This window comes from Melanotaenia boesemani, chromosome 14, assembly GCF_017639745.1.
Source record: "Melanotaenia boesemani isolate fMelBoe1 chromosome 14, fMelBoe1.pri, whole genome shotgun sequence".
NCBI classification, from domain to species: Eukaryota; Metazoa; Chordata; class Actinopteri; order Atheriniformes; family Melanotaeniidae; genus Melanotaenia; species Melanotaenia boesemani.
This window is the reverse complement of record NC_055695.1, coordinates 26928228-26986574: the sequence shown is the minus strand read 5'-3', so window position 1 is coordinate 26986574 and position 58347 is coordinate 26928228. Positions and strand designations below refer to the sequence as shown.

The 58347-nt window shown below is 39.1% G+C and overlaps 2 protein-coding genes across 4 annotated transcripts; both read right to left on the bottom strand.

The window, feature by feature from the left end:
• Positions 1 to 963: 963 nt before the first annotated feature.
• On the bottom strand, positions 964 to 4179 carry nrl (neural retina leucine zipper). Its single transcript, XM_042006297.1, has 4 exons — positions 3562 to 4179; positions 3178 to 3465; positions 1833 to 2048; positions 964 to 1577 (listed from the first exon to the last, which is right to left on the bottom strand). The coding sequence occupies exons 1-4, from the start codon at positions 4177 to 4179 to the stop codon at positions 1416 to 1418; spliced, it is 1284 nt and encodes a 427-aa protein (XP_041862231.1). The 3' UTR covers positions 964 to 1415.
• A 16394-nt stretch (positions 4180 to 20573) lies between these two features.
• LOC121653522 (capping protein, Arp2/3 and myosin-I linker protein 3-like) lies at positions 20574 to 52624 on the bottom strand. Of its 3 annotated transcripts, XM_042007066.1 has the most exons (40): positions 52393 to 52623; positions 49880 to 49974; positions 47131 to 47181; positions 46983 to 47042; positions 46332 to 46453; positions 46078 to 46172; positions 45684 to 45754; positions 45479 to 45552; positions 45326 to 45401; positions 45123 to 45211; positions 44636 to 44730; positions 43733 to 43819; positions 43093 to 43202; positions 42911 to 42988; positions 42725 to 42801; positions 42087 to 42191; positions 41881 to 41950; positions 38319 to 38400; positions 38092 to 38188; positions 37871 to 37925; positions 37247 to 37419; positions 37076 to 37144; positions 36656 to 36749; positions 35670 to 35768; positions 35456 to 35575; positions 35257 to 35370; positions 35005 to 35180; positions 34802 to 34889; positions 34586 to 34705; positions 30835 to 30901; positions 30234 to 30421; positions 29868 to 29947; positions 26325 to 26498; positions 25577 to 25775; positions 24742 to 25480; positions 24508 to 24608; positions 24157 to 24283; positions 22007 to 22078; positions 21359 to 21466; positions 20574 to 21168 (listed from the first exon to the last, which is right to left on the bottom strand). In XM_042007066.1, the coding sequence occupies exons 1-40, from the start codon at positions 52448 to 52450 to the stop codon at positions 21128 to 21130; spliced, it is 4596 nt and encodes a 1531-aa protein (XP_041863000.1). In that variant the 5' UTR covers positions 52451 to 52623; the 3' UTR covers positions 20574 to 21127. The 3 variants fall into 3 exon arrangements, with proteins under 3 accessions (XP_041863000.1, XP_041862999.1, XP_041863001.1); XM_042007065.1 differs by having other exon boundaries at positions 20574 to 21466; positions 52393 to 52624; XM_042007067.1 differs by lacking the exon at positions 21359 to 21466 and having other exon boundaries at positions 52393 to 52624.
• Between the last annotated feature and the right edge of the window lie 5723 nt (positions 52625 to 58347).

Genomic DNA, 58347 nt, shown 5'->3' with positions numbered 1-58347 from the left:
GGATAAAATAATAAACTGTAGGAAAGTAAAAATACACGCTAATGGAATAAAACCAGTAAAATAATTAGAACCAGTACATAAATAAATGATAAATACTGAATAAATAAGTGAATAAATAAAAGAACAATTTATATAACCTACAACCAAACAAAATAAATAGCTCTAATGCATGAAATCTGGCAATAATTTCATGGTACAGTTAAGAAAGTGTCTCCATGAAGAGTTCATTTTTCTTTTTGCATTTTATTTCATCCCTGCAGAGGTAATTTGTCATTGATAGCCCACAGTACCCAAGTCCACAGTGACCAGCTCTGTGGTGCTGCATTTTACATCAGATATGGTGATCGCCCCAAAAAACCCCCAGAGGTGTTCAATCTGCCCAGAAAAAAGCTTCTTTACTCTGGAGAGCTGGACACAACCACACAAATCATGCCACACTTTTTCATTCCTTTTCTTTATCTCTTCTTTTTGCCTGCTGGGATGAACCTCTTAGCCTCTTTCACCAGTTGCAGTCACTTTAGTTAAGCACACTACCAGCCGCACAAGAGCAAATAGCAAGTCTATTTTGTCACTTTTATTGGCTGAAAGTCACCATGTACAACTAGCAAAAAGGTTTCTTTGCTAAAACACAAGAGCAATATCCTCACTATCCATTTGCACAATCACTAGAAGATCCCTGTGAAAGGTATCCTTGTACATTCTTTAATCTATGATTATTCATTTTTACAAAGAATAACAAGTTTTGGTGAGCTTAAACACTTTGGTAGGCAACTGTGAAATATTAGCTGGCAAATATTTAACTGCATGTCATGGACACTTTATCCAAGCCCATACCACTCCACATATCACCACTGCACTACTCAGACCTTTGCAGCTTTAGCAGCTTATTGTGGAAAAAAAAGAAAAGAAAAAAAACTACAATGAGCCTCAACCCCTCATTTGGAGAGTAAAGTCCAGATATAGTATAATATTGCATAGTATTGCATAGATAGTATGCTCAGCAGTGCGAGGGACTATGAAAGTTTAATTGCAAGATAAAGAATTTTTTGTCTTTTTCACAGTCATACTTAACTGTTAAATTAATATCCTAGCATTAGAGCTCTCAGTCTTTTTTTAAGATTTTTGCATTCACAGTCAAGTAAATCAGAGTCTTTAGAGCAGCGTAGGACAGAGTCCAACCTCATGAATTAAGTCAATTCCCCTTCAATCACTCAAAGGGTGTTTTCACAGTTGTATAGCTCCAAAAAAACTACCTGCCAAAACCTCTCTTTCACTTTCTCTCTCACAACAAACACAAGTAGAGTGCACACACATACACATCCTTGTTTTTCTCCAAGTTTGATTACTTGTCAGTTATTGCTCCATGTAGGCTTTTTTTTTTATTTATTTTTTTTCCCTCACTTTGTGCTTTAAACTCAGAGGAAGTAATCAGGGGGTGGGGAAGGTGGGTTGCTGGTGCGTGTTGGATGGGCATCACTGCCATTGCTGTGGTTTGTGCTGAGGAGCTTCTCGTAGCGAGCCTTGTAGGCATCTCTCTCCCTCAGCACTCGAGTCAGCTCACACTGTAACTGTTCCAGCTGAAGAAAAGGGAGAAATGGGTGGGGGACAGAAATAGATATGACTTTAGTTTCTTTGTGCTGTGCTGAGCAACACTGCTGAGATGGTGACTTATGACATATTTTGGCAGTGCAGTGTCAACACTAATGTCAGATGGTTTCCTGTCCTCACCTCTTTAAGATGACAATTTCCAAATAATTATGACGGATGTTAGATTTAAAGTATGTATGAATGAGGGCAAATAAAAATGAGAGGAAATGCATGTGTGTGTTTACCTGTTGTGTGAGGACATGTTTTTCTGACTCCAGAGCATGGCGGTGCTGCAAACGTTTGTAGCGGCAAGACTGGGCATAGCCACGGTTCTTTAGCGTGCGGCGTTTCTGCTTCAGGCGCACCACCTCATCCTTGCTCACTCCACGCAGGTGTCGGTTCAGCTCGCGCACCGACAGGCTCACCAGCTGCTCATCAGAGAAGCGCTCATTCACCCCACACTGCTGAGCAGATGGAGAAAACACACAGAGACAATATGCTGTTTCTCACCATTAATTGGCAATGAGACCCATGCAGGAAATGACTGGACGTGTTTGTTTGTGTGTGTCTTTGTATGTGTGTGGTTATAGAAGTGTGAAGTGAATCTGTCCAACATTATATATAAAGCTTCTTTATATATATATCTATATATATATATATATATATATATATATATATATATATATATATATATATATATATATATCTATATATATATATATATATATATATATATATATATATATACATAGAATTGTGACTGAGTGTGGGTGTATGAGCATGTCTGTCAGGGGGCACATTTCGGCACCACATGTCCATAATCTGTCATGTAATCTGACTAAGTGTGGGTGACAGTTATCAGGATTACACACAGCAATAATAGCAGATATTATCATAAGCTCACACCATGCTCTATATAAAGATCCATCCAGACATCTTGATCACCCAGAACACAGATTACAGACTTCATTTACCTTTTTAAATTATATCCAATGGAAAACATCCAAGACTGAATTATTATTAACTTACTTGATGTAGCTGCAAGCAGAAATAAATGGATGTGTTTATCAACAGCGCTTGATATTTCTATGTGTATCAATTATGAAGATGCTTTACAACAGCTACTGAATGCTAATGTAGTAAAGCACAGCTAAAATAATGTTGAATATATCTTGACAAATGGGGCATAATTGTAACCATAAGCAGGCGGTTCAAATCCTAAATGATTAACTATGAAAATATACAGTATATTCATATAGAATTTGCTAATATTAATATATTCTGGGGTGATTTCACAGTATAATTCTAAGACTTTGTACTCTGTAATCTAAACTAAACTAAACTCTATAATTATCTGTCACTTTGTTGAAAGCAAGGTTTAAATGATACTTTGGACAGATGTACACATAACCATATTCAATTGTCTTAATCCTAATTCTTCAATGCATGATCCCTCTTTCCTTCCGACAAGCCCTCACATGCAACACTGTCTTCACCTCCACATATTCTTCATTGTTTCCTGATTAAAGCCACTTGTTGAGCATCATCATCATCACAAGCTTATCTCATCTAATCTGGATTTATTTGTACCTGACTGACTTGTTGGTGGTGATGATGGTGATGGTTGCCATGCATGGGGTGGTGTGGATGATGCTGGTGATGGTGATGTTGGTGGTGATGAAGGCGACCCTGAGGGCTGAGGGGTTGCGGGTAGGGACCCGAGGCAGGGGCGGCGTTGGGAAGCGAGGGTGGGGCAGATGACAGGAAGACAAGTGGCCGATGGCACATATCTGCTGCCTTGGCGCAAGAGATATCTCCTCCACTGTCGCTGCTAGAGTCTCCCAGGTTGCTGCTCGAACTTTGAGAAAGACCTGGGAACTGAAGATGGGACAGGGAAGAAGACATTGTCAACTCTTTGATGTCTACATATGGAAGAAAAGAGAAAATAGTCTTCACACAGGGATGATTAGTCACCTGTGAGCTGACAGCTGCAGCAGCCGAGTTCAGCAAAGCCTCCACAGCATCCTCACAGCCCAGGAAGCCATTCACTGGCCCCCTTTCTCTGTCCCCTCTGTCTGGCACTCCTCCTAAAGCCCCCAGCAATGTGGCAGGCCCCGTCACCTCACCTCCAAACTGTTGTTGCAGCGCTGCCAGCCAGATCAAGTCCTCCAGTGAGGCAGGGGTAGGACCCTGAGGGCCTCCATGGGCCGGGCTGCCCTCCACATTCCCCTGAGAGCCAGAGCTGATACCAGACGTGAAGCTGTTGGATATCGAGAGGGGGAAGGAGATGGAAGAGGATGATGAGGAAAGGGAGGAAGAGCCTGAAGGTGGTGGGTGGGCATCACTGAGTGTAGGCGAAGGTGGCAACGAATTGTAAGGACTGGAGCTCAAACTGGAATCCTGTGGAGGGTGACTAGTGTACGGAGAGCTGGAAGGGTCATGGGTGAGGCCAGTTTTGGGATATGCGCATGGAGGGGGGAGTGGAGGAGTGTCAGATTTCACCTCAAACTTGAGGAGATCAAAGTCATTTAGGTACTCCATGGCCAGAGGGCTGGGGGGGAGAGAAGGCATGGGGAGGGAAGGAGAGGACATTGTATGTGCTGCTGCTGCCAGTGGGAGCTTCAACAGGGCTTTTCCGTATGTCAGGATTGTTGGAACACCCACGCTTCTGCCTCAGTGCGGCTCATAGACAGCAGCAGTGGTGATATCAGGAAGTCGAATGGTTTGCTAGTTTCCTCCTTGAGAAACTGAATGTCCACTTTTCCCTGTGTCTGTTTCTTTTGTCCTGAAGAAACAAAGAAAAAGAAAAAAAAAGACTGTTTTGGATACTGGATCAATAGACGGGGATAGACAAGTCAATCAGCAAAATCTAGAAAGCCTTATTTGTACTACTTCATAATTAGATAACTCCTATAAAGGGTAGCTGTAAATAATACTATTGCTCATCAGATATATCATAATGATATAGCAGTAGAATTTATTTCACACATGCATCTTTTACAAAACTATGGCCTACATTACCCAAAATGCATTGTTAGTGGGAGATTGTCCTGACCCAACCTATCACAACTCTAACAACCAGTCTCCTAACATATTCAGTCCCTAACCACCAATAACATCAAAGTGTCATTTTATTCCAGTCTCTGGCCCAATTTAGTCTTTGCCTTGTGAGATTTAGATGCCATGCTAATTTAGCCTTAAGCTGCTAGCCTGGAATAGAGATGAGGAGTGGTTTGTGAAGATGTAACAAATTTACCTTCTATTTCTATTAATTTGTTTTTTCAAAGTGTTTTTTTTGTTCCAAATGATGTTGCCAAACCTTACATCTTCTCCAGACCTTTTTTTTTTATGGAAATGCACTGCTCATTCTGAAGCTGCTAAAAGTTTAATAAAAAATTTTCTCTTATACAGATGTACGCTCCACTGCCTTTTATGAGTTTAGATGCCCCTTAAATCCACTGCAGGACCAGAAAAAAATATTTATGTCCAATATATTGACCCCAACTTTTTACAGATTATGCAACCTCAAACAGACCTATAAGTAACTTGCAAAGCATCTAGATATGACACAATGACCTTCAATAAAACCTATATTCATTACTTATAACCCTTAAATAATTAAAAAGTGCAGCTTAAGTGTTATATTTTTGTTTGAGTTAGTATCTTAGACTTATTTGGTTTTCCGTCATTGACAGATTGCATCTGAAGACACTTCTCTGCAGCACAATCCTTCTACCATCCATCTTAATGCACACATGCATTAGACTTTACACACATGCACACTCCCATGCATGTGCATGTGTACTGAAATATCAGAGCTATTGAAATGCATATCGATAAGCCCTTTGGTTTACACCTAAAATATGCTGTTTTTCTTTAATTCTGTCAGTGGTAAATCATGATCCCAAGTAATATAAGTTGTAATCTGTCAATGTGTAAGTGAAAAATACTTTAAAACTACTTTTAAAGAATGGCTTTGTTGCCCTATCAGGTGTTTCATACATCTTTATTACAGACTAGTTGCAATATATCTCATTAACAAAACCATACATCAGTACAGATAACATGAAATATTTTAAATAAATTATTTTACTGAACTCATGACCAGCTCAAGGATATGAATTAGCAAGTATTAATCATTTTTGATAGAAAGATCTACAAGTCTCAAGAGACCAAATCCAATTACCGAGAGGTTCAGACTTTAATCCAGAGCCACGGACTTTCTACAACTGAACTGAAACATTTTTATACTGGAAAATAAAAATCTATTTTTGGAGAAGACTGATGTTACCTTAAAAGTTACATATCAAATTTTAGAACTTAGTAAGAAGACTTGCAGGTAAATTAAAAATACAAGAAAGTTAATATTAATCAAACATGTCAAAAAATTCTAACAAAACTGAAACAACCAAGTGTCTTCTCATGACATGGAAGTTCCAGTATTTCCAACCTACTCTTCACCAGTACTGGACGAGCAAAGCATTTTCCACCAACACTAATTACAGGCCTTTGGATTTAATTGTTATTATTATTAAAATCAACTCTTATTAAAAATCAACCTTTGACTGGTGCCTCTGCTGCACAGCTCATTAGTTTTGCCCCCTATGGTTCAAAATGGACTGTAAAAGAAAGCAAACAGTGACATGGCTCCATGAAGGCCTCAGCCTGGCTCTGGACTAGAGTCACAGCAAAAACACACTCATGAGAGGACAAAAAAGTAGAATGAAAGCAGACAGAGATAAAGGTCTGAAATTAGAGACAGTCAAACAACTAAAGTGAATGAAATGATCCTACCGTTGGTCATAGAGATGAAGGATGGTTATGAGTTCCTTTCAACATCCCCACCAGACACACACACGCACACAAAAATAAGCGACTGACTGGTTGACTGACACGTTTGGAAAGAGACACAGAGGAAACACAGTGTGTGTGTGTGTGTGTGTGTGTGTGTGTGTATGCGTGTGCGCATGTGAATGTACATAGCTCTCTGTCACTGAGTGCCACTGCCCCCTTTCTTTCTCTCCACTCTGCTGCAAATCCCTGTTTGCAACAATCCCCTCCTCTCTCTGTCTCCCCCCTCATCCCTCTCTCATGGTTCACAGGCATGTTCACACTCTCTGGCAACGTCTCGCTCCCTCTCTCACTGATGTCTGTTATTCTCTCTTTATTCTATTTCTCTTGTCTTGTTTCTTTTATTTTCTTGTATTGCTCACACTCACACCTACACATGTCCATCTCTCTCCTTTTATTGCTGCATATTATCTCTTGCTCAAAAAACCAAGAATATTTTATTGTCTGCCACAGATAACCGTGATCATTCTCACACTATTATAATGTGCAATTTCTGCACACACACACCTCCATAGTAAGTTGTGCTGATAAATTAGATTCTGCTTTTCATTTAAAGGTTTATGATTACTCACTCATGGCCGAGTGAAAAAGTATGTTGTGTTGCCACTAGTTGAACTTTAGACTCTGTGCTGCCTCACTGTGGACGTTCACATACCAAGCTGAGCTGTGACGGAAGAGATGAGAATATAATGTGGGAGGAAGTTAAGCTGTGAGTAACAAACAAGTGCTTATAGTGACACAGATTAAAGATGTAAACTACATGTTTCAAGTAATCCTTCAGTTTTATTAGTAGGGAGTTTGTTATGTCTCAAATAAGGATTGTACTCACAAAATGTACAGATGGCTGGCAAATTAAAATAAAAGTCAAAAGGTGTCTTAGGAAGATGGTTGGCCTCCACATGATGCCTTGGTGTTAGCTCCACAAGTCAGGGAACTTATATTCAGAAAGATATTCCTTCATATTTAGCTTTAAGAATGATGGTGGAGTGCGATGTCTAATGTTGGACCAAAACCTCTTACAGATTTTAAACTGGGTTGAGGTCTTGTAACCATGACTTCCGAATCATTTTCACGCTCACCTAACATGTCACCCTTTAACAACCCTTCTTATTTTGAGCTCCACAATTTGCCACTGCATTCCATCAGGTCTTGCTAGTAAAACTTACTCATCTTTCCTTGCTAGCTTTGCATAAGTTGAGCCACTTCTGATGGAGTCATAATTCCCTTTCAGATCAAAATGACTAATAAAATCTGGGGATCAAGATTATCTGTCCACACATACTTCTTCTTTTGGTCTAAATTCTCAGGATGTCGTAAGCACATGTGATTTGTAGCGGCTGTCCTTTGGTTGCAAAGCCCTGTCAGCACCCTTTCATGTCCTATGGTTGAGAGGGTTTACTTTCTAGAAGAGAGAACCCACATCTGAATAGAAACGTTAGATCACAGGTGGCAAATTACTACTGGGAGCAACTTCATATTGATTTGCAGTAACTCTTCTTTATAAGTGAACAAGAGAACCCAAATGAAGCAACATTTTCCCTCAGGATATAGAGAAGGAATCTGATCTTGTCTCTAGAAGCAAAGATTCAGTGGTTTTCTTTTATTATATATTTGCCATCTATCTTTATAATGAACTTACAATTAAGGTTTTGACTATTAATCAAATTAATGGTCTTTAAATCTACAAATGACTGCAATTTTACAGATTATAGCATAAAAGTAAAAATACAATATAAAATGCAGTGTATTATCAATATAATAGTATGAAAAAGTCTTACAGTGTTCCAGATAGTTTCACTATGATGTTATCATATGTGGTTAGAGGCACAGACATCTAAATATCCTTCCAAATCTATTGAAGATTTAATTGAATTTATTTACTGTTTATGCATGAGTATGATAATGAAACTGGGGGAAGCATCGGTGCTGTGCTCATTCTGTCGATTTTGTATTCTCAACCCTTTTAATATGAGCTAGTGCAGATTTTGTTTATTCAGTTTTTATTTTTATATTTTTATTGATTTATTATAAATATTATTAATCTAAATGACATAAATATTATTAATAATGGAAGCCATCAAAAATATCTGTGCTTCCTTTAATATCAATTTTAGGATAAATAATGGTCATGACACATATATATATATATATATATATATATATATATATATTTGGTGGTGATTTAATAATATAATATGGGTGCAAACTAAAATATTTTCCCAAAGGAATAAACATTTGTCATTTGTTAACCTTTGTTTTTGGGCGCAAAATTGGTAAATTAATTCAGCTTTTTTTTTTCTTTTTTGACCACTAAAGTCTGGTGAACAGAGAAATGCACAACAAGCATTTCTCAATGCTCCTTGAAAGCTAAACTTTTTAATCCAGAGTCTTTCAGTGTCTTAATAGTGTCTCGTTAAGGAATCAGTGAGTTAATAGCGCCTTCACAAATCTGATTTAGACGGTAAACAAAACCTTTAAGGCAAGCAGACATGCTGACTCATGGGAAAAAGAAAAACACACAAGTGTGACAAACAGAAGTTTAATATATTAGTTTTATGTCATTTTCTGTTACAATTTTTAAAGTTATTTATATCCAAAAAAGGCTAACTGTCTTATGACATACAAATGAAAGAATAATCATTAAAATAAAAAAAAAAAACTCTTCTTTCTGTTTCCTCTGCTCGCTGTTTTAACCTTTCTATCTGACCGTCATTTGTGTTTCCAGAGAAAGCTTAGCAGCTAAACCAACAGGGCCTCCCGTGAGGGTGAGGGACAAAGAGAGGGAGCGACACAGAGGAACTTACCTCATACTTCATGGCAAACACACCACCACCACCTCTCCAGCATCTACAGCCGCACACACATTTATCCTGCAGCGTCTCAGTGCTTCACGCATTAAAGTGAGCCCCATGAATTGCCTGTTCACTAAATTCTTTAGTCTTACTTCCCAAGGTACCGTAGTAATTAGACCTTTTAATGGCCTGGCACTGTGATTACAATAATGGGTGGAGGGAGACAATAGCAACACTGGTGATTATATTGATTGAAAAAATACTATTGTTAATCTTAATTTGATCTCATTCACCTTAAATTCATGAGGTTTGTTCTTAATAGGTAGCATAGACTGAATGTAAAGAAGGGAAATAACATGCAGGTTTGAAAAGAAAAGCCAATGCACCATTGCTTTTAACTTGCAGGTTTTCTAAAGGCTGGAGGTGATTTCTGTGAATGTGAAAAGAAATGATCACTGCCAACTTGTTTCTGGATCAGGACCTTGCTGTTTCAGTTGTAAAGAAGCACACCAGAACTTTTGCAGATTTTGTTAGTGACTCGCCCCCTAGTAACGGCTAATTCAGCATCCATCTTGCATCGTACTGTGAGCTCTCTCCAGCCAATAAATGACAGTCTTGTCTTGAATATTGTTTTATCTCTTTCTTTGCCACGATAAGTCATCATTTACTGTTAATGTAACCAGTGTGTTACTTACCAGTCTCACTCAAGAGAACTTGCTATGTGCAGCACTTCACTGTAAGTTGGAAAGTGACACAAAGGATTTTATAGGAATCTAAGAAAAAATTAACCTGCACCCCACTTGTGAGCTCAGGGAAGTATGTAAACTTGAATACTTAAATAATTTAGATTAAAAAAAAGTTGATGAATTAGGGTATGATTAAATGTGGAACAACCATCTGAATGAGCAGTCTTGTGATGTTTTTTCTCCTAGCTGTGTTCTGACAACAAAGAAGTTCATGCAGTTCTATGCAAAAAACAAACAAGCAAAAAAACATAAAATAAAAACTACATGCTTCATGGCTGTGTTTAATTTTAAGAAGTTCGTAGTCAACTGTGCTGGATCCTCCACTGTGTAAGTAAAAATGCAAACCAGGTGAAATCACAGGCTGATGCAATAGTAGCGACATCCATCTTTATACAGACTTTGTACATGGACAAACATTTTGTGACAATGTTAATTGCAGAATATCTTTAGTTCCTTTTTTCCTGTTATCAAGTTAGTTACTGAAACTAGTTCAGCTCACACCCTCCTGGAATGCTATGCCATTTTTGCACTTTGATTTTCATAACTCTTTAAAAATATATGTTAATAAATATTTGACAGCCTGTGTTACACATGTAGATAGCGGGTTTGTAGACTTTGAAGGCTAACATTTTCCCTTTATTGCTGGGAGCTGGCATTAGGCAAGACAATGCAAGTTTATTTGTATAGCACATTTCATACAAGTCCATTCAAAGTGCTTCACATAAAACATTAAAATCATTACAGATGATGCAAATAAAACATTAAAAAGTAGTAAATCAGCAAGACTTAGCAAAAATCACAATAAATTCAGAAATTAAATTAAAACGATTAAAAGCAAGATAAGTTAAAAGTTACCATGCAGATTTCATACATAGGCACATGAGAAAAGAAATGTATATTAGCTTGCATTAAAAATAGAAACAATGGCACAAAATATGACCCTTTGCAACTCTTTTGTATATAAATATATCTGTTTCCAGTCTTCATGTTAAGCTGAGGTAACTGACTGCTCACAGTAATTTAACATTTGCCATAAACACACGGAAATTGTAATAATCTTCTCATCTAAATATTATAAAAAGAATATGATTTTTTACAAAAATTGAAGGGTCCTATTGCTTAAATAGGTCATTTTACTCAAAGGTTCAATAACAAGACTTTATTTATACATTATACATAAAAAATCTCTTCAAGTTAAGATTAATTAGAAAATATGTTTTGTTAATTTAACTGAACTGACCTTTTAAGCCTGAGCATCTCCCATTATTGCCCAAAACCCCATGAATGGGACGCTGACCCCTCATTCACCCTCTTAACCCGGGTTTCATATCCTTCAGCATTTATCCTCTGAGGGGCTCTTAAGGGCATATGAGGACATGAGCCATCAAAGCAGGAGAAATTTAAAGTGAGGGTGAACTGCAAACAATGATCATTGTTTCATAGGGCAGAAAAATAGACTTGAGAATGATGGCTGAACAAAGTGAATGAGAGGTAATTGAGAGAGACAAAGGCAAACAAGACAGCGGTATTGAGAGAGTGACAGAGCTGAGGGCAGGACTGCGCTGTTTGGACAGATGGTGTGAGGTGGAGGCTTGTAGGGTCCCACTAACTCGGCCTTATTCCACAGATACATGTCTTAATCCCAACTAACTCTGCTACAAGCAGCAGGCTTACACGTCTCACCTCACAAGGGGCCCCTGCCTCCCCCTCCTCCCTCTGTCTTCTTCACTCTTTACACACAGATTCACATGCTCACACACACACACACACACACAGGCTCACACAGCACTAGCACGGTGATGACAGAAGATATATGATGGGGCCTCATCATCATCTTTTATTTTAAAAAGACTTCCTAGTTTGAAACTTTAACCCTGTCTAATCCAGTGAGACTTGTCAAAAATTATGCAACATCAACTAATGACCTGAAATGGTTTGAATATAAACAAGTTGAGTATTTAATGCATGCACATAGAAACAAATGGCATATTTGGTTATTTGCACCAGGAATAAACTTTTCCCCGGTTTTGAGATATCTGTGACTGAAATTTTCCCTCCTTTCCAAGACCATGGAAACTACTGAAATTATACTTCATTAGCACAAAAAGGTACAAAAAGGTAGGGGAAAAAGGCTTTTAACTCTGGGCCAACTCTTGCATGACTGCTCAGTTACAGAGAATAGTTTTAGAGGAAATAGCAGAGTGGATAAAAACAATGATTTTTCATTGTTGACCTAATTTTGACTGAGATGACATATTTTCAGTTTAACATTATTATTATTATTATTATTATTATTATTATTGTTAGTAAGTATTAAAACTTGGTTGTGTTTTTTCAGTATTTGTTAGCCTTATACAGTGCGCTCCTATCTGTTTATGTATGTTTATGTTTATGTAACTGCTGGAGAACAAAGTAGAATATGTTAGTTTTTTTTCTGTTATACACTGCCTGGTTAAAAAGTCAAAGGACACCCTCCAAAATTTTGTTAGACTGCATTTAGCTTTGATTCCAGCAGCATTCACTGTGTCTTTGTTTCGATAAGTTTCTGCAATGCCACAAGATTTAATTCCATCCAGTGTTGAAATAATTTTTCACCAAGATCTTGTATTGATGATGGGAGAGTCCGACCACTGGGCAGAGTCTTCTCCAGCACATTCCAAAGATTCTCATTGGGGTTTAGGTCGAGATTCTGTGATAGCCAATCCATGTGTGAAAATTACGTCCCAGGCTCCCTGAACCACTCTTTTATGATCTGAGCACAATTGTCATCAAGCAATATGGCCGTGCCAAAAATCCATTGATGAAATAACCTGCTCATTCAGTATATTTAGGTAGTCAGCTGACATAACTGTTTGGAAACACAACATTGCTTAACCTAGACCTGACCAAGTGCAGCAACCCCAGATCATAACACTGCCCCCACAGGCTTGTACAGTAAGGGTTAGGTATAGCAGGTACTAGGCATGCGCAGCACCAGGACTTTTTCTCTGCAGTAGCTTAGTAGTTGCTTGTGACTGTAAGGAGTTGCTAATAAGTTTTCAAAATAAAAAACAGCAACCTAATATTATCCTACTCAACACCACTTATATAAGTTATTATAGATTACACGTTACACAGTGGCAAATGCTGAACTGATTCATGTCAGAGCATCTGTTATTGTGGTTCCTTTATACAGTTAAAGAGTTCGCATTTTTCGGGTATTTTGTCAGTTGGGGGGAAAGGGGTCTTTCATTTCATGAGTTGTCTGACTGATACTAGGTACAGTGATAGGTATCATAATGTCATTATGATAAATTATCAAAAGTTGGTAAAACTTTTGCAAAAGCTGTTAATTTTCTATTTTGTCAGATATTTGGCATAGTTCTGCTATAACTATTTCAGGCTGCAGGACACTGTGGACATGATCTGTTTGTCTTACTAACTAAATGATTTTTATTTTCTGGTCACAACTGATAAGATCATGTAATATTTCACAATATCTACCAAATTACTAATTTGGTGCAGACATTAAAAAAAAAAAAAAAAAAAAAAAAAAATTGAACTGGGCATTAAGGCCTGCAGTGTGAACATAGTCTTGCTCTCAGTGGCATCACAGTCCCACCATTAACATGAACTAGCATAAAAAATGTTACCCATTGTGTCACTTTAAGTTGGATGGCAATGTGTATACAGAAAATTTAGCGTTCGATTGACACCTTTTCACCAAAACTTACTGTGCTGTTGTTGTTGGGAATAAAATCCAGTGTGTGATGTTCACACACTGCCATCGGCCGACAAACAGCGCCAGTCACCGCCCCCTCAGTGTCAGACAGCTGCAGTCTTCATGAACTAAACTTTTTAAAACTACATTTAAAGGTTCTTTTCTTTTTTTTAAACGATCCCTGCTACATCTGGTGAGATTGACCACCAGCACGTCTTTTTTTATACTTTCAACCAACAAAAATAATAATCCAAAACTATAATTGAAATGACCACAATGACATATTCAATTTGATTTATGTTCTCTTTTTTTGCTGTATTTTTTAAAATAGATTTCTTTACATCCTTGGTCTTGCAGTTGCAAGACCAACTTTTGGTGCTACCACCTGGCACCACCCCTGGGAACTGGACATGATGGATGCATCACTTCATCTACTGCCTCTTTTCTTACCCTGATGCACCCATCAGTCTGGAACAGGGTAAATCTGGACTCATCACACCACATGACCTTCCATTGCTCCACAGTCCAGTCTTTATGCTACTTAGCAAATTGAGGCCTTTTTCTCCAGTTAGCATTACTAAAGTTGTTTTCTTAAAACTAGACAGCTGTTTAGCCCCTACCCTCAAGATGTTTTCTCTTTTTTATGCATGCCACTGATTTGACCCTCTATAAACAGACTAACATCTTTTCCACGACCACAAGATTTCACATGGTTGTTGAAGGAATGAGAAGCTACTCATAAAATTAAAGGTTTTGTACACACAAATATGGATTTAAAAAACAAAGTTTTCCTACAACACATCCTATCCAGTCAGCACTATTTACAAAAACAAAACTCTATTGACCTGAAATTACAGACACAATATGCAGGTAACTGCTTTTTAGACAAAACTGCCCAGAACAGCAATATACATAGGTATGTCTGCAAATTTTTGTCCCACTTTATTCTTCTTTTGTTGGCCTGCTGTTTTATACAATGTTGTACTCCATAATACGATCAAACACCTCTGTGTATCAATCTAGTTGTCAAACAGCTGTAGATTTATGTGCAAAACTGTACAAAAATTTTGTTAGCGAGGTGAGCCTTAGCTGTATCTCAGCTAAGTCAGCTGTTACCACAGTTGATCAGTGCGTAACTACATGATGTTACAAAAACATTTTGTAATTTATATTGTTTGGGGTCAGTGACAACCTTCTCTGTGTTTTTCAAATTGGTAAGTCCTCAAAAATATGCATACAAATACCCATGTTCATTTGTTCAAAGCCAAAGGGAGCGACAGAATGCTTTGTTTACTTTTCTTAGCACTATCTTTTAGCAAAACTGGTTCTTCCTGTTTTCCCCTCTCATCAGTAATTGGAGGTGTAGGTTTGACTGTTCCACCTTATTTTAAACCCCACAGGCAACAAAACTAAATAAAATAAAATAAAAAATAAAATAATGCTACAGTATGGGTTTAAGTTACAACAAACTTCCAAATAACATATTCTATTACACAGCTTCTTCTTTTTTTTTTTTTTTTGTAGAGTAAGATGTCAGTCTTTGTTCTAAACTCATTTTATTCATTTATGATTGAATATGTAATTACTGCTTTTTGGTTTTATGGTCATGTCATTTTTCAGCAAGAGCTGCTTAAAATATTTCCCCAATTTGTCATCTGAGGCATTTGCATTTTGCCTTCAACTTGAAAAATTGCTTTAATAACAGCGGGATGCTTCCTGGCCATGTGGTTTATTTTCCGTCTGGCTGGACTTAAACACGATGTAATCAGAAAACAAATGTAGCATGCTATGAAGTGCTCATTAGATGTTATGTTTCATTGCCATTTTCTAAAATGTTCTATATTTACTCCTCTTCTAGGAACAATGTTTTTGACTCAACTTCCTTCTCCAAGCTTTTCTAATCTGAGTGTTTTTGTAGAAGGCATGTAATCCATCACTTCAACTACTAAGCTTTAAATTGCCCATTTAAATCTGACTTTGTGCTTATGTAGCTGAAAGATTACACATTTCATACCTCTTAAGCTATTTACTGGCTTTTATTGATTTTCATGCCAGACCATCTTACTCATGACTGTGTTGTTTGTGTCTGTGTGTATGCATGTGCATGAGTGTGTTTACTCATGTTGTCCACACGTGGGGTCTCATTGTGAGTGGACTTATCAGGCTAGTCATGGGATTAGCACTGATTCTCCCCCTGAAACTAGTGTCAGATTAACAGATACCCATGCCTACATAAACCGTCTGTAATATACACATAAGCTGTCAGTACTTCTGCTATTACCTCACCCACCCCAGCTTCCTCTGTCTATCCCTACCTCAGATCAATGAACAGTTTTATCATGATTGATTGTATGATTTCCCTTTATGCACTACTGCTGCTCCAAGTAAAGGTGGATATTAAGGTGTGTGAACTGAAGTTTGCTGTAAATAAGACTACATTTTTATGATTTGTTTGAATACCGGTCACTCAAGAGGCACTAGAATTATTTACATATAGCATGCTGCATATAAATAAATTAAAAAAAATCCCCCCCAAGTTTTTTGTATAGTGACTCTTTAGCTAGTGCTATGACAGATGTGTTGCTAGAAGGCTCTAAAACTCAGCAGACAGCTTAATGTGTGCAAGAGCGCAATCATGTCATATGAACAAACACAAAGTATTAGACAACTTTAATCTAAAAAAAAAAAATGAACAGAGATGGAAATCTGGTGTGGCAGCAGACGAAGAGACAGAGACATGGTTGGGGAGGATGAGGAGGAGGAAAAGAAGGATGAACGGATTAAGGTGGTCGATACTTTGGCTGCTCTCCCAGACTGAGAGATGACACTAAATCTGTTAATTCACTCCACCCCTCCCTCTTTCCTCACTCACGTAGTAGCTCTGATTCTTCTCATCCTCCTTCATCCTGTTGCAGGATTAGGACATTTTTACTGTCATTCTTAATGTCACACAAACAAGTCGATAGTCAGTCAAATTTACTGATGCTGCATATTTGACTACAACTTTTTTAGGTATGGTTAAAAGAAATCTCAACAACTTGTATATTTAAGACAGAAAGATTTATTTGTACACAGCTGTGGAACTGTTAGTTCACCAGTGGCAAAACTGTGCAAAAGTCTTGACCCGCTCTTTGTTTATGTATACAAAGCTGGGAAAACAATGGATAGGTGCAGAAGTTAATTTAAACATGTGCAAACATACATGGAAATACAGTTTAAAAGGTAAAACAGAGTTTGTACAATTTAATGAGCTTGAAAGTCAGTATTTGAGCTAAACACCTTTATTCTTTCACACAGTGTGAACCCCTTTAGACATGCTGTCTTGTATTTTTTAAGAAGTCTTCAGGAATAATTCTCTGAACCTATGGAAGGACATTTTAAAGTTTTTGTTTGGATGTTGGCTGCCTTTTGTTCTGTTCTCTGTCAAGGTGATTCCACGCTACTTCAGTAATGCTGAGGCCTGGGCCCTGGGAAGGATTTATCACTCTATCAGGCCTGTTGCCATGAATTTTCAGTCCAGTTCTTGTATCATTTGATATACCTCAGTCTTTTCTTTCTGTTTTCCTTCCTTAAGAATGGCTTTTTGACAGCCACCCTTCATGGAGACTCTGTCTGATGGTCAGTGAACAGTAGATGGTTAAACTGAAGGTCCAGAAACATCTCTCAGGTCCTGTTTAAGGTCTGATTGATTTTTGTCATTTTATGCTGTTCTTTTACTATAAATAGTTTAAGAAGTTTTTATATTATTCTATTTAAGTGCCCAGTGTTCTCATTTTATTTTGGACACACTTTACATCATGCAGCCATATGCCAGATTTTCAGCTAAGAGCTCTTTGGAAACAAAATGCTTGGAACAAGAATGCTATTTAAGGAATATCAAACTGTTATGTTTGCCATTTTTTTTTATAGAAGCAGTGTTAGAAATATGAACAAATTATGGACCCTTGCAACAGACTCCAAGTAGCAAATATCCTACAGAAACAATTGAAATTCTCTTCTTTGATAAGTTTCCTGGAAGACAAAACACCAGTTAAACAAGTAAGGTGCTATTTCATTTTCTGTATTTGAATTATTCAAAGTTCAGTTGTATGTGGATTAAAGGAAAAATACCTACATATTCCTCTAAAAATGAAAAAAATAGAAAAGCTTTTAAGACCTTCTGGCGGTTTGGAGATTGGTCAGTAGCAATTTGAATGATTAGAAGAAATTCTGGCTCCTTGAAAGCAAAATATCAAGAAATGAAAGTTGGTTCCAGAGTCTTCGAGAGTCCTGTGTGTGCAGTTATATGTTTTTAAAAGTCTGTGAAGGCTGCACATCCTTTAAACTGCCAATCCATAATAGAATTACACAGTTTTGATTGACAGTAACCAGTTGGCGTTATTATACATGCTGAGTAACTAACACAAACCCCTTCATACTGTTTTAAGCCCCTTCTTGGTATCTAGGCAGAAAGGGGACTCCAAAGGCAGCAGTGCCTGTCGCCTGTTAGAGAGACAGTTCCCATGACAACCTTTCCAGACAGTTCACTTATGACCTTTTGTAGACATGGTTGTAATTACATTAAATTACACTGCATCTTATCATTGCCTTCATGAGTCATTTCCCATGTAACTGCTGCCCTGACACAGAGCGCATTTAATTTAGCACACGTACTGTATCTAAGTTTATTCTGCACTTTTAAAACATGAGATGAGAGGCCACGGAAGCTTTTTCACACAGTGCATCTCAGAAGAAAGAGAGAAACACTTGGGATTTGGTGGAGGGGGGAGTGGTGTTGTGGTGGCATCGGGGTATTGTGTGAGAATAATCATGCACATTTCTCTGGACTGCGTGTGTCTTTTGATATTCGTGCATCTTTCTCCTCTACCCACATGTTCTCTCCCTGGCTTCTCTCTTCCCTCAGCCTTTATGTGATAATGTTGCCTGGTAACAAGCAGAAGAATGATGAGAAGAGTAGGATGTGTTCGGATGCCCCCCGTGCGATGTGATGTGTCCTTACATCAGCTGCAAAGAACAAAGGTCAATCCTTGATAACAACAACATGACACTTACTGTGTGTTTTAGTTCAGGAGTTCAGGAGTGAGAAAAAACTCCTTTGGGTTTAACTCGAACTTATAGGAATCCTTTTGTTGGCTTGTGTCTTGTGTACTGGAAAACTGAAAAGAAAAGAATCTGTTTTTTAAATTCATGAAAATATCCAAAAAATAGATTTTTTCTTCTTTATCCATTTACCTTCAATTTCAACTCTTGAAGCTTCACTCCTTGCATCTTCTTCACAGGTCATCAGTAAAAGTGGGTGTATTAATCCTTAGGAATACTATCTGGATTCTGCACCAGGATTGTGGTTGCGTGGGTGTGAAAGATGCAGTCAAATCTGGGTTATAGATCACTGCACTATCATGACTTGCCAATGTACTGCCTCTAATCTTACCATAGCCTAAAGTTTCAGATAATACATTATTTTAGAAAAGACTCTTTTTGCTCAGCCAGGGCAGAGTGGCTGGGATAGCAGTAGATAATTTTTTATTTATATGGAAAACTGCAATTATTTACAAAGGATTTGAAAACCTTGTGAGTTGATGAACCACAATTAGCTCAAGTTCATACTGTTTATGAGCAGATATACATTTCTGGTGGAGTTTTAAAATAAGACATAGAAATATATATGTGTAAGAATTAATGACCACCGCAGTTAGTCTCTGTCACTTTAACTGCTTTTAGCATTTCTGCAGAGGCTGTTTGCTCAGTAAAAACTCTCACCCTAAAATAAATAAATAAAAATAAAACAAAAAACAGCATATGTATCTCAATTTCAGCAAACTGCAAATAAAGATTTCCTCTTTGCATGGCTGCATTCTTACTTGTGTCTGACTCATTGCAGCATCTTTGGAAAAAAGAAAGGTCACAGCACGGTTGCTAATGACAACCTGTAAGACTGCTTCTCTGCTCAAATCACATGTGTGTCTGTGTGTGTATTTCTATGAAACCCAGTGATTGCCTCATCTGTAAGGATCAGTCGCCCCCTGCTGTTTCCCATCCTTGGACTTGTAACTACATGATGTTGCCATGCCAACCAGAAGGGGCATTACTGAAGTCAGTAGGTAAATGTAGCATCAACCTGAGATAAAAAAAAAAAAAAAAAAAAAATCAAGACAGACAGTCGGGTGTTTTTACCTTAGATCCCTGACTGCAGATTGAGGAGTTTTCTTTTTAGGATCAAAGAGAGTTAATGAATAGATCATTTGACTAATTGGCTTAATTGTAGTTATGAAGTTTTACACCAATCAGTTGACTGCAGTAATGCATTTATCACCACATGAGGGCAGCATAAACAAGCAGGATACAGACTATTGCTCCTAGGTTGACTGGGTGAAGAGACACTAATGATTCTGTTGTCTGTTCTAGTCAATGCGATGGAAATCGCTGGTATTTTGACTTCAGGTATTTGCTTTTATTCTTCAACATCTCCTATAAGAAATATCTAGTCTTAACTTATTTAACCAGACTAAATTCATAGACTAGTTACTGTCTTACTGGTAAAAAAAAACTAAACAAAACAAAACAACAAAAAAAGGCTGGATCATTCCACCTGAACCACAAAAGACCTGTGTTCATTTTATGTAATTAATCACAAATTTGTTAGAAATCTGTGTTATAGAACAACAACACAACATCACCTGTAAGCTTGGAGATCTTCAGTTTTTGTGTTGTCCCATCAAGAGCCAAACATCTCAGAGATTTATTGTTTACTATAAACGTAAACCAAGAAAATTTACAGAATATGTTTGAGTTCATTGGACACCCAAGAAATATTTCGATCCCTGCTCCCTTCAGGAGGTCTTTATGGAATTGTTGGACTCTACTAGGAAAAAAATGCAGCTATAAAAAAGTCACTAATGTTTTGTCATTTGTGTTTTATTCATACAGTGAGGGTGCTCATACATAATATTTATTTTCTCTATAAAATATATTACCTTTCAGTTCCTGAAAGCAAAACTAGATATAAATCATCAAGTATTATTTGATAAGAAGCAACTCATTTGTGTGAGTGACTACCAGCAATCAAATTCAACGCAGATTTAGAAATCACTTTCTAATAAAAAACACTTTTTTCCTCTGTCTAGCAAAGCCACAATGCCCAAGCACTCTGCCCACTGTCCACCAACACACACGACGAAAGATCATTTGGGTTTTCTAAAGTAGCAAATACTGTGTTAAAATACTCTAGCCACAAAAAGAGTTGCAGGTTTTCATGTGAGAGGAAAACAAAGACAGGAAAATTCAGTTGGAATGAAGAGGCGAGCAAATTGAGCATTTCAGGTGATTAATGCTTTATGACGTCTGCCATGTTGAAGTCTTCTGCCAAGATCTCCCCGTCTGCACTCTCACTGGATGAAATTCTCCACAGCTGCCATGACAACTCTGACAGCATAAGGTGAAGTTTTCAGACATCACAACAGCTCACTGTGACCAGGTGTTGAATTGAAGCTGTCTGTAAGGTGGAAAAAAAAAAGGGCTGGTATTACTAAGGTAAAAAGGCTTGGTACTTCTTATAGGTAGCAGTTCAATTATCACATTTCCCAACTACATTGTCACTGAGTGATTCCCTCTTGACTCACACTTTGCAACATTTCACACACACATATATATAAATATACACATAAAAACAGAGAGACATGTACCAGACACGTCCAGTGACTTATTTCTGTTTTGTGGTAGTCTAGGTTTTTTCACAGGGGGTTTGCGATTTGGGGGCTTCTCAACGTTATTTGGGCTTTCTCTTTCAGTGCCTGAGTTCAGTGAGGACAGGAAACACAAATTAACTGTTAGATACAGACACTTTACACACAGATCAACAAACAACAAATTCCATTCACAAGTTTTTACACAACCCCATGTCCAAAGAATGCTGTAATTAAGTTTAAGTGTCCAGGTGTTGAACTAGTCTGTCTGCAGCGTAGACACGTCACTGATCGACAATGTTTGACATTATGAAACAAAAACTACAATAAATGAGGCCCTGATATTTGGGGCAGTTGAAGTCCTGTATCAAGGAGTTTGTAACGCATCACTTCCCCAAATGCTTTTAAGGTTTTGCTATGAAAAATTTAAAAGGATCTTGTATTATTATCATTATTGTTATTTTTTATTTATTTATTTTTTAACATTTGATGTTGTCTTTGTATTACCTAAACTATAAAGAGGTTCGAGTACGAGGTTCAATACTCTGCTCCGTTTTCATTTAAAATTTTATGTGCTCAAACTTTTTGGAAATGGGGTTGCATTGCAACTTCCTGTTGGGTAAATAATAACAAAATATTTGATTATACCTGCATCACAGGACATTGCTTTTCTGTTTCTTTGTGGCTTTACTGGAGCCTGAGGTCTCAGTCCTTCCTCACCTGATCAACACATATGAAATACATTAGGTTACAGGCACTCATGGCATTTATTTGACGACTTTTAATGACTTATTTTAATGTTTCTCTCTATTTCTTTACTTTTAACTGTGAAAATCTGCAAAACCTCCGTAGTGCATCTTTAAAGAGTGATGTTACAGTGACTGATTTGTTTTTAAAGCAACTCGTTTGGGTCTTGGATGTTGTATTGTAATGTCAGGAGGTGTGGCATTTCATGATGTTTACAGCTACTGTAAAAGGAAGGTATACCCTCTTTACTTTCTAAGGTAGAAGTTCGCTGGTCCAGAATATTCAGGTGTGTGTTAACACAATGCCAAGGAGGAAAGACATCAGTAATGACCTTATAGAGCAGAGATCACATAAATCTGGGTCAGTGTTCTGCAGAGTTTCACAGGTTTACTCAAATTAAATGAATTCAACAGGATATAAAGTTCTGTACAATGACTCATTAATCTGACAAACCACAAGACTTTGGAACAATCCTCTTTGGACACACCAAAGTGGAGATGTTTAGCCATAAGGCAATGCATTACATTTGTTGAAAACCAAACACAGCATATCAGCCCAAACACCTCATACCAGCAGATGATAGAGGGGTAATGATTTGGGCTCGTTTTGCAGTAAGATAACTTCAGTCGTCAGGCAACAAGATGGTGTTACCAGAATCAGAAGCAAATCTACAACTAAATTACTTTATTACACTTTATTAATACTTTACACTTCATCCTAGTTACACTAGGAGCAATGGGCTGCCAGGCCAGGTTCTGGTGCCCGGCGAGCAGTTGGAGGTTAAAAGAGCCTTGTTCAGGAGCCCACAGTGGTTCACCTAAGTTGCCAGCCTAGGCAGGGACTTGAACCCAGGTCCCACAGACCAGCTGCCGAAAAAACAGCCAGGGAAATGTTGGAAATTTTGGAGAAAGTTGGAGGATGTTGGCCAAACTGCGTTGTGCCTTTCTAAAATTCTTCCCCAATTGTGGCGGCCTACTTCCCTCATCCAACATTTTCAACATTTGAACAGTCAGTGTGGAGAAATGTTGGAGCCTAGAGGAGCTTTTCATCACCTCAGGTTACTGTATTGAGGTCAAAGCCTTCAGGTTAGCATACATTTGCTAAGTTGTTATATGAGATAAGTTAATAAATCATTTGACCCTGTCCTTAATTAGCAGTAATGATTATATGTTGATTTATGATTATGCTATGAACTTTAACCCAACAATCGCGCTAGTTTATCTGATCTAAATTTGACCATCTCATGGTTAATTTTAGCAATTAGAAGATGACAGCTTTTGCAGATATGCACTTATAACCCTTTAACCCTTTGTTTAGAGATTGGTTCATGGTTGAGTATTGATGCATTTTGCAGATTTATTTATAATTACACAAAATGTAAGTTACGTTACACAATGTAAATGGGCGGTTTTCAGCCTTGCAATTCATTCATTCATTGAGCTATGATCAGCTTTCCTTTTTAAGGTAACACTAGGTTATAAATAGTCTGGATTGCTTCCATATTTTATTAAGTGAGTGATTATGTGGCAATAAAATTGTGCATTTTTCACCAATTAGTATCAGTGATACTGATTGGTGACACTTCTTCCCCATCTTACATGGACGTCTGTAACCACTAGGCCATCACTGCCCCATCAATATGTTGCAACGATTCAGTTAAAGACCCATCCTCAATCTGACTGAAATGCTGTGGCAGTACCTCAGGAGAGCTGTGTATTAACAAATGCCTTCAAAACTTTTTTTTTTTTCTTCAAAACTTAATATATTGAAGCAACATTGTTAAGAAGAATGGACTAAAATTCATCCACAACTATGTGAGACATAAAATAAATCGTGACACAATGTATATGACATGTTACTTGTTTTTTTTCAGCTGAGGTTGTATTTGTCTAATTTTTCACATTGTACAACCAGAGGATTTTTTTTTGTCCTGATATAAAAAAAAAACTTAGAGTTGAAAAAGGCTGTAACTTTTCAAATGAATGTCTTTTCATGAGTTTATTTTACACTTAAATCTTTTGCTTTTATATGTAAACTTGTCATGCAGGTACCTTGACTTGCAGCTCTGTCTGGCAGCCCATGTATTGGCTTGTTGACTGGAGGTGGCACAGGAGGGGGAGGTAAGTTCCTTTCATTGAGTGATTCTTTTGGAAAAGTAACGTAGGAGGTGGTCTTTGGCTGGGAGGCATATTAAAACAGTAAAAGATATTAAAGAGTTACAACAACAAGAACGGCATAACTAGTTAGAAAATTTTGTGGAGATTAAAGACAAAATGACTGAGAATGGAAAGAGTAAAACAGGACAAAGTGGTATCCAGACTTGATTTGTATCAAGACTTGAATGTAACACAAACTGCATTTACCTATTTAAGCCAGTGAAACTTGAACTTTCCTAACTTTACCTTTTCAGGAATTGGAGGGGGCTGACCCTCAGAATCTCGTCTTTTTTCTCTTTCGCTCTTCTCAGTCTTTCCAGGATGTTTCTCCTCATCTCCTTCTTCTTCTGTACAAAAATATAAAAAAACAACTAATTGGCGTCAGAGTTTGAGTCAGAGCTTGCAGTAACAAGCTCCTTGCGTGCTAAAATCTTACTTCTGACCTGAAGCATATGATAACATAAGTGACCTTTACAATACCTGGTAGGGCGTCTGAGCTCTCATGTCGATGTCTGTGCCTCAGCTTGGTAAGATTGGGTTTACTACTTTGGGGTGGGGGATCTGGCTTTGATGCGCAAGGCGCTGCTCGACTGGCACTACTCCTCCAGCCATCGATGGAACCTCCACAGAAATCTAAACAGGTGTGTCTGTCTCCCTGCACGTCCTGCGGATGCCACTCTATCGCTGCTGCCTCTGCGCTTTTCAAAGGATCGCTATCCTGTTTTGGTGAGGGCGTCCTGTCCGAGGGGTATGGAGGGAGTGGTCTTTGAGCCAAATGAAGTCCTGCGACTTGTCTGTCCATCTTTCTTCCTGCGTGTCTGCTCTCAGTCCACTGATTGTCAACCTGTATGTCCACTGGTCTGTTCTCTGACCATGATCTTTCTATCTGTCTGCCACCCATCCACTGTTTCTCTATTTTTCTGTCAATCTGCCGCTGGGTGTGTCTGTCAACTGTCCACTGCCTCTCCATGTGTCTGTCTGGGTGTCTGCTCTCAGTCCAGCACCTGTCAGCATGTTTGTCTGTTGTTTTTGTCTCTCCAAAAGTTCTTTCTTGTAGCCTGTCATCAAACCGCTGCCTCTCTGCATGTGAATCACTTGGTTGTCCCTCTATAATCCACTCCTTTTCTGCCTGCAGTACCTCTGTCGTCCTCTGTTTGTCATCTGCCCAGTACTTGTCTGTTTCCACCGGCTTCTCAAACACAGCATCCACTTCAGATATCTGTAAAAAGCAAAAAAGATAAAGAGCCAACAAAGACTGAAAATGATGGATTTATTCAGTGAATCCCATAGCTGAAGTAGGTAATACTGACTGCACCTCTCTAGGAGAATAAAAGGGGTGTTTGGCTCCACCCACGCCTGGGTGAGGGATGCCTGGCACTGGTGGTGGACTCAGGACAAGAGTGCTTTTCCCCTGGTGATCATTCATTTTCCAGTCAGCCCCCTCGCTGGGAGATCCGGCTGTGGCAGCAGACCGCGGAGGTTGGAGGAGTGTGTATACATTCTCCATTGCTGTCCTACAAGTGGAAAGTTACCAGAAAGCCTTTTAATTTATTCTACATATTGAAAATATGCAAATATGGCTATAACATTACAAACTTTTAGAACAGGAAAATTAAAAAATATCAATGTTCTGACAGAAATCTAAGATCTTTCTATCATAAGCTGTGTTTTTAACGTGAAGCATATCAGTTTTCAATCACTTGGTTGACTTTTGAATCCAGAACAGACACCAGCTGTCAGCCATACCTGTGTATACACTCTGATTTCACATCCCATCTTTGCTTTTGCAGCTATCAACCATTTGTCAAATCAACAGAGAAAAGAAGGAGATTCATAGGGATACGGTATTTGTTGAGTATTTATGAGGCTAGTATAAAAAAGAAAAAGTGATTATTAGAAAATGTGAGGCTGTGAAGTAGAACACAAAAGAAAAATCAATGAGTTCTCTGAGATGTTTTGTAATGTTATTTGGTGCATTGCATGGATGTGGTGTTTTGTGTTCAAGGCCATATCTTACCTAAGAGTGAGCTATGTGGGTCTTTGTGTTTCTCTAATGCACTAACCCTGTGGGTGCTGTAGCAACAGTGTGACATCCATCTCCATAGATCTCTGCTTCAGATTCAGATCCCTGATGTGAAATAGTTTGGTTGCGGTTTTTACGGAAACCGAAGATAGCCAGCATGTTTCTCCTCTTCTTCCTCCTCAGAGAGTGCACTTTGTGCAGAGAGGACAGCTGACTAAAAGAGGTGAGAGAAGTCCAATATCACACACACACACACACACACACACACACACACACACACACACACACACACACACACACACACACACACACACAGAGTCTAATTCAACAGAATCATCTTGTTTGTTAACACACGAGCTCCTTCTGCTAGCATGTCACTGAATTCATCACAGCCATCTGGGCTGCTTGTTTGTCTGCTCTGCTGCTGCAATTTGAGTGTTGCTAGGTTACACTTCTTGGTACATAATGATAAATCTTAAGTGCACTTTTTGTATGAAAAGTAATAATAAAGTACTGGTTTAATCTGATGAGGTGTCTTGTGGAAGAAAACAACATTATTCTGATAAGCTGTGGCTGCTAATAAAGATTCACAAAACCTTTATTAAACTACTAGTTCTTAATTATTTTGCTTTTTAATCCTATATTAAGTATAATCTATCATACTCACCTTAACATGTATTAAACAAAATGGCCAATCTTTAGTGATATTAAGTCATCAGCAATCACTTCTTTGTGTTGATTAACTGTATTAGGTCATCAAATGACCAACAATTCAAACATCTTCAACCAACCAGGTCTCCCAGGGATTAAAAAGTGAAACAGTGTATGTCTCTCTTTTCACTGAACAAAGAAGAAGGACAGAAGACTGAGCTACATCAGACACTGAATGTGTGATTAGCCAGCAGGACGGTGATACTCGCCATGAAATTACTTCAAAGACAAACTCACTGGTGAGAGAAACACAGTCTCTCTGATGTTTCAGAAATAAAAACCAAGCAAAAGCCAATTAAAACAACATAGTTACCATGAATGGACACAATGTAAGAAATCAGCAGGTTTACAATCACTGACTTAAATGGTTTGAAATCTTGCTTTTTTTATTTGTTTTTTTTTGTTTTGTTGGGTTTTAACTATGTGGGTGGGAGTATGAAACTTTTGTTAATGGAGTTATTGAGTTATTAAATTAGGAATGAAAGCGTAGATGGCTTAAATGGGTCTGTTAATAAATTTTAATGTTACAGTATACTCTAAATGTGTAATTAGAAAAGAACACAGGCATGCTCAGGGGGCAGCTAAACCATAGACCAGGAATCACCATCTCCGGTCCTCGAGGGATACTTTCTTGTAGGTTTTAGATGTTTCTCTGTTGCAACACGCCTGACTCAAATGCGTGGGTCAAATTTTGATAATAAGCTGTTAGCAACCCATTTAATTTGAATCAGGTGTGTTGCAGAAGGGAAACATCTCGACCTTGCAGGACACTGGCCCAAAAGGTCCAGAGTTGGTGATCCCTTGAAAACTAGAGTTGGGCCGATACTAGCACCGGAAATACTTGCTGATCCTACCAAAAGTAAGGGGATCAGTATCAGTGAGTATTTCTGTTTAAACACTATCCGATAACATGGAAACAGAATCATAATTCTTTGTTTCCTGCCCAAAACCACACACAGACACAAGAGGTTACGAAGTCTTGCATGACCATTGTTTTGAGTTGGTAGGCAGAGAAGCAGCTGCACGTGAGTCACAGTTGTGCTAACATTTAGCATTAATGGTGTTTTAGTAATTTGGCGTCGTTACTCATTAGAAAATCCCGCTAGCAAAACAGCGACATGCCTAAAATGCAGGGCTGAAGTTTCCAGAGGGGGCATGAATGCTGCCAGATTTTCCACCAGTGGCTTTAAAGCATTTTCTTGAAATCACATGAAAGAGTACGAGTTTGCTGCCTTAAAGGAAATGTGCAATGAACCACAGCAATACCAAATGTTGGCAAATGCTTTTAAAAAACATGAGGAGTTTGCTGAAGAAAGCCAGAAAGCCATCAAAATAATAGACAACGTCGTAAAATTTATTGTCCTGGATTAACAGCCCTGTTCTTTGTGGAAAACGTTCACTGTACGTCCATTTTCGAGATAGTGTTTAATAGAAATTCTTTGATCCAAGTTTATTTACTCAATAATTTAAACAGTTCTGTGGCCATCATGGATTTCCCATGTTAATAAAACATGAAATATAAAAATAAATATTAAGGCTGCCAAAAATAACGCGTTAACAGAAGTAACTAATTTATGTAATGCGTTTTCCCTTGAGAGGGTTCAACACTCACACGCTTTCATAAAAAAAAAAAAAAAAAAAGAAAAATGTTCTGCAGGTCTGTACTAATGGGCCTTCTCCTCCTTCGCTTCTACTACTCCTTCCTCTCCAGTTGTTCAGTGACCAGCTGTTGGTGATCAGCTGATCTGCTTTTCTGGTGCTAGCAGCATCTTTCTTGTTGCACTTGTTTATTATTCATCTGAGAAAGAGGAGTGGTCCGTGGTTCATCTTATATTTAACACAAAGTATTGTTATTGGAGGAGCTAGCAATAACACAAATTTTTCAGTCTCATGTCAATCAGATCCATGTAACTGTCACATAAAGCTGAAGAATGAAATAGAATTTATAGACCTTTTAATAAAATAACACTAGTATCGGATCCGTACTCGATATCGGCAGATACCTAAACCCCAGGTATCGGAATCGGAATCGGTCAGAAAAAAAAAATGGCATCAGAACATCCCTATTGAAAGCATCTATGTAAGAGTAAGAAACCATCAAATTTAATCAGAGTCTGACTGTGGAGTCAGTAACAGTAATACAGGTATAAGTAAACATCATAATTAAAGAAACTTCTAACATTGTGAAGCTGTTTTCATTAAAAATTCATTTTATTCTAAATAACCAAATTAATGGACACTAAACACAGAAAAAAAAATCAGCACTTTAGAAGAATAATCTGTATTTAACATCTGTACGTTGTAAACCCACATCCAGAGCAGGAAGCAGCCACAAGAGAACAGAGTGGGATGACTAGTCTGGGAAACAAATGGGCCCAACATGCCTCTTTAGCCTCTAAGCTACGGTATTTGCAATAAAACTACCTTCTTTTAAAATGTAAAATACAACAGGATGCTGCCATATTTTTGTTATGCTTTTTTGTTGGCTTGACATAAATACACTTATCTACTTATTTGTCACATTCCAACAAAACTTATTATGTATCCATGTTATTTGTCTGTAATTTTTCTATGCTAACTCTGAAATTGCTTCACCTCATTGCTGATCTTTTCCATTTCCATTAAAAAAAAAAGATAATAAACATACTATTTTGGACATCAGGAATGTTTTTGATGCATCTGCATTAGCTGGATAACTTTAAGGTAACAAACAGTTTACTGTTTACATCTTAAGCAAGTGTGAAGTCTTTCTAGGAGCTCAGTCTGGTTTAAATAGGAATAATGGGAATGTTTGCTTAGGAGAGGCTCCCAGCCAGCATGTTTGCAACTGATGAGCAAAATGGTTTAGATGGAAACATGAAAGAAACTTTACCTATCAGGTAGAACTCTTTTTGAATAAAAATCTGGCAGTCCATCATCCAGTGGGCTTATTCCTCCATTTTCACTGCAGTTCTGTGCACAAATAGACAGAAGTGCATTTTTCAGAGAGGTTTGTTCTGTAAGTATAATTTATAAAATGTTACGCAATAAAACAAATGGATTACACCGCATTCATTAAAATAAAATAATGCAATTGCAGCCATCCACTTGATATGCTTGACAAAACACTCACTGCCAGCAGGCACAAGCATCAGGAAATAGATGGATAAATATGGTTAGATTGGAGTAAAAGTAATGTAGACTGAAATATTTTGTAATATGATTTTAATATGTGCCAGTATGATAAGACCAGCCATACCGTCTCAGCAGGAATGTGCCCTCCCTTGTGCCTCCGTGGAGGCCTGGGCCGAACCCGTGTCACATGGTGGAGAGGCAGACCCTGTGTAGGCAGCTCAGACAGGCCCTCCCATGATGCTGATCGGGACAGCGGTGATGAGTATGAGGGAACGGATGGGGGTGGAGAGGAGCTGGAGTCGTCACACAGACCTGATGGCAGCAAAGAGTGACATAGGGATTACTGAAGATCTGAAGGTAAGAAACTGAGGAGGAGGTGTTGCAAGACGAAAGGCAGAAGCTTAAAAGAAGCCTTCATTTCAGCTAAAAAGAAAAGGATAGTGAATTTGTAGATAGAGATTTATTGGCAGTTATTTCTGGCTAGAATAAAACAGTCATTAACAGACTCCAGAGATAGAAAAGTGAAAAAGAGAAATAAGACTTTGTTGTAATAAAGTAGTGCAGCTCTGGGAAAAACAGGATGTGGTAAAAATTAAACAGAAACAAGTTGAAAGTGGAGGATAAGAGAAGATGTGTTGTTCTTACTCTCAAATGTAAGTCGCTTTGGATAAAAGCATCTGCTAAATGACTGTAGAATAGAATAGAATAGATACAGCAGGACTCACTCAGCCTGGTAGACACAGGTCTTATTCTCCTTGTTCTAGAGCTGCGCTTCTTAATGGCTATTGTGTCCTGGGAGAAAAAAACAAAACAATAAACAGTAGTGTAGATGCTGTGAAACAGAGTTAGAGAAAAACAGAGTTTGCTGTCCTTGGGTGCAGTCAAGGATTTGTCAGTGGAAGACTATTAAATCAGTGTACACAAAAAAACAGGCACTGTACTGAAAATGCTGAAACAAACTAGGACTGACGAGTTTGTAAAGGGTTTTTTAAAGATTTTTTTTAATTCAGAAACTGGTTTAGGTTTTTCCTGAGGAAAGAAATGTAAAAATTCTTTCAAATTTTTCCTAGTACTGTGTTCAGTTCATATCTCCATAACTAATGACATTTCCATCATTCTCAGATTTACGTTCAATTACACAAAGGGCTAATAAAACCTATTTAACATAGTCTTTAAAGATTAGTGAATGATGCTTGGGGTCTGATTGAAGTAGCGTCATTATAACATTGAAAGGAACTATTTGAACGACTAATTCAAGGAGGACACAGATTGAAAAGAACATGACCTACAAGAGATCATTGATGGATTTACATTCAGTAGCAGTATATTAAGTTTCATAGTTGAAACTTATTTCAAACAGTGTGTAAGATTTGTGACACATGTTGGCCACATGTCAGCTGTCACACCAATGTACCACAGCCCACAATGTCCAAAAATGTACAGCATTTGCAGGGCATTGCTTGTAGACAGGAAACCATTTCACTGCTATAAGAACATGGCGAATGATTTACTGCAGCTTCAGTCCAGTGAAAAGTGTTGAGCGTGTGCATTACTTTTCAGTCTGCATAAAGAAATATTTGAAATTCCTAACAGGTTTTGCAGGAAGACATCAAGTCTAGAGGTGCTTGACAGGGTAATGACTGAACAGATAGTGATGAAAGACTTCATGGGCTTGTGGCAATTTTTGAAATACTCCCACAGATTTTTTTTTACCTGCTGTCTTGTAAATATTGAACTGCTCTTTTAATGTGTCAACAGAAATTAGCTTTTTTATTCCTTTTCATGTTTACTCAGACTTGCTGCGGTATAACCAGACAGACATCATTAAAATAAAACTTAGTTTCAGTTTTCATCTTTTCTCAATTTTAGGGACAATAAAGAAAAGTTCCAGGTAGAAAAACATGGAAAAATAAGGTTCACTGAAGTGTAACTGGGGAAAGGAAGGATGTAATTTGGTGTAATGAGCAAATGTAAAAAACAGCACACTGCTGAGAGCTCATTTGAAATCTGTGAAAGGAAAGGAAGTGATTCTGCCCACTGCACAGACAAAAATATTCACTGTTTTTTATTTTATTTTATTTTTTGTGACGCATCATGAGAAAAGCTACTAAAACATCTAAAAAACAAGACTTGGAATGAGAATAACCATAATAACATGTATGTTAATATGGTTATCAGTTACACACATCATCACATCCATATTCCAGAGATTGTTATTATTTTGCTGTGTGTCATGTATATCAACAACTTGATTTCTGTTAAATGTCCATCAAGATCCAAAGTTGTAATTATAGACCTTCTTCAACACTGACATTCAGTGGTGTCCTTCAATCACTCCAATCAATGCATACTTCTAAAGGCCAGGACACAATTGAATTGACAAAACATCATTAATTCAAGCATTGCTAAAGTGTCTCCAGTGTAGGAGCTGAAGGCGCTCAAAGTTTTTTGACCTTTAACTGAAGTGCTCCTGTCAGGAAAGTCAGAATAATGTTTCAGATGCTAAAACCCAGAGGGAGAAGCCCTCTTTCCTGCCCGTTCTGTCAAGGCTGAACCATGAGTTTGATTAGCTGTGATGCTCAAGTTTAATAATGTGTTCAACAAGCAGGTCGAGTGTGGATCTCATTTGATCACAAATTAATTTATGCAGATGACAAATAAGAATGTCCAAAACATTTTAGCTTTTCATGACAGGTAAAAATCGAAAATGGAATCAGGCCAGGAGATGCCTCCAGGAAGATCAGAAGAATATATGGGAAAGATACATTAACACTCCCTCAGGGGCCTGGAGAGAATAATGCAATACTTATTGTCCACAGAATTTAAATTTATACAGTGAGGCTGACAGAAACAAAACAAATGCTGAAGGCATATTTAGAAAATAAAAATATAATCCTATTTCCTGGGCTTTTTAGAAAACACTGATACTTGCAATAGATGGTTAAAGTAGTAGTGTCATATCTGGGCAGAATCCGGTAAATCTCTTTGAATTATATTTGGCTGCTAGCTAGAAAGTCTCCCACAGCGTTGGCTACAGGCAAGAAAAAGATGAATGGACTGAAACTGTCAGGGAATAAAGAACACTGAGTTGACAGTATGTATACCCATCAGACTCTACAGAGGTTTTGTGCTGAACATGTCAATTTAAAGCATTTATTTAACTTATATTAACCCATTAAGGACTGAAGTGACCTCTATATATGGGAACTGGTATCTCTGTGTAATGGATGATGGCTTAATGAGGTCACACAAATTATAAAATGTAAAAAAATTTAAATAGTATAAGAAAACAAAGCTGGCACAGCATGGTGGTTGAAATCAGCATGCTGAGACACAAGTACAGTACACTCACCAGCCACCTTATTAACTCCACCTGTCCAGTTGCTTGTTACCACCATTAACTAATCAGCCAATCACATGGAAGCATCTCAGTGCATTTAGGCATGTAGACATGGTCAAACTGAGCATTCGCATTGGGAGGAAAGGGGATTTAAGTGATTTAAAATGGCTGGTCTGAGTATTTCAGAAACTGATGATCTACTGAGATTTTCACACACATCTATCTCTGGGGTTTACAGAGAATGGTCTGAAAAGGGGAAAATATCCAGTGAGCAAATAACCACCGGTTAAAACCAAGGTATGTAGAATAGCATCTTCAGCCTTGAAGCAGATGGGCTACAGGAGCAGAAGACCATACCAGGTGCTTCCTGTCATCTAAGAACTGGAAACTGAGGCTACAATTCACACAGACTCACCCACACTGGACAATAGAAGATGGAGAAATGTTGTCTGGTCTGATGAGTCTCAATTTCAGCTCCACATTCAGAAGGTATGCTCAGAATTTAGTGGAAATATCATGAAAGCATGGATCCATCCTGCCTTACATTAATGGTTTAGGTGCTATGGTATGGGGAACATTTTCTTAGCATAATTTGGCCCCTCAAGACCAACGTGGTATGGTTTAACCAAAAAAGCCTAGTTGAGTATTTTTGCTGACCATGTCCATCCCTTTATGACCACAGTGTAGCATAATCTGATGGCTACTTTCAACAGGATAATGCACCATGTCACAAAGCTCAAACTGGTTTCCTGAACTTGACAATGAGTTCACTGGACTCAAATGACCTCCACAGTCACCAGATCTCAGTCCAGTAGAGCAGCTTTGGGATGAGGTGGAACGGGAGATTTTCATCATGGATGCAGCCGACAAATCTGCAGCAACTGTATGATGCTGTCATGTCAATATGGAGCAAAACCTTTGAGGAATGGTTCCGACATCTTGTTGAATCTATGATCAAGAATTAAGGCAGTTCTGAAGGTAAAAGTGATCCAACACCGTACTACCAAGGTGTACCTAATAAAGTGCTCAGTGAGTGTATCATCTGAGGCAGAACAAGAAACAAGTAATTTAAAACAACAACCAAAAGAAAAATAACTCACACATACACACACACACACAGGTCTGTCCATACTCACTATGCTGGTGCCAAACTCTTCGTCTGTGATATCCAGAGAGTCTCTGTGTCTGTTAAACTTCCAAGCTGTCCCATCTTCACACGTCCCCTCCCAACTTTTAAGATGAGACACCTGCCGGGTCTGAGACACATGGCGCTCTGAAACTTTTTGACACCCACTCATTCAGTCAATCTGTTTCGCTTTCACACTCTTTTATAGTAAAAGCTTCATGTTTACCAGTGTCTTATGGGTAGTGTAGAGCTCCTGCAGGATTTGATCCACAATGGAGTTGGTGAGATATGAAACCACAGATAGCTTTACTTCTCTGCAGATTATTGAATTAGAAAGAGCAATGGTAAGAGGCTTGGTAAAAGTGAGAGTACATCAATATCCTACTTATCAAATGCAAACTTATTGCTGCTGATTCATCCTTCTCTTACTCCAAAGCTCTGTGAATGTCTTGTGCCGCTCGTTCCATAAGGGCAGTGCGAATGGCAGAACGAGGGATGGACACATGCTCAGAGACAGATGAGAGCGGGGGGCTTAATCTCTCAGCGGCAGAGGAAGATAAAGGACAGAGCTCGCGGCAGAGAGACACCATTGAGTCGACGATCACCTGCAATGAATGGCAGTTATCAGTAACTCTATAATATGTTGATGTCCACTCTGTGAAAGGAGGTGGTTAGGTGTACCTGCAGCTCCTTATCCGCGGCTTTGGCGAGTTCACCTGCCAGAGAGTCCAGTCTCTGCCGCACTGGCCCGTCCACAGACAGCACATGAGCCAGCTCACACAGTGAAGGGTAGAGCTTGGGAACACCAGAGACGAGACGTTGTAATCAAATTCATGACAAAAGCAGAAATACTACAATTGTAACTTTTCGTGCCACTCACAGCGCGGGAGTTCCTGGCCTCTTTCAGTACTTGTTTAGCAGCTTGAATCTCCTCCATCTCTCCGACGCCCCGTAACAAACAAACCTGCTGCTGGACACGCACACAGAGGCGCTCCATCACCTTGGAAACAGACAGGCAGGTCAGTGTTAAAAACACACACATGCTAAATACTCATAAACAGCTGAAAAGGTGAGTGGGCACACATGAATGCTACCTGTTCGGCAGTGCTGGTGACCAAGCCTTGGTGCAGCCGCAGAGCCTGTCTTTGAGAGAAGCGCTGGGTCTGGTTGTTTCTCACAAGAGCCCGCTGAATCTGTGCAGCAGAGAGACAGATTAATAAAAAATATCCACAAAGTCATGAGGACAAAAGGAATGTGCAAACATAGGAGACTAGTCACTACTTGTCATCCTATGATTTCAGTTTCTGAACCACAAATCTTAGAAGCATTTTTAGGCTAAGATGATTGAAGAATCCTTCCTACAAGCCCTCTGGAGCTTTGGATGTGTCACTTAAAAGAGCCCTAAGAACACTTTAAAAAGTTTTTAATTCCTGCTTGTTGGAAGTTAAGAGTAGAAACCTGAACAACCTGCAACTTCTGTGAGATTTCTACTTTTCTTGGTCTTATTTAAAAACCTCATAAATTAAATTAGAAATGTTAAATGCCAAAGCACCCCTTTTCTGATGCTGCTTTCAGTGCTAGGGTTTAGGTATAAATAAGAGAATGGATGACGGAAAAGTTTGCATGTTTAATGTGTATTCAGGCCAATGAACTGAGGATGATAAGAGGCTCTTAATGGTAGATGCTTGCACCTGATCTAAAGTGCTGCTTTGGGGTTGTTTGCAGAAAACACTTGGAGAGAAGTATTTCTTTCTTCAAGCTACAGTGATCTCATTAAGTTCAAGATTAGATGAGATAATCTCTTTATTTGGTAAGATTAACCCTGTCATCAGTCTGATTTTTTCAGTGGTAATTTGTGGTAAAAATAATACTTTCATTGTTCAAACTCAATGTGTGCATCATTCAATAGATAGCATCTGATATTTGCTGTATCTTCTAGTACCTGCAGTCTGTTTGTCAAGCATTTAATAAATAAATGGTTCAAATGTGAATGGCAGATTTATAATGTAAAGATGCAAAACCAAACATTTAATATGTTAATTTTCATTAAAGCTTCCTGACAGTGCTTGCAGCATGATACCTTTGTCAGGGCCTGCTCTGTCTTCTCAGGGGCGCTGCGGTAGGCCTGGCTGATGTCGCTTAGGGGCAGAGGCATGTACTGCAAGGTGAAATTACTTTGCAAGAAAAGAGCAGAAGAGGAGGGAAAGGTTGAGTTACTGAAAGGGACATTAACAGTCTAAAAAGAGAATTAAAGCGTGTTAAAGGTTCCAGGATAAGTAAAGGTTAATACCCCCCTAAAAAGAGTCAATCCCAAAATATTCCTCTGATGTCATGCAACTGGTGAATAATACTCTAATTTTTCTATGTAACTGTGCCATCGTTCCCCTTAAGGTGAATGTGGACCATTTGAGATAGCAAAAGGAAAGTAAGTTTACATAAGCTAGCATTCAACTTTGCAGCACACACACATACAAAGCAGATGAAGTTAGATTTTTCTTACTGTTCAAGAGCTCGAGCCACATCAAGAAATCCTGCAGCAGAGGTGTTGTTGCGATCCCACGTCACACTCCTGCAGGATTACATTGTGAGTTATACAGAATACAAACAACCTTACACTGCGATTACTCCAAAAATGCAGAAGCAACCTTATTATCTACACTCCGTCCTTTACCTCAGCGTGGTGTTGATCTGCAGGGCTTTGCTGAGCATCTTTGCCCCAATGTCATCCATGTTGTTCCCGCTCAGGTCCACTTTTCTCAGGCAGGTGTTGCTACCCAAGGCGTTGACCAGCACGGTGCCCCGAGAGCGCAAGCGTGAGTCAGACAAGGACAGAGACTGCAGTGCCTGGAGAGGCAGGAGCAACAAACATGAAAAAATCATGTAAGTTTAAGTGTGTGTGCAGAGGATAAAGTGCAGTGCAGTGGTGAAATTTACTGCACAGTGATGTGACAGCTCACCAACATGACTTTACATGCTGCATGCATGAATTATTTATAACGTGTGTGTAGCAATGTAGAAACTGTGCCTACAATCTTAACCGAGGAACAGAAATAATTCAACATAGTGACACGTCTAAAGTGAAACATAATGAAAAAATGATGTGTCCAAGAATCCAGAGTGCTATTTTTTAACTGTAATATAATGACACTTTTGCCGAACTTATCTTTTAATAATAAATGAATAACTGATCTAAATGTAATCTCACACAGTGAAATAACTAAGTTTATTTATGAAGTCAAAGAGCTAAATTAGTAACATATAATAGGGTTTTATGAGTTCCTGTTTCATCACTCACACATTCCTCCTCCTGTATGAGTTGAACCAGCTTCTGCAGAACTTCATCCAGAACCCTGCAAAAACAAACAGAGACAGGACTGGATGAAACTGTACAAGTCACTCCTTGTTGCTTGCTACAGTCACTGATGTGTTAATTCAAGCTGGCATACACAGCTTATGCATGCTTTTTTCATGAACACTCACACATACGTACATCCATAAATAACTACAATACAGCACCTGTTTTTGATGTTGAAGTTCTTGCCCAGATGAAGGTGCTTTAGGGAGGGGTGTCTCGAGAAGGCAGGCAATACTGTCAGCAAGTCTGCGTCAAGACCTGTTAACACACACACACACATATGCAGGACTCAGCATGGCATGATCCAGCAGGAGCCCACTCAGTCATCTCCTACTACAGGACAAAAAGTCAAGGTCAGAGTGGGATGTGCTGCAGCACGTCTTGGTACCGTTGTCGGAGAGATCCAGAGTAGCAATGGAGGCGACCCTGGGGAAGAGTTCCTGAATTACAGCAGCTCCTGCAGACCTTAGCTGAAAAGAGACAGAAAGGAAAACCAACATGGACACAGACATGAATCAGAGTCATTTTAGCTTCAGCCTATAGGGAATTGTTCTATTTTTCCACAGTGGGGCAAATTTATGGATATCTTTCTATGTCACTGCAAACAGTCTGAACAGTGAGCTTTACTTTGTGTACAATCTGGAGCAGAACTGTTAGCTTTGCATTTTATATTGACATGTAATGAATTCGCACATGTAAGGTTACAATACGGTTTTATTAACATCTAAAGTCTAAAGCTTATTTAAAAAGTTTTATAGTGGGCAGCTGTATCTCCCAGGAAAATTGTAAAAACTGATTGATCTGTTGGAATTTAGTATCTGTTAGCGATCTGTTGGCAAGCTAGCTGTCCATTTACATGGCCAACATCTAAAGTAGCACAATGATGTTCCTGGCTGCCTGGTAATTGTAAGTTTAATATTCTTGCTTTCTCTTTAGTTGTGTCAGATATTTAGCTACCCAGCACTCTGATATGTTAGCTAAGTGGACACTTTTGCCTTCAACAGCAACGTATTTCATAATGCATTTAGTCATCTGATCAGCTGTAAGTATGAAATATTAACTATACCAGTATTAACCTCTTAAGACTTGAACTTTGGTTCGGTTGCATTTTAAATTTCTTCCAGCTTTTTGTGGTTAAGAGGAACAAATAATATATACATTTTCAATATAATTTAGTTTGTTTGAAGCATTTTTTGTGCACATATTCAGAAATTAATGCTATGCATGGGCACGGTGCTATATATGAGTAACAAGTAGGCAGTTTAGGAACCAGTTTGACCAGATGTAAGGTTACAGGGTTGACAGTGACAGAAAGTTTCAAAGATAAGCTTGTTGACCCAAGTCTGATAATATTCCTTACCAGGGGCGCTGCTAGAGATTTTGGGCCCCATGAAAAGAAACTCAGTGGGCCCCCCCTACATCCAATTGGCAATTTTAATGCTATTTTGACCATCAAAATAGCATTAAAATAAATTAAATTAAAAGAAATTAAAAGAAAAACATGACAGGCTAGTTGGTAGAGGAAGCACTAAAAATACAATGAAGTTAATTTAGATTCAACTATTTGCTGCAAGACGGATACTTTATATTTAAAAACCCATCTCTCTTTTTTTAAATACTTAATTATCTCATGATAATTACAAAACAAATTACAAATACAAAACTTAAATACAAAATAACCTTTTCCATGAAAATGAAATGCATTAATCATCTGTGGAGAAACAAATCAAATCTCAGCTTAAACACCATCAAAAACAAAATGACCGCTCGTTTTTTATGATTTATTGTATTGGCGAAATTATCATCATTAAATCAGAAGCCAATGGTAAAATAAATTAGGTAGGCTCATAAACAAAAAATAGCAGGACCTCACATGGTTTATTGTTGTTCTCTGTGGAGATTTACAGCCGAACAACGACTGGAAGCATCTTTAAAATGAAATAATCATATTTTAAAAGGTAGAACTTTGTGTAAGATATCAAGGAGAGGTAAAGGTGCACTATTGCTGAGTCAAGCTCTTGCAATCTCATTGCTCAGCCTTTTTAACCAAGAGCCCAACGTGGAGCTTTCTCCCTGGAAAACCACTTATCAAGTCCTGAAGTCCAGCTTTCTATTCTATACAGCTGTTCTATCATATAGTATCTCCAATCATGTAATGTCATGTGTAATAAAATCACAATCATTATTTCTGGTGGCCTCCCACTATTTGTTTTACTTAAAGGTGCTTTCAGTGATTTCACCAACAATGTGAAGGGAAACTGATCTGACTACCAATCCTCCACATCATCGTCTCCTCATGTAGCAACATGAAGTCTAATTTATCTCCAGATCTGTAGACGCACAGGTGAAGCATTAGTGGGGAAACATATATGATGGTATATGGTTGTTGCTAGTTAATCTTCTGATATCTAGAAAATGTAAATATTTCTCTGATTGGATTGAAACAGTCACCCAGTCTGCTGCACTAGAAATGTCTCTGTTCCTACTGCAAAGCAGGAGGATGAGTCCAAACTACTGACCTGACCTAGAAAACCTAGAAAATAAATGCAAACTATTTTTATTTAATATTAATAATTCCAAACTTTTTTTCTATTATATAATGTTTTTTCTCCACAATAATCAATTAATTCAACACTTAGCTGCTCACCTCCTTCCTCAGGGGTCACCTGGACATGTTCAGGTAGGCGGGGAGGGGAGGGGGGGTCTGGCAGCATCTGCTTCGGCTGCTCTCGTGTCTGTTCAGACATGCGTGATGTTTTAGTAGAGCAGCTTGCTAATCGTTTGCCTGCCTTGCTTATTTGATTAAAACAACAGTGAAATGAATAAAATCCAGAGTTTTATTCAGAAATATGAGCTAATATGGAGCAAAGTGAGCTAGCTTATATGAACAAAGTTTAGAAGAGACAACAAGCTGATGTTCCACAACTTTCCATCTGACGAACTAACCGACCACCTCACCTCTGGAAGAAGTGGGTGACGTACTGTCCATCCCTCTGTTCTCTCTCCAGCCTCAGATTTTTTTTCTTTTCGTTTTAAGCTTCCTGACTTTTGAGGCATGCTGCCGTCTAAGCTTCCACTCGCTGTCTGTCTGTCTGTTGCTGCTTCGCAGCTGAAGGAGCAGGTGGACTGAACCATTTAAGGGAAATATAGAGGGGGGTTCAATGTTCAGAAATGTTTCCAAAACATAAAAACTTAGTGATACCGTTGCATTGTGACTCAATTGTTTGTATGATTGTAAGTTTATCATTAAGTATCAGATAATTTTGTCAGTATTACAGTTGCATTGAGGGCCCTTCTGGGCCCCCTGTCACTCATGGGCCCCATGAATCCTTCCCCTTTACCCCCCTTTTCGGCGCCCCAGTTCCTTACATACCATCTACAACACCATTGTTGTCAGTGTTTATTTTTTTGTTGACACCCTGAAATTCAGCAACTCTATCCCGACTAACAAGCCTAGTAGACAAGCAAGTATTCGAACGTTTTGACTCACAACAGAGCCGGTTGTGAACCCAGTGTTAAAAAGCAAGTATGTTTAAGGCCTAAGTGTTCACGTTTGTGTTCAACAGTTTCCAGTTACACTGAACTGAGTATTGTGGTGCAGACCACCACAAATATGATGTCCATGTCTGTGGATGACAGGTTGTAGGAGGTTAAGTAAATTATTTGAATGAAGCATCGCCACTGGGCAGTGAGTAAAGCTCCCTCCACGATTCGGTTATTCTGGCCTTAAAAAAAATTATATTATTTTAGCTTGAAGTGTCTTATGCAGATATGATGTAACATCTCATCTCTTAAATGCAAGGCAAACTTTTATGTTTGTTCCAGTGCAGCCCACTACGAGCAATTAAAAAATTCAGGTGATGTCTAGCACCAGCCTGATCTCTCCTGTGGTGGTTCCCAGAAGCTGCTGTGAATGGAATCCACTGCAGATTGTTAAAATGAACCCTCACCTCACAACCACTGACATCCAGATGGAGATCATTGATGTGAGGATTGGAGGTTAACCCTGTCAGGAGAGCTCTGTGGAGACAGGAAAAAGATTGGTGGAAAGAAGGGAAGCATATTTAAGTGCTTTCTTTATGCTTCCACTGCAGAAGAGTTAGGATATAAAGAGAGCAGATCTGGGTAAGAAAATGAGAGGTGACATGTCAGATACCTCAGAACATCAGGGGGCAGCTTCATTGAGGCCATGCTGACATGAGTGAGGCTGAAAGCTGAGCTGAAGAACTGACGGAACAAGGGCAACGTATCCTTCACTTTCCTGTTGTTTTTAAGAAAATAAAGGGGAATCATAGAGGTGAGGGCATGATGCAGGGAGTAGAGATAGCACAAGCCCTGAAACACACACAAGATGAAGTTGAACTGTTTACATGCTGGGTAAATATGAGAGCAGCACTGGGAGTAATGATAAAGAATGAGAAATACAGCTTTGGTGTAAGAAGACAGGGCGAGTGGGGTCAAACGATAGATTGCTCTGCTTAGATATTTATGAGTCTTATCTATGCAGGCAGCATCAAGAGAGTTCTGGGTTTAATCAGCAGACACACCCGCAGAGAGTAAACAATGTTCCAGTGATTCCCACAAAGCTCATTTTTGATGTCCCATTGCTAAAAGCAAGAGATGAAGATAATGCCTAACAAAAATAAACTTAAATGAAAAGAAAAAAAACCTGAAGAATAAATGAAAGCAGAGTCAATGATGCAAGATGAAAGATGAGACTTTCATGGGAAAGTGCAAATGTATTTTTCCAGATTTGGAGCTGTCTTTACTGTTTAGATCTTAAAGATGACTAACCTGTGGGAGAAGGTATTTTTGGAAAGATTCAGAAAGGAAAGATCAGCACAACACCCCCTCAGAAGAGCCCCAAATAGCTGCATAAGACAGGTTGGAAAGGAAAGAGTTAATCTGAGCTGAGAACTGCACGGAGAGAGAAATGTTTTTCCTTTTAACATTTGATCATAACCAGACAATAAAACTCACAGAGTCAACAGAGCAGTCTGTGCCTGACAGATCCAAGTGGACCAGACAGTTGGGCTGAGACAAGAAGAGATACAAGTTCTGCAAGCAGAAGCCAGAAGAACAGAGACGTCACATTAGGCTGGGAAAGAGGCGTTAAAATAGAGCAGTGTGTTTTCATTTCCAGATGGATTGTGCTGTCTGACCGAAGCATCCTCCCCTGAGAGGACCCCGGGGTTCTTGCTCAAGTCCAGGTGCAGGAGAGAGTTAGAGTATTCATCACTGGAGCATAGAGCCTGAGAGAGGGACACCACGCCTAAGAATAAGACAGACAGAGAAGGACAGGGAGGGGGCAGAGGGGAGAGGAAAAGAGAAGAATAAAACCCAAGAGAGACAAGAGAAAGAGTGTGTAGTATTAAAAGACTGGGAATACTCTCACAACATTTTGTGTTCTTACATTATTCATACAGATCTTGGGGCAGCAGCAGCAGGTATCACTGGATATTCTGGGAATCAGTGCAGTTCAATGTAATATTTAAATTCTCCTCTGGGTACGAGGTAAGATGAGACAGTAACTGAAGGCATGTTGCCTGCAGGGCAACATGGAACATCATACGTCAATATGGAGTCATAGCAGGGCCAAAACAAAACGGTTTTACATCCCCAAACTCAAAGTATGAGCTAGCATGGATACTACAAGAGCTGCAGGTGTGTCAGCTTATTTTCTGCTAGCTTCAGTGAAGAACTGTGATGCATGGGGGTAAGTCATGCAGACTGTGCTTTCTTTTTTATTTAGTTTGCACCGTTTAACTTAATAAAAGAAGCAATAACTAGAAAGAGATAAACCTTTGGATGTGAGTGAGGTCTTTGATAGGTTGAGGAGACGAAGTCCCTTGCTGAGGCGACACACCTGCTGGATTAAGTTGGACACACCTGGATCGTGCACAAGAGACACTTTGAAAAACTTGAAAGTAATATTCAACATGACAGGCTCTCTTACCACAAAGCTGAATTCTGTTCATTCAAATATTCTAAACATATAACTGAACATAAGCACTACAGTAAATACATATGACCTTTATGATTTTCAAAATTAGGAACTACTTTACTTTTACAGTTTCTTATGTTATTTTCTCTTGTTTGTGGTTGGTAAATAACCATGTTATTAGATCTGAAGAAATACAGAAAAATTTGGCAAAATATTATAAACTTCTCCACCTCCAAAGAATATGATTACATTATAATAAATCAGTACATCATACTGATTTATTATAATGTAATCATATTCTTTTTTTTTTCTTTTAATCTTAAACCAATTAAATCTGAACCTGTAAGCCTCCCCTTAGATAAAGTTTATGAAATAAAAAAACAATTAAAACGAAAAACAAATTAATCCCACCTTCATGCTTACTTTAGCTAAATTCCTGGATGTCTCCGGGTCTTAATTATTCTGTTTAATTCCATCATACACTACCGTTCAAAAGTTTGGGGTCACTTTGCCATGGGATTCAATAGGGAAGTGGCCCCAAACTTTTGAACGGTAGTGTATATAAGGTGAGGACAAGATAACCACAGCCAACTGCTGACATATTTAGACTTCTCTTATAGCATAAATGGCTTGACCTGACCTAAACCATTAGCAGCCATTAAACAGCCATTGACTTTATTTTGTTGGTTTAGGTTGTTTAACATATTTATATCAAAATCAGCTACCATAAATCAGACAAAAAGAGTGATGCTTCCTGATACCTTGGTTGTCCAGTGAGTTGTGGGCCAAATTGAGCGAGTGAATGACTGAGGCAGGATTCTCTGAAAGAGCAGCTGACATCTTCTGTGGAAAGTCTCTATACTCACAGACACGCAGAGAGAAATCAGGGCTACACATAACTACTTTTATTATTTACCAAAGAATATCAATACATTTATTGGTTTATTAGTGAAAAATACATTTAATAACTTCTGATATCTAAAAGTGACATCCTAAAGTTAACTAATTAAAGTTATCAACATTTATTCTTTGCACGACTGTAAAATGTTAAGGGACTGAATGCTGCCATCAAAATCCAATATTTTAACTGATAACTTCCAAGTCTTTTTATGGATCATGTTCAATGAACACATACAATTCCCATGGCTTGTTTTTGAAACTCCACATCCCATCTTCATGTCACTGGCCTTCTGTTAAAAGCCAAGAAAACACTAATGAAACGTAGAGTTTAGAGACACTAAAACTCACGATTTTAATCCAGCGTTCTCTAGGGTGATCTCCTCAAGGCTGGAGGACTTGCTGACCGTATGCAGGACCTGCTCAGTGACCTCTGATCCCTATAGCAAAACAAGATACAATGAAATCAATTTTTTTTAACCTGGAGACTTTAAGCCTCATTCAATGGTTCATTAGAAACACAACAAGGGAGCAATGATGTTGTTTATACTTACAATACGAAGGTCTTTGCAGTACAGCTTGGTGAACCAGGTGTTATACGCCATTGATGCTACAATTACTGCCAAATCTCTGGAAAAGATGAAAATAAAGTAAATGAGGCACTGTGCTTTGGAAATAATAATGTTTGCCCATTTTTTGTCCCCCACCTGCTCTCCAAGTGGCTGAAGTCCAGCAGGTTAAACTCTCGGTTGTCCTGGGAGTGATAGATGGTGTCCACATCCTAGGAGTGACACATACTACCCATAAGCCTACTTGCTGCAGTGTATGACCACTCACTTTGTGCACAGTGCTATGCAGTACGTAACGCTAAAAGCACTCACAGTGGCACAGACACAGTCCCACAGCTCTTACCCACTGCACTTCCTCCTTGCAGCTGATGCCATTATAGTCGCACAGAGCGGCGTAAGTCTCTGAGAAGCCTCCTGAGAGAGGCAGGCGGGGGAAAAGAAACAAGAGAGAAAAAAGGAATCAGAGATGTGAACAGCTGCTTCCATAAGCTGTAAAGAAAGAGAAAAGGCAGGAAAATGCACACACACACACACGTACACACACACAAATATTCATCCAAGTGATCAATCTTTTATTTTCGTGACGGTTCTAAAGGGAACATCTGGGAGACCATTTGTGAAGTATATGTGCCAGTTTCATCTGGAGCCTGCCAAACTGTGCACATGTGCTCATATCAGTGTGTGTGACTGCACTGGCATGTGCAAACTCTTATGTTTGATGATAACGTCTCTTTTACCGCAGGCTCTCTGTGTTTCCACTGAAGTCTCTGAGCTGGGCGAATACTTCCTGCTGCCCTCCGAAAGGTCACTGTCTGAGTGACAGATGGATGGACTGCCGACATAAAAGAAACACAAATACTGTAAGGAATCAGTTGTCTTTTGATAATTGTGCAAATAAAGGTCACTCTTCTTTAAACTCTATGTTTATCAACCACCGCACAGACCTGGGAAAATTTATTCAGATTTTATCTTGCGAAATAGGAACACTTACGCAAAAATGGAGTTGTTGAATATTCGAGACAGGGCAAAATTAATATGGTTGACCACATGATTTAGGTTCTCACGTGATTCAAACCTCAGGGAGTAACTGGACTTGTCAGTGTCGATGACAACCTGCACAGAAAATGTAAGAGGCAGTGTGAAAATTAGTCAGGCAAAGAGGTGGCTAAGTCTTTAAACAGTTTATAGAAACAAGGTCTGCTCTTTCATTTTCTTTTTAAATACAAATTTCTAGGCCTTGATGTTGGCATTGGAGGCTCTCTGGTAAATCTTTTTCTTTTCCTCCCTTCAGCTCCTTCATCACCCCTACGTTAAAGTTTACTTCTATTCCACTCGGTCTCAATAAACCAGAACATTATCAGGATGTACATGTTACAAGGGGAATGTAATAAATCTTTCAACATACTTCATACTGTGCAACACACTGGGGCATGTTGCATTTCAAAACAGTTCTTGCTCTGCTTCGATGAAGTCCCTTCTACTGTGCAAAGCCTAAAATGAATCCTGATGGTCACTGTAAATGTTTTGATAATTTCTGTTGTTCTGCTTGAAAGACCAAAGCAATGAAACAGCTCCACTAAACAGCACAGCTGTGACAGTGAAGCAGAGCTCATACGAGGTAAAGTATGACATAAATACTTACCTGATGGTCGGGGTGAGAATTCAAGGCTCGTATCTCCAAGAAGTTAAATGTGGTTTCCACCTGTTATCAAAGTTGACAAAAATTTCAGATGGAAAGGAAAAGCTTTATATTTTAATACCCAATCCCTTGAAAGAGCTGAAAGAAATACCTTAGCAGGAATCTTCGAAGCCAGGAGATAGAGACGCCATGTTGCGAGGACCTAAAACAACAACAAAAAACAATAAGAAAATAAAGCAAATGGAATCGAGATTGTGGAAAAGTGAAACTCCCTATGGGGAGAAAATATTCCCAAGAGTTTCCATGGTAATAATGAGAGGACATACTCCTGTATTGATCCAGCTAAAAGCCCTCTCTATCAGAAACACATGGTCTGACATTAATAGATTAACATCCTACAATACAAGCTGAGGAACACATGTTATGATATTATATTTACAATAATACAAACATGAGATTTAATTCAATTAGCATTGCATTACTTATGCTTCGGACAAATGGAAATGTGTCTCATACATTTACTGCAAGGCAGAGTGGCTTTAGACACAATAAGCAATCTCTTTTGGTCATTTAGCGTGTGCCCTGGGCTATGTGACAAATTAAAGGGTAGAACTGCAAAATAACATGACTAAAAATATCTTTCTTCATCCTTCAAGTCACTGCATCTGATTTAAAAACAATAAACGGTCATGGTCATGTTGGCTCAGAGTAAAAAATTGTCTTTTTTTCTATATTAGCTCTGCTATTTCAGAATGCCTTCTAAGCTGCGAAGGATCATTGCAAAGCTGAGGGGAGTTTGTGCACGACAGGCAAACCCTGAACTCATTTGTGAATATAATAATATAAAATAAGCAGTGCACTACGTACACTGCACTGCTTATTTTCAGCATGGAAACATTTGTCTAATGCTTCTCTCAGTTTAAGCTGATTCTATCCCTGATTTGTCTTAATGAACAGCAATTTCCTTTTTTGGCAAACCCACTCTGGAAATATCTGTTTTTCTCTCCATCAAGACAGATAAAGGCTACTGATTCTTTGGCATTTTGCTGCTCTCTGCTAACCCCTGCGTACTGCCCTCTGCTCTTTCTCTTCTCCTTGTCTGCTCCGTCGCTCCCAATCATTTACTCCATTCTCTCAGATGGCCGCACTAAAACACCCCCTGAGGACATAGCATCCCCACCATGTGTCTTTCCCCAATGAAAAACAGTAATTAAATTACTGTTCTTCCACTCTGTTCTTGTTGTTTTTAGTAGAGAGGAGCTTGACACAGGTCTGTTTGAAGCACACACTGACAGCCTCTTACACCCACACTGCAAAATGTGCATGTGAGACGGAGAAAAGGGGAGAAGAGGGAGGTGATCTTTAACTTCACTTCAAATACTCTCTGAATGAGTTGATGAGAAAGACCAGATTGTATCACATTACAGTGATGAGTCTGAGCTTTGGCTGGTAGTTAAGAGAGAGAGTATGAGTTAACAGAAGTAAATCACACTGATGCAGCAAGCGAGAGTCACTAATTCAAGTATTTCACATCAAAAAGGGACTATACATACAATGCGCTTATTGTATCTTCTAATTATGCACGCTGCTAAAGAAAAGATATTCTAACCTTTTTCTGTTTGACAGTTCAGGTGATGCCTTTGTAAGAAATAAGATAAGATAAATCGTTTCAACCCACAAAACCACAGATTGCAACCAAAATAAGTGTTGACTCAGCCAACACCTCACTTCCAACCCTTCAAAGACATATGAACACAAAACCTTAACACATTTAAGCTTCTCTTTCCCCTGCCAAATGCTAACCCAGCACGTTTGATCAAACTCCAATCTTTTTCTGTTTTTTGTGTGCACCCAGCAGGAGACAGACCCATTGCTTTCCAGTTCAGCTTTTGAGAGGAAACAGTTAATGAGACATGGATTGGAATGAGATTATTGGAAAGATGTTTCTGGCAGATAGACATATCAAAGTGCCTAAATATCAAAGGATGTGCACGCAGAAACTCTAACTGCCCATCCTCGCCACATGATGAATCATTAAAGCATCCACTGAGTGGAGCGCTGCTCTGCCAAAGCGAAGTAGCCGTCTGCAAAAGCTCATTTGCTCATTGAGGGACTGCAGAAGAAGCAACAGGAGTCCCCAGTCTGTTAAGCAATATAAAAACTTCACTGATTGTACTGCAGTTGCTCTGGGTATGATATATCATGCTTATGCAGACATGAGGTTTAGTTGCTGCACTTAATGGAGATGTTCATCAATTAAAGCTGTAGTGTAAGCTGAGTGTATGCTATCCCTGTGGATGAGCTCCAGCATGCATGAGGTGTGTGCAGCAGGAGTGCACTGCATTTAGCAAACACTGGCATCCATCCAAGGTCCAGTCTAAGTTCTAGTCCACAGTGTAAAAGCTGACTGCCCCAGATTTCATACAGACAGCTGGCTGAGTTTTGCTCACTCGCAGAGATTTCATATCTGTCCCACATTATCTGATGAAAGCACCCTGGATCAAAAGCAGTTCAACCCTCATCACCACCACTGCTTCACAAACACACAGGAATCCACAGGCACTCCCACAGAAACAGTCTATCCAATATTCATCCTGTGAGACAAGGGACACCATTTGCAACGCTGTTAGCAAGTGACCACAGAAGCGAAGCATTGCTCTCACTGTTAAATCATGAGGATCTTCTTTTTCTGCCATCGTGAATATCAGCACTGTGACGGAGATCCAGGAAGACTGCAGTGGAAGTTAACATCAAAGATACTGAACATGCATGATGCATGCATTGAGCAGAATATGTAGCAGGATTATGCTGCTCATTATCAAAGTCAGAGTTATAAGAAAGTGCCATTAAGTTAGAATAAACAAACAAACAAACAAACAAAAAAAAAAAAAACAACTTACCAGAATTCGGTCCTCTGTTTTGCCATTTTTGGTGTCAAGCTTAATGCTACAAACAAACTTTATAGATGATTTATCAATAATCTTCCTGATGCTTTCTGTGGATGAAAGCAAACATACATATATAATTAACATTATATTTCTGGATCTCTGCATATTTCTTAGCAGTTCATAACAACTTGACCATGTTTCAGTCCTTTCCAGACTAATTTATTCAGTCATCACTTGATTTATTTTGGTAAATTACATTGGTAATAACACTAATGTGCCCTATTTATACATTGCAAAGCACTTCAGTATCCTACAACAGTAATATTAATTTAATGAACATAAAATGAGATATAATGTTCACTGTGCAGGAATATTTACAGAACCTGCTGTCTGTTTTTATTTGACTGAAGGTACCTGAAGAAATACAATGGGAAAAACATTCAGAGATCTAAAACATCACAACATACTTTGAATGAAGTCTGACATGGAATAGTGAAATGAGCTGCAATATCAGGGGAAAAGTATGGAGAAGATCACTTCACACATCAAACTGGGAAGTAAAATAGGAGAAACTTGGATCCACATTTTCATCTAACATCATGTGTCATAGCTTCTAATATTATAAAACAAAATCACTATGACATATGTTTAAATATAAAAACAAAGTATACAATATAAAATTATATCAGCTGCATCATTCATTCTGCAGAAACATGGGCGTTGCTTTATGTTGTGCTCTAAATCACAAAACCGCTCAGCAGGAAATAAGTTGATTTTCATGGATTGATTTCCAACTGTCTAAGAGACATAACTTCTGCTCGAAGCTCTTTTAAAGCAGCTGCATCTCACAGTATAATAAAAACCAACTTCAGATTATGCTTCAGCATTCTGGCTCGCAGGACCAACATGGCCCTTCTGAGCATCAGCATCTGTGATTCACTAACAACTGTTCCCGTCAAACAGCATCACTGCCAGTGCTGTGACCCTTCACTCACATACAGCACAACCTGCTTGGTGCACTAAAGCTTTACTCATTGGGTGGTGGGAGCACGCGGCAGCAGCGAGTTATCTCAGAAATACGCAGTTGCTTGCAGGAATTACATGATTCAGCGTCTCAATTTCTGTGGCTGCTGAGCATCCCGACTGACGGGTTTATGAGGAAATCGATACTAAAGCATGGGCCCTTGGGTTTTGCTCTGGGCAATAACTCTCTGAGGAAGAAACATCAAGCATTGCAAGTGCTTTACTTGAGTACTTTTCTGTTCTGTTCCACCAAATTTCAGCAAAGTATTGAATGTTTTCCTTTTTACTGTCATATCATATCTGCTTAGATTGAGCTTTTGTCTGCATTAATAAATGAGAACCATAATCATTGTAACTTACAATACCTTAAAAATGATGCTCAAACTTGCATGAAATAGCCTATCATTATGACACTGACTAAATACACGAACGAACGAACAAACCTTCATTTTGAGAGCTTTCAGGGTGAAGAGCCACTGTAAATAATCTAAAGTTCACCCAAAGAAGAACTGTAACTTAAGCTTCTTCCAGGTGACCTTGTGGAGGCCCGCAGGCCACCAGGTGCGCCCCCTGAGTGTCAGTACTGGCAGGGCTGCAGGAGGCGGTGCAGGTGACTGAAGGGAGAGGCAGGGATTCCACTGGATTAATCATTACTGAGCGCCTAATAGAGCCATTAGGAGTAATTAACACAGCAACAGAGTCCCTGCTACCCTGAGCATGTGTGCAGTCATTGCTTGTGCAACTGTTCGCGCGCGTGCACGACAACATATTTGCAGAAGAGCGTTGACTTTGACGGGTGTAAGCTGTTGCTATTTGATATGGCAAAAAAACAGGAATAAATATGTGCACTCACCTCCCACCCCCCTTTTAGATTTGTCCATGCATTTTTTTTTTTACAAGATACGGTAAACATCTGCTTTATCAGCTCCCCCGCTCTACACTTTGCACGCACGCGAACACGCGTATGCACACGCGCAATCACAACAACGCTCAGGCTGGTTGGGCTTCAGAAAATAAAAAAACAAAAAACAAAAACAGAATTCAAAAAGAGCACAAGGTTAAAGTGAAAAAAGAAATATGAAATGTGAAATATATGTGCTGGTTTAAATAAATACAGAAAATAAAACGATATCAGACCCACGAGTACACTAATATTTCCACAACGCCCCTTTTTCTCGTTGGCCTAAGGCTGGGCTTTTTATTGCCTGATCCTACCCGAGGGGGCTGACTTAGAACAGGACAGGTATATTTCTCTGCAATGTAAATAATTCCTCTGCACATTAACTAATTCACGTGTGCCGTGAATCAAAGAGTCGCCCCGGAAAGCTTCAACACAAAACATGAAAGTGTAGCTCATGACAAGCATCCAATGCGTCTGCTCGGTCGCAGCCGCCGAGAGCCGCACGCGGAGGAAAAGCATCCCGAGCCCAACCGCATGCGCGCCGGAGGCGAAGGCAGGGGTAGGACAAGCCGGGAAGCAAAAGAAATCAAGCTGTACCCACCTGTGATATCCTTGCTCACACTGACAAAACCAGAGGAAGGGATCTCTTTAGAAGCCATGTCTGCTTCTCTGTCCTTTCGCCACCCCTATTCCTTTTCCTCCCTTTCACCTCCTCCCTGCTGGATCTCTCTCTCTCTCTCTCTCTCTCTCTCCCTCCCTCCCTCAACAATGGACAGAAAGGATGGCCTCTCTTCCAGGCATTCCAGCATCGCATAGATTGGCCAACGAGCTTCCTGGAGGAAACCCTGTGAAGGTTGGGAGGCTGAATGTTGGAGCAATGGGAGGCAGAGGGAGGAATAATGATGATGATGAGGAGGATAAAGAGGCGGGGATCACTGAATGAAGCTGCTGGGCTTCCTGTAAGAACATAAAAGTTAAAAATGCACAGAAACGCTGATGAAACCTAAAATGAAATGACCCATTTCAAGGCACAAATGTTACGACTCTTATATAATTTTAGGAAATATTATCCAGCACAAAAGAAGAAGAGCGATATGTACAGAAGGAGGAGGATGCTGGAATGCTGATCCTAAAATATTGTAATCAAAACAGTAGCCTACATGATAGCCAAAATTAAGCCATTTGAAACAAGTTATGATAGAAATTATGCCCCCAGAAAGGTACCAAACACGCTGGCCTATCTGGGTAGCCTACCACAACATTAGGTCATCACACACACAGCTGTTGTTCCAAATACAGCTTAATGTGTTTATTCTCTGCCAAAACTGGCCAAAATCTGCACACTCTGAACCTGCCACAATCTGGCAACCATTAGTGGAACAGAACTACCCAGGTAAAGTGAGAAAATGTCAGAACACACCTGAATGCACCATAATCCAACCTCAACTGAGTTACTAAATTCAGGGAGGTTAGATTGTTGTATTAAAAATTTGTAATAAAACACGTCCAACATCCAGCAGCTCTACTTACATTTTGGGCTCAACGCTAATGGTGCTAGTCTGCTGCTGACAAAATTGTAAACATGCTGAAGATAAAAATGGGTTACCAGATTAATCTAGTGTGTTTACGTGCAATCATTGCTAACAGACCTTTGGCAGACAGTTTGGCTTGAAAAAAAGGAATAAATACACTCACTGGCCAGTTCATTAGATGAAGCTCAATTGCTTTGAACACAAATTGATTATCACAACATACCAGCATTTAGTCATGTAAACATGGTCAAGATGACCTAAGATGAAACTGAGAATCAGAATGAGGAACAAATGGCATTTAAGTGACATTGAACGTGGCATGGTTGTTGGTCTGAGTATTTCAGAAACTGCTGATCTGGGATTTTCACACACAACCATCTCTAGGGTTTACAGAGAATGGCCTGAAGAAGAAAAAATATCCAGTGAGCAGCAGTTGTCTGGACCAGAAGGTCTTGTTGATGTCAGAGGTCAGAGGAGAATGGGCAGACTGGTTAGAGATGGTAGAAAGGCAACAGGAAGCCAAACAAGCACTGGTTCCAACCAAGGTCTGCAGAATAGCATCTCTGAACACACAACACAGCCAACCTTGAAGCAGATGGGCTACAGCAGCAGAAGACCACACCGGGTGCTTCCTGCCAGCTAAAAACAGGAAACTGAGGCTACACTGGACAATAGAAGATGGAGAAACATTGCTGGTCGGATGAGTCTCCATTTCAGCTCCACATTCAGATAAGAGGGTCAGAATATGGTGTAAATGACATGAAAATATGGATCCACCCTGCCTTGTATGAACAGTTCAGGTTGCTGGTGGTGAAATGTTGTGGAGGGCTAGCTTCTTTGGCCCACTTTGGGACCTTTAGTACCAACATCTCATGATTTAACCACCACAGCCTACCTGAGTATTTTTGCTGACCATGTCCATCCCTTTATGACCACAGTGCACCATCTTCTGATGGCTCCTTCCAACAGGATAATGCACCATGTCACAAAGCTCAATCTGGTTTCTTGAACTTGACAATGAGTTCACTGGACTCCAATGGCCTCCACAGTCACCAGATCTCAGTCTAAGAACAGCTTTGGGATGTGGTGGAACGGGAGATTCTTACTATGAATGCAGCCGACAAATCTGCAGAAACTGTGTGATGCTGTCATGTCAATATGGAGCAAAACCTCTGAGGAATGTTTCCTACATCTTGTTGAATCTATGACCAACGATTAAGGCAGTTCTGGAGGAAATCGGGGGTCCAACTCGGTACTACCAAGGTGGACCTTATAAAACTGCCTATGACTATGGATGAGTTAGCACTGGGTTTTTTACATTGCAAATTAAATCACCTGCTCTGACATGTCATTTACAAAAAGTACATGCCTGTGATTTTCCTCATAGGATGAGTTAAACATGTTCTTTTTCCCAGATATAACATTAATGGCTTCATCAATCTGTTAAAGTGACGGCACACACGTGCAACTTATGCGTTTCAGGCATAAGTCACTTTTATGTGTTATTCAGACATACCTTTGATAGTGATGGACAGAGCTTGGGTATGTGCACAATAAATATTTGCCATTTACATGGGATTGGGTAGTAAATCAAATTATTTATTTTCAAGATACTATAACAATGTCGATGTCACATTACCATTAGTAAAGTTACCTGTTGAAAAATTATATCTTTAAATTTACTTTGGTTGACCGTCTCCACCAGTACCTCTTACTTGTTTGCTCAGTTATTGTTAAATAAAAAGAAGGCAAGACTAGGTCACCAGTCCTGGTGACCTGTCCAGGATGAAGCGGTTGCCTTGAAGGTGCTGGGACAAGCTCCAGCCCTTTCACAACCCTGCACTGGAATAAGTGGGTATAGACAATGGATGGATGGTTTGGCTGCAATCACAGACACTGAAATATTGCTAAAATTCTGCATCGGAACATGGATGAGAAACTGTGGAGTAAAAAAAGATCAAACTGTAATTTAACTGGTGCATTTACTTCATAGCTTCATCTGATAGATTTCTCTACAAAAGAAAACATATCATAAGGTCCACACGATCAGCCCTGACTGTTTAGGTCAGTCTCTTTATTAGCCCGGCCCCCTTTCTTGTTACACCAGGACTACTTCCAGAAATCTTAGTGATGTCACCTCACCTCAGATCGCAAAGGTTATTCAGTATTGTTTCCCTTTAACTGAAAAATAGTGTACAAATCAAACCACTACTATCAACGAGCCAACTTCCTGGAAACTCTGGTGTTCACCCGGATTTTCTCTGGTTTAGACTACCGTTACTCAACATGGGACAGTTTGTAAGCTGTCATAAAATGTACACACGTGGACAAAATTGTTGGTACCCTTCGGTTAATGAAAGAAAAACTCACAATGGTCACATAAATAATTTGAATTAGTGAGCAGCAGTTGTCTGGACCAGTCTGGTCTTGTTATTACAAAAGTAATGATCAATAAAAATTCTATGAAATTTAACCAATGAAAGTCAGACATTGCTTTTCAACCATGCTTCAACAGAATTATAAAAAAAAAAACTCATGAAACAGGTCTGGACAAAAATGATGGTACCCTTAACTTAATATTTTGTTGCACAACCTTTTGAGGCATCACTGCAATCAAACGATTCCTGTAACTGTCAGTGAGACTTCTGCACCTCTCAGCAGGTATTTTGGCCACTCCTCATAAGCAAACTGCTCCAGTTGTCTCAGGTTTGAAGGGTGCCTTTTCCAGAGGGCATGTTTCAGCTCCTTCCAAAGATGCTCAATAGGATTTAGGTCCGGGCTCATAGAAGGCCACTTTAGAATAGTCCAATGTTTTCCTCTTAGCCATTCTTGGGAGTATTTAGCTGTGTTTTGGGTCATTGTCCTGTTGCAAGACCCATGATCTGCGACTGAGACCAAACTTTCTGACACTGGCCAGCACCTTTCTCTCTAGAATCAGTTGATAGTCTTGAGATTTCATTGTACCGGCACAGATTCAAGACACCATGTGCCAGATGCAGCAAAGCAGCCCCAGAACATAACAGAGCCTCCTCCATGTTCCACAGTCGGGACGGAGTTCTTTTCTTCATATGCTTCATTTTTCTGTCTGTAAACATAGAGCTGATGTGCCTTGGCAAAAAGTTCCATTTTTGTCTCATCTGTCCATAGGACATTCTTCCAGAAGCTTTGTGGCTTGTCATCATGTAGTTAAGCAAATTCCAATTAGGCTTTTTTATGATTTGTTTTCAACAGTGGTGTCCTCCTTGGTCATCTCCCATTAAGTCCACTTTGGCTCAAACAATGACGGATGGTGCGATCTGACACTGATGTTCCTTGAGCTTGAAGTTCACCGTTAATCTCTTTAGAAGTTTTTCTGGGCTCTTTTGTTACCATTCGTATTATCCGTCTCTTTGTCATCAATTTTTCTCCTGCAGCCACATCCAGGGAGGTTGGCTACAGTCCCGTGGACCTTCAATTTCTGAATAATATGTGCAACTGTAGTCACAGGAACATCAAGCTGCTTGGAGATGGTCTTATAGCCTTTACCTTTAACATGCTTGTCATTTTCTTTCTAATCTCCTGAGACAACTCTTTCCTTTGCTTCCTCTGGTCCATGTTGAGGGTGGTACACACCATGTCACCAAACAGCACAGTGACTACCTGTTGCCTATATATAGACCCACTGACTGATTACAAGATTGTAGACACCTGTGATACTAATTAGTGGACACACCTTGGATTAACATGTCCCTTTGGTCACATTATTTTCAATCTTTTCTAGGGGTACCATCATATTTGTCCAGGCCTGTTTAATGAGTTTATTTTTTTAAATAATTCTGTTGAAGCATGGTTGAAAAGCAATGTCTGACTTTCATTGGTTAAATTTCACAGAATTTTTATTTATTATTACTTTAGTCAGATTCAAGTTATTTCTGTTACCATTGTGAGTTTTTCTTTCATTAACCGAAGGGTACCAACACTTTTGTCCACGTGTGTATTTGTCTTGGCTGTCTTCTTTTCTACTCCCTCCTCGGTGCAGCCCTCTCCCTCGCTGACTCTGACACCCAACAGCAGATTGATCACTATTTTCCTGTCTTACTCATCCTTCTTTATTCTGTCTATGGTTGGCCTGAAATGCAGCAATCAGTGCACTAGCCAAAACTAATCTCATCAGGTCTAATTCTAGCCTTACTTCATTGGCTACCGCCCCCCCCTTTATTTCAGTGCCAGGCCACTTTGATCTTCAGATCAAGTCCTCTTATCTGTAACTTATTAAAAACCAGGGGTGCTCAAGCTTTTGAAATTGATGCTCCTAAACTTTGGAACAACATTTTTCATTTTATAAGTGCATTCTTAGGACTGCATCTCTGCAATACTACTGTAAAAACTTATTTCTATAATTTAGCCTTGTGAATTTTCTCTACCTGTTAAGTTCATATTTTTGATTTAACATAAAGGTATTGTTTGCTTCAGATGTACTTTTCTTAGATGTGTGTTCATGAATGTGTTTGTATGTATGTTTACAATGACATGTTTCTGTAGGTTCCCTTGCACTTATAAGATTTTGTTGTATAATGTGCTGTACAAATGTATTCCTCTTCTTATTCTTCTGCTTCTTAAATCACATACATCTGCTTGTGCATGTGATCTTTTAAGTGTGACTGCATGTAGGTCAAACTTAATCTATAATTGGAAAACGTCACTATATGAAAAGCTGCTCTCACAGCTTTTACATAGATGGTGACCAGGGGGCTCATTCAGACATTAAAGACGAAGCCCTTCATGCACGGCTGAGGCTGCTAGGAGCGTAAGTAAATAGCCACAAATCAAACTTGACATATTGACATTTTGACCCACTGGTGATGCCATATCAAATGTGGAAGCATTTTTACAGCTTATTTTAATGAGGTTCAAGAAAATTATACCACCTTTACAATAGCTGTCAAGACATTTCAGTCTAAACAACAAATGCCAGCCTGCTGAAGGCGCTGTGGAAAGGTCAGGGGATCATTAAGGTTATCAGGCTTCATCTGAAGGTGACAATT

Bases quoted from the DNA above. Each gene is read 5' to 3' on its own strand.
- LOC121653522 (XM_042007065.1), bottom strand. From the start codon at position 52,450: ATGGCTTCTAAAGAGATCCCTTCCTCTGGTTTTGTCAGTGTGAGCAAG. The intron at 37,145-37,246 runs GTAAAGGACGGA...GTAATCCTGCAG, and splicing joins CAGATCAACACCACGCTGAG to GAGTGTGACGTGGGATCGCA. The intron at 22,079-24,156 runs GTACCTGCATGA...TGTGTTGATCAG, and splicing joins AGACAGAGCTGCAAGTCAAG to GTGAGGAAGGACTGAGACCT.
- nrl (XM_042006297.1), bottom strand. From the start codon at position 4,179: ATGTCCTCTCCTTCCCTCCCCATGCCTTCTCTCCCCCCCAGCCCTCTG. The intron at 3,466-3,561 runs GTGACTAATCAT...TCCCATCTTCAG, and splicing joins CTGCAGCTGTCAGCTCACAG to TTCCCAGGTCTTTCTCAAAG. The intron at 1,578-1,832 runs GTAAACACACAC...CCTTTTCTTCAG, and splicing joins AACATGTCCTCACACAACAG to CTGGAACAGTTACAGTGTGA.